This window comes from Henckelia pumila, chromosome 2 (genome assembly GCF_033568475.1).
Source record: "Henckelia pumila isolate YLH828 chromosome 2, ASM3356847v2, whole genome shotgun sequence".
NCBI classification, from domain to species: Eukaryota; Viridiplantae; Streptophyta; class Magnoliopsida; order Lamiales; family Gesneriaceae; genus Henckelia; species Henckelia pumila.
Genome location: NC_133121.1, coordinates 153,628,889 through 153,700,977, shown reverse-complemented (window position 1 = coordinate 153,700,977; position 72,089 = coordinate 153,628,889). Strand labels below are relative to the sequence as shown.

Sequence of the window (72,089 nt, the reverse complement as noted above, 5' to 3'; positions counted from 1 at the left end):
TAGTACTTCTGTTGATCTGTTTGGTGATGCCAATCCGATGGAGAAGCTTTTGAAGCGATTTCAGTCCTTCAAACCACCGACACTGCAAGGGACTGAGAACTCTGTTGACTGTGAGAACTGGCTGGAGGATATAGAGCAGTTATTTGAGTCACTTGATTATGCGGATGAACGACGAGTGAGATTGGTAATCCATCAACTACATGGCCTTGCGAAGAATTGGAGGGTAGCGACAAAGAAAGCATTTGAAAACCGAGGTACTGTTATTACTTGGGTTGTATTTAAAACTGCTTTCTATCAGCGTTTCTTTCCTGTGTCTTATCGGAAGGACAAGGGAGCGGAATTCGCAAGTTTGCAACAGGGAAAAATGAATATCGAAGATTATGTTGCAAAATTTACGAGTTTGATGAAGTTTGCTCCACATGTTGCTGCCAGTGACGAAGCTCAAGCCGATCAATTTATAAATGGCTTGAATCCTGACGTGTTTACTCTTGTAAATTCGGGAAGACCAAGTACCTTTGCTGATGCTCTGAATCGTGCAAAGGGTGCAGAAGCAGGAATACTGAAACAAAGAGGAGCTCAGTTTGTTCCCCAACCTATGAAGCAACCACAAGAACAGCCACCGATTCAACAGCCACCTCGATTTGAAGCTGGAGGTAGCAGCAGTGGAAAGAAAAGTTTCTTCAAGGGTAAGAGCAAACAGTTCAAGAGATCAGGTGGTAGTAGCTCTTCTAGTTCAGGTGGTAGGACAGAGGTCAGATGTTTATTGCACCAAGAGTGGTGGTCGACATACCAATGAACAATGCCGAGGTGTATTTGGAAGTTTTCATATTTTCAACAAGATGGGACACTTTGCGAGAGTCTGTCCACAACGAGGTTCTGAAGGTGCTCAGGGTACTGGATCGTCTAGACCAGTAGCTCAGACTGATAGACAAGTTACTTCAGTACACTCTTTCCAACCACAGTCTGCAACACAAAGTAGAGGAGGAGGTCAGACGGTGAATCAACCTCCGAGGCAACAAGCACGAGTGTTTGCATTGACAGAGGAGCAAGCACAAGCGGCATCGGACGATGTGATTGTAGGTAACTGTTCTCTTTATGGTTATCCTGCCTATGTCTTATTTGATACTGGTGTGTCGCATACCTTCTTTTTTGAACAATTTGTTACATTGTATTCATTGCCTGTTGAGTCATTAACTACTGTAGTGTCTATATCTTCACCGTTGGGAAAAGGTATAGTATCAGTGAAGTCTGTTAGAAACTGTGTACTACAGTACGAAGGTAATGAAGTTGAGCTTGACTGTATCGTTCTTGGTTTGTCTGATTTTGACTGTACAATCGGTATTGATATGTTAACCAAGTACAGAGCAACAGTTGACTGTTTTCAGAAGATAGTGAGGTTCAGACCAGTGATGGCTGACGAATGGAAATTTTATGGTAAGGGTGCTAGATCTAAAATTCCTTTGATATGTGTTATTGCTATGACTGATTTGTTACAGAAGGGAGCAAAGGAATTTTTGATCTATTCCGTTGATGTACTGAAGACTAGTCCAAAATTGACTGATCTGCCAGTGGTAAATGAGTTTTCCGATGTATTCCCTGACGAGATTCCGGGATTGCCACCATTCAGAGAGGTAGACTTCGGTATTGAATTGATGCCAGGTACACAGCCGATATCGAAAGCAGCGTACCGAATGGCACCGATTGAACTGAAAGAACTGAAAGATCAACTTGAAGATTTGTTGGCCAAAGGATATATTAGACCGAGTGTATCTCCATGGGGTGCTCTAGTATTATTTGTAAGAAAGAAGGACGGATCGATGAGATTATGTATTGACTACCGGCAATTGAACAAAGCAACGGTAAAGAATCGTTATCCTTTACCTCGTATCGATGATTTATTTGATCAATTGCGGGGATCGTCGATATATTCGAAGATTGATCTACGATCCGGTTATCATCAGTTGAGGGTTAGAGATGAGGACATTCCTAAGACTGCATTTAGAACCAGGTATGGCCATTATGAATTCATAGTCATGTCTTTTGGTCTAACGAATGCACCAGCAGTTTTTATGGATTGATGAATAGAGTATTTCAAAGATATTTAGACGACTTTGTGATTATCTTTATCGATGATATTTTGATATACTCTAAGAATCTGTGTGAACATGCTGATCATATCCGAATTGTACTGGGAACATTAAGAGAAGAGAAATTGTATGCCAAGTTATCCAAATGTGAATTTTGGTTGCAGAGAGTTGTTTTTCTTGGTCATATAATTTCAGGAGATGGCATTTCAGTTGATCCAAGTAAGGTTGAAGCTGTGATTAGTTGGCAGAGACCGACATCTGTGCCAGAAATTCAAAGTTTTATGGGCTTAGCTGGTTATTACCGTCGATTCATTCGAGATTTTTCATCGATAGCGAAGCCTATTACACAGCTTACACAGAAAAATGCACCATTTATTTGGTCTGAGGCGTGTGAAAGGAGTTTTATCGAACTAAAGAAGAGATTGACTACAGCGCCGGTTTTGAAAATCCCTATAGGTACTGGTGATTTTTTTGTATATTGTGATGCTTCTCACCAGGGTTTGGGATGTATTTTAATGCAGAAAGGACATGTTGTAGCTTATGCTTCTCGACAACTGAAACCACATGAAGTCAGGTATCCGATTCATGATCTTGAATTGGATGCAATCGTCTTTGCATTGAAGATCTGGAGACATTACTTATACGACGAGAAGTTTGAAAATATTTTTTGATCACAAAAGTCTGAAGTATCTGTTCTCACAATCCGAATTGAATATGAGACAACGACGATGGCTTGATTTATTGAAGGATTTTGATTGTGAAATCAAATACTATCCAGGGAAATCTAATGCAGCAGCGGATGCCCTGAGTAGAAAGGTGTGTGCTCTATCCTTGTCTACGGTAGGTGTATCTAATTTGATTGAGGATTGTTGTATTTCTGGGTATGTATTTGGGACAGATAGAAGGCCGATAAGAGTATATGCAATCAGTGCTGAGCCAGAATTGCTGATTCGTATCAAAGAAGCGCAGAAAGCCGATCAGAATGTACAAAAATCAATTGAAATAATCCGATCAGGACATCAGTCTGAGTACAAGGTTAGTAACGATGACATCTTGTATGTGAATAACCGAATAGTTGTTCCCAATATTGCAGACTTGAGACAGAATATTTTGAAAGAAGCCCATTGTAGTCGCTTCAGTGTTCACCCTGGAGGAAGAAAGATGTACAACGACTTGAAGAATCAGTACTGGTGGAAACAAATGATGTCTGATGTGACTGAATTTGTATGCAAATGTTTGAATTGCCAACAGGTAAAGGCTGAAAGAAAGAAACCAGGTGGCCTATTACGGAGTTTATCGATTCCTGAATGGAAATGGGACCACATTTCCATGGGATTTGTGACGAAATTTCCACGATCATCTCGAGGATGCGATGCTGTTTGGGTGATCATCGAAAGATTGACAAAATCTGCGTTCTTTATTCCTTACCGAATGACTTATCGTCATGATCAAATGGCAGATCTCTATATTCGAGAAGTGGTAAGACTACACGGTGTGCCAAAGTCAATAGTTTCTGACCGAGATCCGAGATTCACTTTGCACTTTTGGCATAGCCTACAGGAAGCTCTAGGTACGCGCTTACATTTAAGTACTGCTTACCATCCTCAAACTAACGGATAATCTGAACGAACTATTCAGACGCTTGAGGATATGTTGAGAGCTGTAGTACTTGATTTTGGTACTATATGGCAAGATTTTATACCACTCGTGGAATTTTCTTATAACAATAGTTATCAGACGAGTATCGAGATGGCTCCATTTGAAGCGTTATATGGGAAGAAGTGCCGATCGCCACTGTATTGGGATGATGTTTCTGAGGTACCTGAATTAGGGCCAGATTTGATTAGACAGATGACTGAGAAAGTGAAGCTGATACAACAGAGAATGAGAACAGCGCAGCATAGACAAACCAGATATGCGAATGTATGACGATGGCCATTATCTTTTGATCAGGGAGATAGAGTGTTTCTGAAGATTTCACCATTCAGGGGCACAGTCAGATTTGGCAAACGAGGAAAGTTATCTCCACGATATATTGGGCCATATGAGATTCTCGAAAAGATAGGCAATCTAGCTTATCGACTCGCTCCTCCTATGTCTTTATCTGGAATACATGATGTCTTTCATGTATCGATGTTAAGGAAGTATATACTGATGCATCTCATGTGATTCGTTCTGATGAAGCTGAGTTGGATGACACTCTTAGCTACTTCGAGCAACCTATTCAGATTCTCGATAGGAAGACAAAGAAACTCAGAACGAAGACCATTCCATTGGTGAAGATTCAATGGAGTATGCACGGAGTTGAAGAAGCGACGTGGGAAGTTGAAGATGACATGAGACAGAGATTTTCTTATCTATTCTACTGATGTGAGTTCTTATTCAGTTCTCTGTTATTCTTTATTCTTATGAGTATACAGACTGCATATCTATACTGCTTATGAATTCGAGGACGAACTTATGTCTTAGTGGGGGAGAAATGTAAGACCCGGGATTATTTTATTTAATCCAGGATTATTTAATATAATCTGAGATAATTTAATTTTAATCCGAGTATATTTAATTTGGGAATATTTAGAGTTTTGATTTAAATTCTAATATTCTTAAATTATTTAGGATTGAAATTGAATTAAAATAAGGGCCGGAGACCGAATTGCAAATATTGAAGAATTAAGGGACTAAACTGCAATTTTGTTTGAAGTTATCAGATGTTAATTGATTATTCAGCATGTGCATGTGTATAACATATATCAAATTCAGAATTTTAGAGGAGAAGCCGAGATCTTTTCTTTTCCTTTGGATTTTTGATTTTAAAATTGCCGTAACTTTTGATCCGATCGTCCGAATTCGATTCCGAAAAGTGTTCTGGAATCCTTGTGATGTGGGCTTTGATTTCGTGTAAGTTTCTAATTATTTCGGAATGTTTTGAGGGTTGAAATTTGGCAGAGATCAGCTGTTTACATCTTGAGCATGTTCTTGAGCTTTTATGCGATTGGATATTGACATTGAATCGAAGATTGATTGTTGAATGAACTGATTATGAGTTTCAGCATGTAGTTCGATATATATATAGCCTCTGAACTGTTGGTTATTGTTGTTATACAGCTGATGAGTTGTGTATGAAATTAGAAATGGTTTCGGTATTTTGTCGGTTATCGATTTTCAATCGCTACGCCGTTGAATCGAGTTTTTAGACTGTTTTGATAGCCTCTACCTGAGCTGAAGTCTTTATCTAGATGTTATGAATGTTATAGAATTTTTATTCTTCAGTTTTAGGTGAGTTGGAAGGCTAACGATACAAGACACCGAGTTGAATCGAATAAGAAGAAGTTGAGGTTTGAAATGAGATTGATTGATGATATATTGATGGTTTTGATTCGTTTCTGATATAATAAGCTTGAATAAAGTTTGATATGAGTATTTTGATTGTTATATTTCAGATTGAAGAATTCAGAACCGAGATATTCGAAGGTATAATGACGTCATCGCGAGTTAGGAACTTTGAAACTCAAGAACGACTATTCTTGAGTTGGCCCGCAAAAACCACATACTTGATATGTTTTGATTTATGTTTGATGTTGTCGATCCATCTCAGGTAGTGGATCTTTGAGTTTGAGTTGATATGATAGTATATTGAATTGATTCTATGCCAAGGTTGCGGTTAACCTTATTTTCTAGCCGGGATGGCTACGATAGATGGATATCCATGTCAAGATCGATTACGAATCTTGATGGCAGTGACGTTTTATGAATCAATTCTTAATCGATATATGCGTTATTTACTCTATTTTTGAGTCGAGTATGAATAGAGTTGATATGATTTCGTTAACGCTTTATATATATGTCGATTATACTGAGAATGATTTCTCACCGGAGTTTATCCGGCTGTTGTCTTGTTTTGTATGTGTGCATGACAACAGATGGGGCAGAAGCTAGTCATCGACGTCATTGACAGCTGGGAGAGAGTCTAGCACGTGAGGACTCGGGTTGTAGATGTACTTAGAAATTTGGCAAGCATGATAGAATACTTTAGCATGATATGTTGGAAGAACTTTTAAACAAATTGTGTAATCTCATGCTTTTAATTAGTTTGTGATCTAGAAGTGGTTGTAAAAGCTAGTATATTATGCTTGAACTTGGTTATATGTATATGTTCATGTTCTTAGCTTTTATAACAGGTTGGAATTGACTTTTAATGAAGTTCTTGCCATAGCATCAAGTTTTGACAGCAAGAAGAAGCTGCTGTGTTTTTTTGGAAATAAAGCCCGCTCGATCGGCAAGATTTCACCAATCGAGCGAGGCCTGTTTTTCTTAAATAGAAACTTGATTTTCTTGCTCGCTCGATCGGAAGGATTTGACCGATCGAGCGAGACCAAAATATGCTCAGACCCGAGAAGAGAGATTTTTTTCTCGCTCGATCGGTAGGATTTAACCGATCGAGCGAGGTGCAGGATTTTAAAAAAAAAAGTTTATTTGGTTTGAGTATTCTTTTAAATACATGATTAATTATTTATTAATCGTTAATTGCCCTAAGATGAGATTAGCAACCCGAGGTCCTCAAAGTACATCTAGGTCTGAGGACATATTCACATCTGAAGGTTTTTTTCCTCTTGAAGCTTATAAAAGAGCTTCAGACACTGGAGAAAATCTCCTCCTCTCTAGATTTTCAGTATACATTTTTAGGTGTACTAACCACCTGGATGTTCTTCTGGAAGATGGATGTTGAGTGGGAGATTGAACTTGTAAAATATGATTTTTGAATAAAATTTATTTTATCTTCTTATTTTGCTGTTCATTTTATTTTATGCAAGATATCATTATCTGACTAAACTTAATGAATCATCAAACTTTAAGAATATAGCCATCGATATTTAAATTAAAATAAAAAGAAAAAGAAAGCTTAGTGGTGTGTCGATTGGTTGCAATTTTCAATATGCTCCGAAAACATTTGGTTCATCCAGCAGACTTCTATGTAGAACTAATGTTCCCTCTTTCTGTAATTCCCCCTGAGACTGATATCATTTCCTTTGTTTCTATCTTCTACAAGTACTAATACAAAATGGACTATGATACCCAAATCTACGTGGGTCCTGGATGGATTAGTCCTTTAGGAATCTAAATTTTGATTAACTGAACTGGTTGATCATTGAATGTATCCCATAAGGTTGATGTTTTGTGCAGTTTGTGTGTGTAATAATATTCATTGACCTATGTTCTTGATTGACCTTGTGTTGCATTGTACAGTTTCACCCTTTTTGCATTATGATTTTGCCTATATCTATTTTGAACTGACCTTTCGTAGAATCTATGGTTGTGTTTTCCAGTCATTGAGATGTGTTTGGTTTGACTGGAATTCCTTTTTTGCCTTACACAAGAGCTCTGTGGAACATAACCAATTCCAAATTTTCTGTCATTTCTCTTAATTCAATAGGCTTGTCACTTTGCGTGATAGGGTTACTTTGTTCATGTTTTAGACTTGATTTGACAAAGTGAATATATTTCCCTTTGCACATATTCAGCTTTGGTCTAGTATCGATCTCAGAACTGATTTTATCTTCTTTAAAGCCTAGACCAGTATTATAATTACCTGGTGTCTGCAGTTCATGTATTCTACTTAATGTGAATGAGGATTTATACCAGGTTTGAATCAGTTCAGTTAGTTTCAGATTTTCTGATCTTAACTGTTGTTTCTCAACCTATAGCTCATTATTTTGAGTCTTAAGCTTAACAATCTCTGCATCTAGATTAGCTTTCTTTGACAATTCATTTTTATTTGTCTTGACTTCCTCAAATGCTAAGAAAATTTTTGATATTCATTAGCCATGTCGTGCAATGCATTGGATAACTCTTCTTGTGTAAAATAAGTGGAGTTGAAACTTAGTACCTGTTCACTTGTAGATGAATGAATGAGCACCTGTTTACTATGGAAGACTGATATTCATGAGTCATGAAGCATCTATTTTCTTCTTCTATTCAACTTGATGAGCAACATGATTCTTCAATTTCTTTTATCAGAAGATTCTTGACCTGTTCACAGGGGTGGACATAATTTGGTTAAAATCGAAAAAACCGGCCGATAAGAAAAATTCGGTTTTTTTGGTTCGATTTTTTCGGTTTTTCGGCCGGTTTTGGTTTTAAAATGTATGAAAACCGGTTTTTTGGTTCGATTTTCGGTTTTATGCCCCGAAAAAACCGAAAAAACCAAACCGGCCGAATTTTGATTAAAATAATAATTTTATGGATATTGACCATTGGGCCTTACAAATGGGTTTTTTTTTTTTTATCACTTCTATGCTTTTTTTTTTACAAGATGTAAGCCTATTTTAATTAAATATGGTTTTTATGAAACTTAATAGTCGCTTTATTGTTTTAATTGAAGTCCATATTGTAAATTCTAATGGAATAATTTATGTTTTATTGCTATTAGTTCTCTATTATGTATTACATGCATCAAGTGAAATATCATTTTAGTTCATAAAATTTTTTTAGTATTAACCTTTTTATATTTTGGTTTTCATTTTAGTTTAAAATCCATAATTATTTTAAAAAAATTCATAATTTTCTTTGTCCCTAAACTAATATTTGCAGTCGTGCAAATTAAATTTAATTCATTAGATAAACCGTATAAAACCGACCAAAAAAACCAGACCGTATCACAAAAAAACCGGACCAAACCGTAATGGTTCGGTTTCGAACAAACTATTTGAAAACCGAAACCGAAAAAACCGAACCGTAATAGAGTAAAACCGAACCAAACCGACCGATGGCCACCCCTACGGCTGTTCGGTCTTCTCATTGTTGATTTTTTTAGTCAACTGCTGCCAAATATTCTTTACAGTAGAGCATGTCTCCATGGTTTTTATTGTGCAGTTGTCCATGGTAGTGTAACAGAAACTTTTGGCAATCTCACTAAAATCAGCCATATAAAGATGTTCAGAGAGGAGAAAGAACCCGCTCTGATACCACTTGTTGGGGATCGATTGGCCTGCTCCCAAAATATATCTAGTTGAGCAGTTGAAAGTATGCTTCTTCAAATGTTAGCTCACTTGTTATCAGCAACTGTACTCTAATCTTTCTCGTGTGTTGATATTAATTGGCCAACAAATATATGTGCGAAAACAGGCCAACTAACAGATTGAACAGATATATAAAATGGCTCGACCGAAATGTAAATTGCACATATATGTTTATGGATGTTTGAAGACTTAACTGCTCTTATGTCACCCCTTCTTCCACGAAGGAAGGATTCACTAGAAGATGTTGGAACCTTAGTTTTGGTGATCACAAATTGAACTGCCGAAACTTGTAAAATAGGTAAAACTGTTTGATTTGCTCAAGAAGATCTTCGAACTACTCAGTTAACTGCTTGAACTGATCAAAGCCTGAACTGATCAAAGTTTGAAATGCCTGAACTGCTCAACGGACTACTTGAAATGCTTAAAGTATTAAAGGATTTTCATCAGCTCAAGAAGACTCTTCGTTATATTAGAAGATTTCCAAGAGATAATTTATTAAACATATTAATAAGGAAGTGCAGATTTTTGGGACAGCTTGTATGTGATCAAGAAGTTCCAGAGTTCAAAGGTTTGAGTTCAGAATAAAGGTATGATTCGACATTAACCTCGACAGGTAGAATAACTCGAGAACGTGGTGGTTTTCGAGTTTATTAAATCACATACATGCATGTTTAGTTGTTCTTGCTTGATTTTATATGACTTACTTGATCTACTTGATTTAGTTGAATTTGTTGCTTATTAAATGAGTTTGTATGATTAAACATTCTATCTTATTTAAGATCGAGAAGTGTAGATTATTATAAACGATTTGATTGTGGTGAAATTGCTCATAGAGTCGAGGTGTAATCCTTTTGAGCCACAATTCTTTCGACATCCCGAAAGCAGAATCAAAAAGAAAATATTGGACGTGGTGAATTTATGTATGGGAGGCAAAGGAATTGATTTAAGTCCTATTGTCACGATTCTCAATATAGTGTTCACAGTCCAGGGAATAAGAGCTTGTTACCACCCCGAGCAGGAGCGTAGGAGGGAGGCCTGACTTTTTGCCTTATTCTATTCCCGGGATCCCAACGAGATGATTTATAATGAAATATCAATTCTGCGAGATTGAAATCCTTACCCTTTAACCTATACCTGTGTCGTTATGATATTGATTTTAATTGCATTGAATAAAATCCGACAGGTAAGGGTATATGGACTTTATGAATTGTGATAGTTGAATATTGATTTGATATGTTATATGTTTATACATATGTCTTTCATACTGAGATTTATTCTCACCGGAGTTATCCAGCTGGTGTTTTGTTTGTATGTGTGCAATGCATCAGGTTGAAGCTTAAGCGAGTCAGGCTTGGCTTGGGTAGCACGAGAAGAAGTCTTAGAAGTGGAGATCTCAGGTTTTAGAAGATGTTTTGCTCCTTAGATGTTGGTCAAGCATGCTTAAATGTTAAGTGTATTTGATATGTTCAAGAATACATGTTGCGTAGCTTGTTTAACTCTAGCCTTTTTATGTTTTAAGTTACTAGACGATGTGAGAAATGCATGTGATTATACTGGTTACTTGGTATATGTATTTATGCTAGATTAAAAGCTTGGAGTTTTGGGCAAGATTTGTTAGTTTTTGTAAATTTCTGCACCGACCCATCTTGGTAGAATGAGCATAACCTGTTACTGAAAATTCCGATTAGGGTGAGGTTGGTGGCATTGAAAATCCAAGACAAAGATCTATAACTTTAATGTTGATCATTTTTCCAAATTTTGTGCCGAAATGATTGGAACAGGGAGCGCACGAGCTGCAATATTTTGCAGTTCGAGCACAACCCTGTCCCAAAGTTTCTACCCGGAATATTGAGGGAGCGCCCGAGCGGCAATAATTTGCAGCTCTAGCGCACCCCTGATTGAAAAAAAAAATTATTATGCTTTTCGTGACGTGATTTGGGATCGCCAAATGTATGGTTTTGCGTCGTCAAATGTCTTAGCTTATTTTTGGTTTTTATTACTCAGATAAATATTCAGATTGAATATTTATTATTAATTAGACTTATATTGTTAGATTGAATTATTGTGAGAATTGAGATTAGCACCCAAAGCCCCCACAACAGGTGGTATCAGAGCGTAAGTTCTTGGACTAAGATAGAAGTGGAGCGGGGTGGATTGAGTCGCATGCATTTTTAGTATTGCATGATTGATGCTTTACTTACTTGGATATATTGTATGCAAGCATGACTTACTGATTGAAGAAACTATATGCTTATATTCTTACATGTTTGCCTGATTATGTGAATTCATATGAGTATTTGAATTTTTGGTAAGCATGTTTCTTTTGAAAAGCATGAGATTATAGATATGTTTTATTGATTTGAGTAGTATAATCTCTGCGTTTCTTATAGATTTTGTTTAAAGTAAGTCAGGTTATTCGGGTGAAGTAAGCACCCCAGACTGAATAGAACAGTACTCCTCAGGTGAAGTAAGTACTCAGGCTGAACAAGACAGTATTGTACGCTTTTAGAATCGATAGATGCTACCCTCACACCGATGGAAGTACTATTCGAGCGATTTAAGACGTATGATCCGCCAACTTTGAAAGGTACAAAAGATGTCATTGCTTGTGAAGGTTGGTTAGAAGAGCTTGATCACTTGTTTGAGTCTTTAGACTACTCTGATGAACGTAGAATTAGGCTGATCATACACCAACTGCAAGATTTAGCAAGAAGCTGGTGGGTTGTGACAAAAAAAATTCTGGAGAACCGAGGTTCATTAATTACTTGGCAGGTATTCAAGACTGAATTTTGTCAGCATTTTCTTCCGATATCCTTTAGAGAAGATAGAGCAGCAGAATTTGTTAATCTACATCAGGGAAATTTGACTGTTGAGAACTATGTTGCTAAATTCTTCAACTTGCTTCGATTTGTTCCTTACGTGGTTGATAATGAGGAAATGCAAACTAATCTGTTTATAAATTGCTTAAATTCAAAATTCACGCTTGGATAAATGTGGAGCGACCGAATAATCTGGCAGAAGCAATTGACAGGGCTAAAAGAGCTGAAGCTGGTTTTATGAGACAGGAGGAAATTTTAATCATGCCTCAATATTTGGGACAACCACAACCTCAGCCACAATTGTCATCACAGAGCAGATATGAGGCAAGAGGTAGTGGTAGTAGTAGTAAAGAGTAGTTAAAGCTTTGGAGACAACATCTTAAGAGGTATGGTAGCAGTTCCTCTAGCTCTAGCGGACCGAGACAATTTGGTTTGGGTCAGAAGGCACAGTATGTCGGTGAATACTGCACTCATTGTGGAGGAAAACATACTAGAGATGAATGCCGAGGAACTGTAGGAAAGTGTCATCGTTTCTATCAAGTGAGACATTTTTCTAGAGTATGTCCTAATCCATGGGGATCGAGAGGAAATCAAAATGAAGATCCATCTCCTAAGCAAGAAGCATCTACAGATGACTGTGCTCAAACTGCACCAGATGACGAGACTGCAGATAACTATAAGATTTGATTAATCTGCCTACATAATTATGAATCTGGGTGCATTGCATACATATATAGTTGAGTAATTTATTATGTTACATTATTTGTATGTTGAGCCTTTAATTGTTGTAATTGCTATGTTCTAACCTTGGTAAAAGGCTATGAAAAGAAGATATCAGCAAATTTAATCAGAAAAGCTGAATTACAGTTTGGAAGAAATAAGATTGAGTTGGAATTGAATTCGGGTATTTAAGTTATAGTATGAGTTCCAAAAAAATTTAGATTTCGTTTTATTTTGGGTATTGAATTAGATTATGGATCAATCAATATTATTCGGGAAGAGATTAGAGATCTGATAAGATAAATAATAAAATCAGTTACAGTTGAGCCTTTTCTTTGATTTTGCTGGAGTTAGTATATCATAGAATCATGACTCTTGAATTTTTTTGGTATCAACTATGAGGTTTTGTTATTCGAGCTCAATCGATATTGATTGACTCTTATTCTTTGTTAGATTCTGATTTGATTCACTCGCTTTAAGTTGAGATGCAAGTGAGTTGTTTTCACTTAGCAGATTTTTTCATTCAAAATAGTTGATCTTTGGATGACCTTGACTTGAGTGAGTTTCTTTGATTATGAATTTAAAGAGTCGTTGATCTTTTGGTGTATACATTCAGTATATTTTGATGTTTTGGCTCGTAACTGATAGAAATTTTGATTCAGAGTACCAGCAAGAGTTATGAATTTGGTTGAGAATGCTAGATTGAGATATGAGACAAATTAAAAGATCAGAGTTAATGGATTTTGAGATGAGTAATCATTTGATTGTGTCAGATAATCTAGACATTAGATATCACATTCTGGAAAAGGCACACTACAACTGGTTATATATCCATTCAGTTGTTTGGAAATTTTATATGAATTACTTGGAAATCAGTATTTATGAAAGAAAATGAAATCAGATATGACAGAATCAAATTTCAATACTTAAATTCCAGTATAAGAAACATAGAAGAAGAGACCAGATGGTCTATGAAGCAGTTTAGCGATTTTAGAGTCGAAATAAGATCAACTTTTTGAAAGATTCTGAAGTGAAACTATTTGGATTGGCAGGATTTTGTAATTTGAATTGAAGTAAATTTTGATAGATTCAATTATAAACTGTATTAGATGTGATACAGATATGAATAGATAGTTGTTAAGAAGAAAATGATATTACGAGATTACAAGAACTACTGAAATCTATTGTTGAGATGGAGACTTTAGATTTAATTGGTAGATTGTGGAATCGATTTTCAAAAGTTCTAATGTTTGGTTGTATGTGATTGCATTATACCACCCTTTGATCGATGGGTTGTCTGATGTGACTATCCAGATTTGAAGAAATGCTCAGAACTATAGTATCTGATTTGGTACTAGCTGACAGATTTTGCCACTTACTTATTGAAATTCCTGTAACAGTTATTCGATTGATATAGAAATTGTGTTTTGATTAAGAGATGAGAAGAAAAATCAGAATTTCTTTGTGTTGAGACGGTATTGCAGAAGTATCTGCGATCAGATCAGATGTGGTTTGAAAACAAACAGAGCATATGAAGATTGATCCGTACCAAATAAGTATAGAGCAGATTAGACCGAGTTAGCAATTGAATGAAAGATACAAAGTTTGAAGCCTGAACAGAGTGTTCAGTGAGAAATGTTCTTTCCAGAGCAATATCTGATTCAGAAAGAAATTTCGTAATGATTTGATGAATAATCCTTGTAAGTATTCTAGATGGAGTTAGTAACCTAACTTATCGACGCGTACTCTTTAGGGATTTATCGGATAGATGAGATTTGATTCTTTTTTATAAGCTGAAGAACATTAGCTAGATTTTTGTCTCTGAATTTCAAGCAGATGAAACAGAAGCCGACAAGATTTAGAGCTAAGTAAAATAATCGATATAGATTTTGATTAGAAAGAAGAAGAAAAAAATATATCAAAAGAGATATCTAAAGTTCTTAGAATTGAAGTAAGAATTACTTCAGTGAGCTTTACAGTCTCCGAGATTCAGTAGTACGATTGAATGCAATTTCGAGGACGAAATAATTCCTTAGAGGGGAGGAATTGTAAGGCCTTGAAAATATTAAGTTATTAATTACGGAATTTGAGATTTAAATTCCAAATTTTAGAAAAATATTATTTGGGAATTTATGGAAATTAGAGATTTAATTTCCAAGTCGAAAATAATTAATTCGAGAATTTGCGGATATTTGATAATTAAAATCTAGGATTCTTAAATTAAAAGAATAAAATATTTGGGTTGAATATTTATGGGATTTAAGATTTAAATTATGAGTTGGAATAAAAAGGATTTAATTAGAGGCAAAAGATTGATTAAGGACCGATTTGCAATTTGTCAAGAACTCAAGGACCAAAGTGCAATTTTCCCTTGCTAGTGGGAAATCACACGTGTGATATATATATGAATTTCATGTACCAATTCATTCCACTCAGCAAAAGAAATGAAGGGAAGCAGAAACATTTAAGAAGAAGCCCATGGCCGATTATTTCATTTCCAAGATTTATAGAATTTAATCCTCCCGGTAGAATTCAAAACTGATATATTTGCGATCACGGCTTTGAGTGCTACACTTTTACGTAATTTTGACTAAATTCTTTCATGTTCTAATTTTGAGATGTTGTTAGAATTAAGATTTGATTGTATAAACATGTTCTAGTATATACGAAGATAGCATATCTAAGTCGGATCGCGAAAAGATCGTCGTTCGGGCATGTTTAACAATTTTTGAATATTTTCATAAATTTATGAAAATAAGGGGCTGCCATTTTCAATATTTAGCTGCTGTGTGGAGGTTGATATTTGGTTTAAATCTTAGTATTTGATGATGATTATGTTTTTAGAAATTCCGGTTTCGAACAGTTATACCGCCGGTTTGAGTTCCAGTTGATTGATCAAGTATTGAAGTTGTTTAGGTGTTTTTGAGTTTGAAATGAGTTTGAGAGTTATAAACACTTCCTTCAAATTACAGTTGAAGTTACCGAATTCGAATTGATGAGTTCGAGTTTGAAGTGTTTGGATAAGATTGAGAATTGTTTACGTAACTGAATTATATGTTGGATATAAGCTGGAAGTTGATATTCATTTGGCTTGAAATATTCATTTCAGAATAAGGTTGAAGAATATCGAGCTCGAATCGAAGAGTTTGTGTCATTGGAAATTGGAACGAAGTTGAAAGCGATGAAGGTTTGGGCAAGAGTAATATGAGCAGATTTTGAAGGAAGTGCAGATTTTTGGGACAGCTTGTATGTGATCAAGAAGTGCCAGAGTTCAGAGGTTTGAGTTCATAATAAAGGTATGATTCGACATTAACCTCGACAGGTATAATAACTCGAGAACGTGGTGGTTTTTGATTTTATTAAATCACATACATGCATGTTTAGTTGTTCTTGCTTGATTTTATATGACTTACTTGATCTACTTAATTTAGTTGAACTTGTTGCTTATTAAATGAGTTTGTTTGATTAAACATTCTGTCTTATTTAAGATCTAGAAGTGTAGATTATTACAAATGATTTTATTGTGGTGAAATTGCTCGTAGATTCGAGATGTAATCTTTTGAGGCACAATTCTTTCGAAACCCCGAAAGCAGAATCGAAAAGAAAATATTGGACGTGGTGAATTTATATATGGGAGGCAAAGGAATTGATTTGAGTCCTATTGCCACGATTCTCAATATAGTGTTCACAGTCCAGGGAATAAGAGCTTGTTACCACCCCGAGCGGGAGCGTAGGTGGGAGGCCTGGATTTTTGCCTTATTCTATTCCCGGGATCCCAACGAGATGATTTTTAATGAAATATCGATTCTGTGAAATTGAAATCCTTACCCTTTAACCCATACCTGTGTCGTTATGATATTGATTTTAATTTCTTTGATTGAAATCTGTCAGGTAAGGGTATATGGACTTTATGAATTGTGATAGTTGAATATTGATTTGATATGTTATATTTTTATACATATGTCTTTCATACTGAGATTTATTCTCATCGGAGTTATCCAGCTGGTGTTTTGTTTGTATGTGTGCAATGCATCAGGTTGAAGCTTAAGCGAGTCAAGCTTAGCTTGGGGAGCACGAGAAGAAATCTTAGAAGTGGAAATCTTGGGTTTTAGAAGATGTTTTGCTCCTTAGATATTGGTCAAGCATGCTTAGATGTTAAGTGTATTTGATATGTTCAAGAATACATGTTTCGTAGCTTGTTTAAATCTAGCCTTTTATGTATTAAGTTACTAGACGATGTGATAAATGCATGTGATTATACTGGTTACTTGGTATATGTATTTATGCTAGATTAAAATCTTGGAGTTTTGGGCAAGATTTGTTAGTTTTTGTAAATTTTTGCACCGTCTTGGTAGAAAGAGCATAACTTGTTACTGAAAATTTCAATTAGGGTGAGGTTGGAGGCATTGGAAATCCAAGACAAAGATCTATAACTATTATGTTGATCATTTTTTCAAATTCTGTGCCGAAATGACTGGAACAGGGAGCACACGAGCTGCAATATTTTGCAGTTCGAGCGCAACCCTGTCCCAAAGTTTCTTCCCGGAATATTGTGGGAGCGCCCGAGCGGCAATAATTTGCTGAATGAGCGCACCACTGATTGAAAAAAAAATTATTATGCTTTTCGTGACGTGATTTGGCGTTGCCAAATTTATGGTTTTGCGTCGCCAAATGTCTTAGCTTATTTTTGGTTTTTATTACTCAGATAAATATTCAAATTGAATATTTATTATTAATTAGACTTATATTGTTGGATTGAATTATTGTCAGAATTGAGATTTGCACCCGAGGTTCCCTACTTTATCAAGAAGACCATTGCACAATATGACTATAAATAATGGAGAAAAAGCTTCATTCAAAAGTTAGTGAACAAATACAAAGAATACAAGAAATCTATCTCTTTGAACACTTTGAATCTACACATCTTATTTACTCATCAATCCCATACATACAAGATATTTATCAGATCTTCTCAATATATCATCAAGGGCATCAGAACAACTCCCGACTGCTCATTCACGAAGTGTTGAAGAAGAGTTGTTTGAAAGATTGAATCTACGGATTCATTCAAACCTCAATTTATTTCACTTGCTGTTGTTAAGAATTGGTATCTTATTTTGTGGTGTTCTAGGAGTTTCGATCTAAGCGAATGATAAGTCCTACGATTGAAATGGGTTGTATACAAAAGAGTGTATAAACCAAAGTCTTGTAGTAAATTTTTCCTTAAGTGGAATAAGGGGAGACGTAGAAGCAGTTTTCTTCGAACTTTCATAGTATCTTGTCTCATTTATTTTATCTGCACAAGTTACTTTCATTATCATATACATAGATATCACAAAGTCACTTGAACTATTTATCCGCACTTTTCTAGTAGTTCAAACTACTTTTGAGAATAACGGAAATTGTCTTGATAATTAACAATATTAAGACTGCTCGTGAAAAAGTTTTTGACAAATATTTTGAAATGTCAGTGTGTATTCACCCTCCCTCTACACACATATTCAATCATAACAGAAGACTTTGGTTATTACAACGTCTTGTAATACACCCACTCAAATCATAGGACATATACTTACCTAGATCAAAACTCCTAGTATACAATACAAGTAAAGTAGAATTGGTTGAATGAATCCTTAGATTCAGACACTGGAGCAACAACTTTTGAATAGTGAACAACTCAGCCCTTGATGATTCTTAGAGATATGATATATCACGATGAGTGGGCAAGATGAGCAAGTGAGATGATTCTTTCAAAGTGCTCGAAGAATGCTTTTTAATAGCTTGATAGCTTGTATCTTTCTGTGTATGTTGTTTTCTCTTATTGCATCTTTTTATTTCAAGTTTTCATTTTTCAACTATATATGCATATCTCTTGAAACGTTTGACTTGATATGCTTTAATGCTTGTCTCCATTGCCTCTTGATCTTCAGCATGTCTTTATCAGGAATTTAAATTAAGTTGCACATATTTTGATAGAAATTTATGGGTTACACAACGACTCTCTTATTTGAAATGATTTTTCCATTTTCCGTGGATGTTCGAGCAGTCGGGTAATTTATTTATATCAAGAAATTGGCCTTTATGCACCAGTTTGTCCGATTGACTAATTCCTTGAGCAGTCTTGATTCTGGACTGGTCATGTGAACTGGTTCTTTCAACTCGTTCTTCAATAGGTTGCAAATTGGTGATGAGACTTGGACTGCATAATAACAATACTCGACTGGACTACATAATATTCAACTGGACTTCTTTAATATATCTTCGTATTTTTTCAAATACCAAAACTTATCCTAACAGTCTGTAAGTTTAAGTCTATAAACATTCCCAACACCTTAAGAATACTTCAGATTTGGCAGTTAGCTATTTTTGGATAAAACAATCCGTACAGTGTAGACGTCGCAACAATATCAGTGCACATAGTTTTACTATTCATCAGAAATTTTCTGAACTACCGGACAAGGAAACATATATTTTTGTGAGGAATGGATACTTTTGAATTCATTTTTTACCGTTACAACCAATGACTATAAATAGGATTGAAGATCAGTTGAAGAAATCTCTTTGAATTCTTGCAATTATAACACAAGCTTTCAGTTTTACATTCAAGTTCACAAGTTTTCTTATGACGACTGAATATATTTGTTGTGAAAAATGCTCGCAAGCGTACGAGTGTCAATTTTTAATATAGTGATAAATTAAGTATCGTTCCCACAGAGAGTAAAATGAAAATATTTAGTTCTTGTAATTAAAATAGTCTAAAATTTATCTAGAAAATCAAAATCTCAGAATTTTTGTTGAATAAAATAATTAATGAGTTTTTGATAGCACGCACACAATTTTCAGAAATAATCAATCAGAGAAAAATGGTCTAGAGGTTTAGATTTCACCTGGTTTTAACAACAATCAATCCTAATTAATTTAGTTTTATGCATTCCAGTCAATTAATATCCAAGAACACTTAATTGTATTATTTCCCTCTCCCGAGCAAAAAATAATATTTATCAACTAAAATTCAATTTCAATATCCAAGAATCTACTTGCAGTGATCTATTCAAAACAATGTTCTTTTTAAAAGATCTGTTAAAATTATACACTCTCCCGAGCTATATAAAAAATTAACAGTGTAATTTTTATTGGTCCTATTCAAAATATCCTCTCCTGAGTGCCAGATTTCAAATAAATATTACAACTCAATTATTGATCAGGTAATTGAAAAGACAATCAATTCTAGAAAAAACAATTAATCTAAAAAAAACTCAATTCAATCAAATAAAAAATTCGTGAAAGTGTCTACACGAGGTTCCATCCTACCTCTAGACTCTAAAAGTTTAGTTCATAATAAAATTTTGAATAAAACAAATCATATTCAAAAATCCAAACATATTTAGAATTAAATAAAAGGTAGAAAACAAATCCGTCGTCGACGCCGTGTCCGACTCTTGATCTTCGTCTTCGTTCTTCAAGTAAAAGCTCAGAATTCCAGAAAATCTTCACACGATCACTTTCAATCTTCAATCTTTGATATACGTATGATGTGTGTGTGGCGGCTCTTCCTTCTTGTTCTGACTTAAATTCCTTTTTATATCATTCAAAAATTAGCCCATTAAAAATCCCAATATTTCCTTGCCTGATAACAAAATCTCCCAATCCAGCGACGGGGCGGGCGCGCATGAGTCCAGAGCGGGCGCCCCTTCTGTTCGCTGCTCAATATTCAATCTCACATGATATAGCGCGGTTGCACATGTTCTCTTTCTCATTAGCGCTAAACTAAGTGCTAACTATTCCAAGCCCAATTTAAAAGCCCAATAACGTTTTCTTCTATTTCTTTTCTCTTCTACAGCTTAAACGCTTTCTTTTCTTTTCTTCCTTGTCTTCTTTATCTCTTTTTTTTTTCTTTTATAATTCTTTTCTTCTTCAATTTCTTCTCTTTTTCAAATAAATTCAATAATCTCCTACGAACACAAAAACAACAAAGCTCCGCATAAATCTGCTCGAAACAAACATTTAACAATAAAACTCATAACTAAATTAAGTGTATAAAATACACTTATCAAATACCCCCAAACTTAGACTTTTGCTAGTTTCGAGCAAAACTATCGAAACAAGTTACAAATTCTAAAAACTCAAATCCAAAAATAGTCAAGAAATATTATGGAGCAATAGACTCAACAATAATTTTTTTAAAAAAATCAAATCCAATCTCATCCAACCTACTAACACTTGAAAATTTCAATCATAACTAAATAACCGCATAAACTTACAATCTCCGCAACTCACGTTCAAAACACCCTTATCCATGTTTAATTCAAACATTCATAGATCATGAGGACTTTTCAAGGTGTCATATGATCAAAATTAAGGATATAAAAAACACTCACATTCAGGTAAATGCAAAGAATAATAGTGTGTGCGTGTTTTGATCAAAAATTCATAATCATTAAAAGTATCAATCAACAGTCTATAGGCTAAATTCTCGCAACTCTTCTCCACTAGTATATTGGGCAACTGAGACTCGGTCAATAAGACTTAATCAGCTTATAATGTAAGGATGGCTCATGGCTACAAATGAAAGAATAAGAATTCAAATAAGGAGTAAATGATGTTTAATCTCTAATATCGACTCCTTTTTATTCAAATTTCACACATCTTCTCTTCACTTCATTGATTTTTCAACTTTTCTTTTTCCTTCACAACTTTTTTTTTCAATCCTCTTTTCATCTCTTTTTTCTCTACTACCCCTTTCTTTTTAAATTCTTCCACCACACCATCCCATATTCACAAATATAAACTAAGAGCATATAAAATTTCAGCATTCAACTTACTCCCTTAAAGGTAGGAATTAGTGTTTAGGCTATTCAGGTAGTCAATGTAGGACCTTGAAATAATGACGAATGGGGGTTTATCACACGTTTACACGCATGCCATTCGATTTTAAATAAGTCTCAAACAAGGTACTAAGGGTAAAATTAATCAATGAGGTAGCTTGAAAGGCTCAAACGATTTCAGAAAAATTGCCTAAATCATCCCTAATCACAGTTTTGCCCGTATTTCGCCTAGAAGAGTGTCCGAAAACTAGTTCTAGACAAGTCTCAATCCACAATTAAATCATACAAATCTCAATCAGTGCATAAAAGAATAATCATCAACAGTAAACGATGATTTTCAGAACAAATTCAGATTTTTTATACCTCATTGTACTCATATACGTGTAGGCTCAACTTGACAACTAAGGATAAATTTATTCAATAAAATTCAGGCCCAAAAATTTCAAAGAATGCCTGAATCATCTCTATGTCTGTATGTTTCAAAATTAAGATTCAAGTATGAATCACATAGTATATAAGAAATTGTTCATCTAATTGGTTCTATTTTCTCAAAAATATTTGTCAGATAGGTAGACAGTCATGGACACAATTTGTTTTTTCATCAGCCATGCATTCCATTATTTCTTGACTTCTTTTAAACTCTACTCACTTAAGCAACAAATAAACTCAACAAAAATTTTATCTATAAAACACACAATAAAACTCAACTAATCAACTTTCAACAATTCAAATCATCAACCAAGCAACTAACTAAATCATTGACAAAATGATTCATCCCCCCAAACTTAGTACGGTCATTGTCCCTAATGATTGAAAACAAGAAAAAGAACAAGGACATGTACCTTAGCACCGAGCATCAGGACCCGGTATCATCATCCTCTTCATAACAAAAATTCGCAGCCGCGATACCATTGTGAAGGCGGTAGATATACACAACATAACATCCAATTTAACCTGCAAAGAATACATGCACACGATTAAGACAGAAAAAATTAAAGCCCAAAGCAATAGACACAATATAAAACACTTAATATATATGGGAAAAGAAAGAGTGCTAGGCATGGCGAGCTTCAGATGTTTGATTGCCCATGCTGTGTTGCAACTGGGGAGTTTGATGGCACAGGGTTTCAGCGGGAGTGGTGCGTTGTAAGTGGATTGCTGGCGCATGAAATATACTCCCATCAGAAACTCGATTGTGCATGAATGTTGCACCATTCGTAAGCTTGATATCACACTTGCATGAGCTCGATGGTGCAAGATGGAATGCTGATTGGGACCTTGTAGCGCGTTCGCACGTTGTTCGCACGTTAGTGAGTGATTCAAGTGTTGTTTGGACTGCATGATTTGCTAGGATGTGGCGCTGCTGATAATTGAAATTGCATGGAGTGCAGAAGCTGAGAGATGCGCGTTTGTGCTGAGGGATACGCTGATGTTGTTTGTTTGTGCATGGATGAGAGCAGGTGAGGTGATGCGCGATTGCTCTGATTTCTGCGCTAATGATTGATTGTTAGCGCAAGGTTGAGCAGCTGGTGGTTTGCGCGTTTGCGCATGGTTGGGCGTAGAAGGGATGATAGTTAGCGCTTAGGGAGGTGCAGATGTTTTGCGCGTTTGCTGATGGTCTTGCGCTGTTGAGGATGCTGTTGGCGCAAGATGAGACACACTTTAGATGCGCGATTGCGCTTAAGGAGGCACGGATGGGTTTCTCGTTTGCTCAGGGAAAAACAGCTGAGGATTGCGCGTTTGCGCAAGAGTCTGCGCACTTGGGAGATGGTTTGTGCATGGATTTGCGCTCATAAGATGCTCGTTTGCGCACGGGACGCTTGCTTGGAATTTTAATGGACCGCAGAGGGTGCGCGGACGCTCAAGAGGAGTGGAGCGGGCGTGCGTCTAGTTCGCATTTCAAAAGGAATTTCTCCCCAGACGTAGTGCGGGCGCGCAATTGAGCGGAGCGGGCGCGCCTTAGTCTCGAATTTGAGATTTTTAAGCCTGAGAAATTTGAAAAATGACAAGAATTAGGCTTTAAAAATTGATAATAAAATACTTAACAATAAATAAATAGAAAAAATTAAATAAACTCGAAATAAAAGCAAATAAAATAAAAGAAAATGCTTGGGTTGCCTCCCAAGTAGCGCTTGGTTTAAAGTTGTCAGCCCGACTTTCACCGGTATTAAGTCTTTCTTTTCTCTTTCACATGCCAAATAAATTCCACGAACCGCCTTTTAAATTGTGCTTTCTTGTTCTTCGTGGTTTTCTTCTTTGATGAACTGGGCGCTTTTTTCTTTGATTCAGCCTCAATATTGGCTCTATGACAGCACTCCAACTTCACAACGGGCTCAATTAAGCATAATTCCTCGAAGGGTTTAAGAAGTGTCTTCATGAAAATGTTGAAAATTACTCGTTTGCCTTCTACACCCATTGACAATTCACCTTTCTTTACCTCGATCTTGGTATCCGTAGTGTCCAGGAATGGTCTTCCCAATATCAGTGGCATATTTGTATCCTCCATATCTAGCACAACAAAATCCGCAGGAAAAATAAATTTATCTATTTTTACCAAAACATCTTCAATGATTCCAAGCAGATATGTAATAGATCTATCAGCCAGCTGCAATACGATCATTGTGGCTTCACCTCACCAAGTCCTAAGCTCCTGAAAATAGTCAAGGGCATTAGATTAATGCTAGCTCCTAAATCGCCAAGTGCATTATTAAAATAAGAAGAACCAATCGTGCAAGGAATAGTAAAATTCCCTGGATCCTTAAGCTTTTGTGGAATCTTCTTTTGTAGCACCGCACTGCACTCTTCAGTTAGATTTACCACCTCGTTCTCTAGCAGTCTCATTTTCTTGGACATCACCTCTTTGCTGAATATTGCATAGTTTGGCATTTGCTCCAAAGCATCAGCAAAGGGGATGTTGATATGAATTTTCTTGAAAATCTCCAAGAATTTGGAGAATTGCTCATCCAAGGCCTTCTTCTTGAACCTTTAAGGGTATGGAAGTTGAGGCTTGTACATCGGTTTCTGCTCAATTTTAGGCTCCTTCTCTTCGACCGCTTCCTCAATTGCAGCTTTTTCAGGCGTCTTGCTCTCAGGTTGGCGCACTTCATTATCCACTTGCTTCCCACTCCTCAACGTGATTGCATTACACTGCTCCTTGGGATTCACCTCAGTATTGCTAGGGAACTGGCCTATGTTGTTATCCTTCAAGGAATTCACCAGCTGCCCAATGCTAGTCTCCATGGATTGCAATACAGCACCCATGTTGGCCACATGTGTCTCTAAACTGTCAAGGCGAGTCTCAGTCCTTGCCATACTCTTACCAGATTCCTGCACAAATGTACTAACAATAACCTCCAAAGACTGCTTACCCTCACCCTTATTTGTAGTGAAACTCGGAGGATTCAACACATTTCTATTGTTAGCATACGAAAAATTTTCATGATTACGCAAACTAGGGTGATAAGTATTAGGTTCAGGATTACCTTTGTAAGCTCCATAACCTCTCTAATTTATGTACTGCACTTGTTCAGGATAGTGAGATTTGTCCATAGCACCCGGAACACCTGCTGGTTCTGCAACACTCACTTTATTCAACGCAGATACCTGTGTAGTCAGTGCAGATAACTGAGCAGTGATAGATGTGAGAGGATCCACTGCATACATTCCAACTGACTTCTTGACTCCCATACGCTCATATGGCCATTAAAAACTATTGATTGTCATCTGTTCCAGCATATCATAGGCCTGTACAGGGTCCTTTGCAAAAATAGTACCTCCAGCTGCAGAATTCACATTCATCCTTGTAGGCGCATTCAGCCCATTGTAGAACAATTGATTTGCTCCCAATCTGCAAATTTATGGTTAGGACAACGTCTAAGCAAATCTTTGTACCTTTCCCACGCCTCTTATAGCTGTTCAGTGTCCATCTGCCTAAAGGTGCTGATTTCAATCTTCAGTTGGGTGGATTTGGCAGGAGGAAAATATTTTGCAAGAAATTGTTCTGTCATCTCCTCCCACGTAGTAATGCTTCCTAGTGGCAGTGATTGGAGCCAACTTCTGGCCTGATCCCTGAGAGAAAACGGAAACAAGCGTAAGCGTAAATATCCTCAGACACAACATTAATTTTTACCGTGTCAGATATTTCCAAGAAAGTGCGCAAGTGTAGATAAGGATCAGCATTGGCGCTCCCATTAAATTGGTTCTGCTGAACCATGTTGATCAACGACGGCTTCAATTCAAAATTGTTGGCATTAATGGTCCCTCGAGCGATTTCAGAATAGTGAGTCTGGATCTTCGGCCAAAAGTGATCTCTAATTGGCACCAGGGGAGCTTGATTTTCTTCAGCCATTTTATTAACTTCTTCTCTTCTCGCTCTTCTCAAAGAACGTGCAGTGCGCTCGATCTCCAGATCAAACAGTAAAGAATTCGCACTTTGAGATCGTCGCATAAACTGCAATTAAAAATAAGAAGAAATCAATTAGTAACTTAAAATAAAATTAAAAAAAACTCTAAATTAAAATATAGACTAATTGGTAACAAGACTAAAAAAATAATCAAAATTTACACCCCGGCAACGGCGCCAAAAAATTGTTGTGACAAATGCTCGCAAGCGTACGAGTGTCAAGTTTTAATATAGTGATAAATTAAGTATCGTTCCCACAGAGAGTAAAATGAAAATATTCAGTTCTTATAATTAAAATAGTCTAAACTTTATCTAAAAAATCAAAATCTCAGAATTTTTTTAGAATAAAATAATTAATGAGTTTTTGATAGCACGCACACAACTTTCAGAAATAATCAATCAGAGAAAAATGGTCTAGAGGTTTAGATTTCACCTGGTTTCAACAACAATCAATGCGAATTAATTTAGTTTCATGAATTCCAGTCAATTAATAGCCAAGAACACTTAATTGTATTATTTCCCTCTTCCGAGCAAAAAAATAATATTTATCAACTACAATTCAATTTCAATATCCCTATTAAGAATCTACTTGCAGTGATCTATTCAAAACAATGTTCTTTTTAAAATCTCTGTTAAAATTATACACTCTCCCGAGCTATATAAATAATTAACAGTGTATTTTCTATTGGTCCTATTCAAAATATCCTCTCCCGAGTGCCAGATTTCAAATAAATATTAAAACTCAATTATTGATCAGGTAATTGAAAAGACAATAAATTCTAGAAAAAACAATTAATCTAAAAGAAACTCAATTCAATCAAATAAAAAATTCATGAAAGTGTCTACACCAGGTTCCATCCGACCTCTAGACTCTAAAAGTTTAGTTCATAATAAAATTCTGAATAAAACAAATCATATTCAAAAATCCAAACATATTCAGAATTAAATAAAAGGTAGAAAATAAATTCGTCGTCAACGCCGTGTCGGACTCTCGATCTCCATCTTCGTTCTTCAAGTAAAAGCTCAGAATTCCAGAAAATCTTCACACGATCACTTTCAATCTTCAATCTCTGATATGCGTATGATGTGTGTGTGGCGGCTCTTCCTTCTTGTTCTGACTTAATTAAATTCCTTTTTATATCGTTAAAAAATTAGCCCATTAAAAAGCCCAATATTTACTTGCCCGATAATAAAATCTCCCAATCCAGCGACGGGGCGGGCGCGCATGAGTCCAGAACGGGCGCCCCTTCTGTTCGCTGCTCAATCTTCAATCTCACATGATATAGCGCGTTTGCACAGGTTCTCTTTCTCATTAGCGCTAAACTAAGCACTAACTATTCCAAGCCCAATTTAAAAGCCCAATGCCGTTTTCTTCTTTTTCTTTTCTCTTCTACAGCTTAAACGCTTTCTTTTCTTTTCTTCATTGTCTTCTTTATCTCTCTTTTTTTTTCTTTTATAATTATTTTCTTCTTCAATTTCTTATCTTTTCCAAATAAATTTATTAATCTCCTACGAACACAAAAACAACAGAACTCCGCATAAATCTGCTCGAAACAAATATTTAACAATAAAACTCATAACTAAATTAAGTGTATAAAATACACTTATCAATATTCCAGAAGCACAATCTCAAAGTTATATATGTGATCAAGTGAGATCAATTTGTGCTAAGTTTACAAGTGTAAATCATTGTACTTTTCATGCAGTTGAGTACTGTATTTGTATCTATTTGAGTGCAAGGAGTTTCAGTCGAGGTAATTTTATAAGCCCTAACTGAACCGGTGTCTTGCAAATTGTTTTTAATTCTCAAATGTTCTAGTGTATACCTTCCCAAAAGGAAGAAGAGGTGACGTATGAGTTGTCTAATCTCTGAACATCCATAAAAATTTCTCGTGTTCTTCATTTTTCAATCAAACCATCTTTTTAGTGTTCTTATCCATCAGTTAGCTTTTTTTCGCATAAATTGGTTGATTAACATTCACAGTCAAGAAGGAACAAGTGGTTCAGTTGTCAACTCAACTGAACTGATTTTTGAAGTAGAAAATTTGAAGTATGTATTCACCCCCTATATATTTATTTATGGGGAATACTGAGAATCGAACGGACGACTGATAAGACAGTAGTCCGTTGATCTCGAGCCCAATTGACCAAGTCGATTGGACTCTTATCTTAGCTGATCGTATCACATAGTTGACCAATGTTTGACTTAGTCGAGTTCCAAATTAAATTTAACTGTGAGTAATGTTTTATCAGCTCTTAAAAACTATTGTTATTAATCATCATTTTCGTTCAGTTCTACTTTTAGAAACCAGTTGACACCCTTTATTTCAAAATTTTAAAATGACCACTAACTTACTTTAACGTGTCATTTAAGAGGTCATTAAAATCTTCACAGTACATATTTACCCTATTCCATCCACTTTGTCTTCTTCACCGCATACTTAAGAATTTTCAGAGAGATTCTTGCATTTCTTGCACTCGAAACCCTAGCAAATCACTTTCTTTTCTTCTTTCCGCAAAAAACTTCTCCAGTTTCATCTTCATCTCAACCTACTTACTTGATGAATGCTATTTCAGTGTACTTCGAGTCATTTACTCCATGGATGATCCATCCATCATAGTGATTTTATCCTTTTAAAGACTGCTGGACTTTGCACCTTCCTCTCAATTGACACACTTGAATAATATGAGAAGGATTTCCTTAAAGTGTATCGACAGTGTTCTAAGAAATAATATGGTCAAATGGTGTTAACGGTAGGAGGTCACCAGCTGGTTAATGGAGATAATATATTCATTGATATGTTTTCTCTACCGTCTGAAGGCATCACAAATCTTTCGGAAGTCCCTGCTGCTGATTTGGAGGAGATGAGGACACTAACCAACTAAATCGGTGTGAATAAATTCTACTAGCAAGCGTACCAGGTCAAGTTATAATAAAGTGGACAAAGGTCCAGATGTCGAACCCATAAGGACTGTATAAATATGACTACCAGAATATGATTATTTCTACTTAATCTAGACTAATTAATATGAGTGATTTCAGGATTTTAAACTAAAAAATTAAATTGTAAATAAGATTCAACTGATTCAACTCAAAACACAGCAGAAATTTTTTTATTAAAATTCAATTTGGGAAAAAGCTCGATCAAGGACTCACGTTGGTACCAGACAATTCATGTAACAAGTAGTCGATTTAAGACATCAGACTTAATTTTAATTCTCGGGAATTTTCCTAAAGTATTCAAAGGACTATTTCTAGCACAATCAAATCTATTCAAATATTGACGGATTAATCTTTCGTAATTTTAATCAAATTTGAATGCATGACGAACTGTGAAAATTCAGTTTACATCAAAACCGCATAATGTAACCAAATTCTATTTCTAGTTGGTTTTACAATATGTTGAATATCAAAGTGATCAAAATAGAAACCTCATCTGTCGACTTGAAATCGATTAATATGCAAGCAAATAACTGACCAGGAAATTTACAAGACAAATATAAATTCGATAAACAATAAAATAAAATAAAAAATAAAGAAAGAAAGAAAACTACTCAAAGTTTAACATAATTCAAGAATAAAAGTTTTTAACCCCAAAACATGAACTAGAAATAAAAAATAAAAAGAAAAGAAGAAGAGTAGAATCAGAGATGATGTTGGTCGCCTCTTGCCTTCGACGAAGTTGTCTAACCCTTATTTTGATGAATAGATTGATATTTATATGCTCAAGGGTCTTCAAAAGATAGTATCCTTCCCGAGCAAGAATTTCCTTTTTTAAGAACTCTGCACGCGTCGCTCGCTCGAGCGAGCACTTCTCTGCTCCAAAGGATTTTTTTCTCGCCTCGCTCGCTCGAGCGAGCATCACTCTCGCTCGAGCGAGCAGTCTTCTATCTCGCGAACTTTTGTGGCACGTCTAGCTTGCTCGAGCGAGCTCAAGTCTCGCTCGAGCAAGCGATCTTCTGGAAAATATAATTGCCCTCTCCGGCTCGCTCGAGTTAGCATAGATCTTCGCTCAAGCGAGACCTGTTCTGTTCAACTTTCTGTGTTTTCCCGAGCTTTCCTAAAAATGGACCAGGAAGAGTATTATGCAGCTATATGAATTAAACATGCTAAAGCTAAATAAAAAAATAAGAAATATATATGAATGCACAAAAAACCAACACGAAAATATGCATATAAACATAGTTATCAGACACTCTTCTCCGTGACTGGGAAGGAAATTAAACTGCCCTTAGCTAAGAAGGAACTAAAAATGGAGTACCAAGTGTTAGTTGATTTGGTAGCAAAGGGGCTTTTGGCAAAAGCTGGATAATTTAATTCTATGACGACCGAGAAGTTCCAGGACATGACTAAAACTATAAAGGAATCAAGGTGAATTGGGGTTTTATTGTTCATTTTCTTGGTGTTTTGCATTAGTTCCATGTTTTCTTGTTCGTTTTTTTCCAATTTTGTTTGCATTTAGTGTATTTTTGTGTGTTTTGTTTACTCCTATTGATTTATGGTTAAATTGGCGTGAAAATGAGAAAAATCTGAATTTTGGGCTTCATAAGGGGGTGCGCTCGGTCTGCAGTATTTAGCAGACCGAGCGCGTTGTGAAAAATAGGGCAGAAATGTGGTTGAATTCCCAGCGCTCGGTCGGTAGTATTTAACGGACCGAGCGCATGCTAAAATGATACGGGCAAAAACTTGATGAATTCTCAGCGATTGGTCGGTAAAAAATGACAGACCGAGCGCCCGCGCGTAAAATTGGAAATTTTTATTTCGGGAGTTTTATTTGGAAAGGACTCTGAGGGGCACTATATATAGAATATTTTCAAATGTTTCAAGGTAAGATACACAGAGAATTAAGGCGGAGGTGGCTGCTGAAGATTGAAGAATTCTCCTTCTCGTTGGGAGTCTTTCTTATTCGAAATTTTGGGATTTTTTTGTTGAAAACTTTGTTAGATTGAATTTTATTATGAGTTGTAGTAGCTAAACTTTCTTTTTTTGGAATTTAAGGGATCTTAACTCCGAAACATGTTTTTGTGATTGAATCATTGGATGAATTGATTTAGTTTTATGCAAGTATTTGATTTTATCATGGTTTATTATTCTATATTGAGGAATAGCTAACTTTAACATAGATTCGTAAGTTGTGAATTGCTGTCGAGAGATAGATTCATGATTAGGACGAGTGATAAAATCCATGGATTTAAAATATGCATAGAGATATGATATTTAGTACATATTGATAACCATAGAACACCAGGTTGAAAGTTGTAAGAATTCAATGAACGCAAAGCAATTAGTAATGATAAATAATTAAAGAGATTTGATTGTTTCATTAACTTGAATTAGATTGGAATAAACTCGAGAGATAGTGTCGATATTTCAGGAATTCTTGTCAAATTTATGAGTGCAAAAGTAAGTTTAAATTGTCCAGATTCAATTAGGGGGAAGGTGAACCGAGATTCCAACAATATTTCCTCATATTATATTTTTCTGTGCTAAACATTGTTGTGGTTAATTTTATTTTTCATTCAAATATTTTAAGTTGAATTCTTCACTTTATAATTTTAGAATAATCAAATTTCAAATCTTCGTTACTTTGGGTAGAGAAGTAAAATAAGTGAGTTATTGTGACCCTAAGGACGATACTCGTACTCCGTACACTTTTTTATAACTTGAGTCGTGCACTTGCGATATTATTGAGCATAAAAAAAAGATAATTATATTGAATTTTAAGTGTTAATATTTGCTCAATCAAGTTTTTGGCGCCGTTGCCGGGGATTATTGATTACTTTGATTTTTCTTATTTATTTTTTTCTGCTTCAATTTTAATCACTCGTTTCATCTGTGAACTGCAGGATTCTCTTACAGTGCATGCAACATTCACCCGAAGCAGAACTCTTGCCTTTTGATCCATAAATTGAAAGAACTTTTCGCAGGAGAAGAAGACAACAAAAAGAAGCAATGGCAAAACAAGAACGACTACGTGAAAATGGAGAAGCTGAGAATAATGCACCACCTATCTACAGATCAATGCTGGATAGTGCTATGCCATCTATCGAAAACGCCAGACCAAGCATCAATAGGCCAACCATAGTAGCAAATCAGTTTGAAATAAAGCCTGCTATTATTCAAATGGTGCAAAACACATTCCAGTTTGGTGGGATGACATTCGATGACCCATATGCTCACCTGACAAATTTTCTAAAAATATGTGACACTTTCAAGATGCAGGGAGTTTCTGATGATGCTATTTGCTTGCGTTTATTCCCTTTTTCTTTAGGAGATAAAGCTAAAGCATGGCTAACAAATCTACCTGCAGGTTCAATCACCACTTGGGATGATCTCGCAAAGGCTTTCCTCATCAAATACTTCCCACCATCCAAATCGATGAAGTTAAGAGCTAACATCACAACCTTTGCTCAAGGAGAGCAGGTAACACTATATGAAGCTTGGGAGCGCTACAAAGATCTATTGAGGAGATGCCCACATCACCAACTACCAAACGGTTTTGTGGTACAAACTTTTTATTACGGTCTTCCTCACTCAAATCGCACCATGTTAGATGAAGCTGCAGGTGGTAATTTGTTACGAAAATCACCGGAAGATGGATATGAGTTAATTGAGGAGATGGCATCCAGTAGCTATCAACCTTAATCCGACAGGAATGCAGCCAGGAGACCCGCAGGAATGCATCAAGTTGATGCATTCACCTCAGTAGCAGCTCAGCTTGAAGTCATGAATAAGAGGATTGAAGAGCTAACTCTAGGGCAGTCTGCGATGCGTATTCAAGAAGTGTGGTGTGAGAAATGTGGTGCTGAACACTTCACAAAAGATTGTCAGACAGGAAATCCATCATATCAGCCAGAGGGAGGAATGGTGAACCATGTAGGGAATCAAAACCGCCCTAGGAATGATCCATTCTCAAATAAATACAATCCAGGGTGAAAACAACATCCGAACTTTTCGTGGGGAGGACAGAACAATAGGCCATATGGGAATCAGAACTATGGAAAACATCATCAAGAGGAGAATTCAAGCATGGAACAGATGATGCAGAAGTTCATATCATCCACTAAGACCAGAATTCAGAATCAGGATGCATCGATTAAGAATCTGGAAAATCAAATAGGGCAGTTAGCTAAAGCGATGTCCAGCAGAGAGATGGGTACTTCGCCAAGTGACACAAAAAAGAATCCAAAGGAGCATGTCAAGGCTGTTGAATTAAGAAGTGGAAAGAGAATCGAAGGTGAGAGACGAGGCGAGAAAGAGTCAGAACCAGCTGTATTAGAAAAAACTGCAGGTAAGTCTTCTACTTCCACACCACCACCCACATCACAGTCAAATATTGTTATTCCACCACCTTTTCCTGCAGCTCTCAAGAACGCCAAGCTAGATTCTCAGTTTGCTAAATTCCTAGAAGTATTCAATAAATTTAATATAAACATTCCCTTAATCGATGCATTGATGCAAATGCCTAGCTATGGTAAGTTCTTGAAGGAGATTCTCTCCAACAAGAAAAATTGGAGGAGCATGCAATGATCAGTTTAACAAAAAATTGCTCTGCATTAGTTCAGAACAAGATCCCACCGCAGCAAAAAGATTCAGGGAGTTTCTCTATCCCTTGTGTTATTAATGATGTGCAATTTCATAAGGCTTTGTGTGATTTGGGTGCGAGTATAAACTTAATGCCATATTTTGTATTCAGGAAAGTAAGCTTGGGAGAGCCGAAATCCACCAGGATGTCGTTGCAATTGGCGGACAGGTCTATCAAATATCCCAGAGGGATAATAGAGAATGTGCTAGTAAAAGTCGACAAGTTCATCTTTCCGGTGGATTTCGTGGTACTTGATATGGAGGAGGACTTGGACATGCCACTTATTTTAGGAAGACCTTTCCTGGCAACAGGAAAAGAACTAATCGATGTCCAAAAAGGAGAGCTACATCTAAGATTGGGCGAGGAGCAAATTTCCTTTGATGTGTTTAATGCACTTAAATTTTCACAAAGTAATGAAGAGTGTTTTCAAATTGACGCTGTGGACTCATTTTTATATGATTTTGTGCAGGATACATTGCAGGAACCATTACAAGCTGCACTCATATCTCCTCCTCATGATGATTTAATCAATGTAGAGATAGAAGAGATGACGGCTTACTTGAATGATAACCAGTCATGGCAAAAAGGTGGCAAGCTCAGACTCGAAGATCTTGGTGACCGGAAGGATTTAGTACTACAGAAACCAAGTCTTGAAGAACCACCAACTGTGGAATTGAAACCGTGAGACCTCGGTTCTAAACAATTAATCTCGAATTAAATACCAATTAAGCATATAAGATTCAAGACTAAAAGTAAAAGATTTTTTTTAAAAAAAGGGGGTGCGCTCGGTCTGCTAAAAACTGCAGACCGGGCGCCTCCAAAATCTCTGCCCTATTGTTAAGCTCAACAGGGGTTGCGCTCGGTCTGCTAAAAATAGCAGATCGAGCGCGGCCAAGACAGCAAACTTGCTGTCTTGCTCTAAAGGGGGGGGCGCTCGGTCTGCTATAAAATTCAGACCGTTCGCACCCTGCACTAGAACAACAAAACAGAAAACATCTCGTCAACTCAGACCAAAATACATTCAATACATCCAAAACATGATCATGCATTACAATCCCTGATTCTCCAAATAATACATGAAGTTCTAGAGTTGATCAACTACGCAGAAGGATAGAACATGCAACCATAAAGCTCGCATAATCGATACAACATAAACAACGAAGTTCTGAATCTAAACATGTTCTAACAAAAACTAGATAGACATGCTGACACAACTTCTAAACCAAGTCCCACTACTAGCTCTCCCTCTTGATGCTAACTAGGTCTTCGCTGACTTGATCCTGCCCCTCCTGTTGCCAAGTACACATACAAAACAAAGCAACAGTCGGAAACTCCGCTGAGAAAGATATTCCCAGTAAAAGCAACATAACAAGCAATACATGTAATATATTAACAACATTCTTTCAAGAGAACAACATAATCAATATCAACGTAATGAAATGCATGTCTTTAAATTGGGATTTCAATTCTGATAAACAAGGGGTTGCTGCTATGCTTTTGGGATCCCGAGGATGAGATCACATAACGACTCACCGACTCTTCCAATCGAGGTGGTGCCACGTATCCCACTCCCCTAGACTTTGGTGTGACTATAAGGAGTATGCTGACACTAGGTGAACCTCTACACCCAGGCCACTCACAGTATAGCCCCCAAAACGTCTAAACAAAAAGGGTTGTTCTGCCCGCTGAAATCAAAGGTTTGGCTCAATATGATTGCCTAATAAAACATAACTATAAAGCCATATACAAAAGCTAAGCAACACAAAATACAAGTTCCACATGCTAGAACAAGTATTGATGCAAGTATGTGATTTTAAGGGAAACTCGAAAACCAACTGTCCCGAGTATGCTATCCCGCTAACGATGACTGCTTTTACCTTTCAATGCAAGCAGTTTCAACTCTGGATAAGCTACAATAAAAGATTGTATCAAAAACTATACAACCTAAAAAAACAACAACGGTTCAAGGAAATCTCTTTACAGTTCTTCGTCCAACTCTTGACGATCAAAAGCTGCCAACACAGGGCTCTACAAACTCCAAACGAATCTGTATGGAGGCAAGGAAGATTAACAACGACGATCAAACTCAATGCCAAAGTTTTACAACTCAAAAATGGTTCAAAATCTCTAAAACTCAAACCGGCGGCCTAACGGCTATAAACTGATCAAACCGGAATGCAGACAGTAGTTCAATATCGATATCAACTTATATCAATGCTAAGACAACAATAACAAAGAAATTCCAACACATCTCAAAATCTCATTTTCGAAAATAGGCTTCCAAAAATCATAACAATTCCGAACGTCGCTCTATTTCAAAACCGACAGATAATAAACGATCAGAACTCTGCCAAGAACAACATAATCGAATCTCAAACTATTCTAAGAACATCCAAAAAATAGAATGTATTTGATCGTAGAAAAACTTACGATATAACGGAGCTCTTGCTGCAGTGATTACTAATCTGCCTTCAGAGATAAATTCCAACGGACGGATCGAGCTTGGACTGAAATCCCAAAGCTTGAAAAGGTGTTGGGGTGTTTCAATGGAGAGGAAACGAGATGGAGAAGAAGATAGGGTAGTGGGAATAGTCAACCCAAGCTAGATAATATATTAAATCCAATATTTGCATTTTAGTCCCTGAAATTTCCAAAATTGCAAAATAGACCCTGATCAAAATCAAGTCGGCTCTTGAACTCTGCAATATCCAATTAACTCAAATAAACTCATTTAAGATATATAAAAAAAACGGGCATTACAATTCTCCCCCTCTAAGAAGAGATTTTGTCCTTGAAATCAATAAGAATCACAACTCATAAGATAGAATAAAGAACTAAAGACAGTAAGAAGAACTCACGTCATCTAAATAACTCAGGAAAACGCTGCCTCATGTCGGATTCTGTCTCAAAAGTTGCTTCCTCGACCCCGTGACGGCTCCACTGCACTTTTACCAACGGAATCAACTTGGTTCTGAGCTGCTTTTTTTTTCGATCAAGGATCTGAATTGGTCGTTCAAAATAGCTTAGAGTCTCGTCTAACTCGGCCTCGTCAGGCTGAAGAATATGAGAAGGATCTGGATGATACTTCCGCAGCATAGAGACGTGATAAACGTCGTGAATACCAGATAAAGACGGAGGAAGTGCAAGTCTGTAGGCAAGATCGCATATCTTCTCGAGAATCTCGTACGGCCCGATGAATCTCGGAGATAACTTCCCTCTCTTACCAAATCTGACAGTACCTCTAAAAGAAGAAATCTTAAGGAAAACTTGAAAAAAAAACAAAAATATAAGAGTAAGACACCCACATTGATTACATTAAGTGCACATTATAATGCCCACTTAAGGTTCAAACCAATGTGAGTGGGCATTATAATGCCCACTTAGCATCCATATGTGTCAGGCACGCGTCAGTTAACGCGTGTTGGGTGGATGTCAAAAACATTTTCTTTTTTTATTTTTAATTTTTTTTAAAATTTAATGGTAATATTACACCTTTTTCTTTTATTTTTTTAATTTTTTTTAATTATTCTTTTATTTAACGGGAAGATTTATATATTAAAATAATTTTTTATTTAATTTATTTTAATAAATCCGAATTAATTAAAAAAAATCCATAAAATGTTCAACGCCTAGTTTAATAAAAAAAAAAATCCATCTATAAATACTCACAAATTTGTACAAATATTTTCATTCCAACACATTATCTTATATCATATTACACTCTCAAATTTTACTCTCTACTATTCTCACCATCTAATTTTTTTTATTTCTATGTTTATATTTTCTATCTGAAATGGATTAAAATAATAGAGCATTATTTAGAAATTTCGTGAATTCTACAAACACCCCGAAAGAATATTCATCTTCCCAAAATTCACAAATTCCACCAAATTATCAATATTCACAATATCCACATCAATATCCAAATATTCAATTTGCTCCACAAAATCTTCAAAATTTACAAGGTTTTGAAAATTCTATTAATCATCCGAATCATGGCCCCCAAGGTCTGTATCAACCGCCTACAGCCAAATATTGGCGAAACACAAGCCATCCATATTTTATGCAGTCAGTTGTTCATGGCCGATATGGTACCCCGACTGGTATGCCTTTTACATCTCCGATGTCAAATAAACCTGCAACTCCGACTTCTGTCCCAGAGACTCAACTTTCCGACTGTGAATTCCCAATTGAGGTGGTAAATTTAGAAAAAGTGGATTCAAATGTTGAGGGTACGATAAAGCGATCAGGTTGGAGAAAGGTTGAAGACGAGGTCTTAGCAAAAACTTTTGTCACTATTAGCGATGACCCAATCATCGTCAATGATCGACAGGTGGATGCTTTTTGGGGATGTGTTGCAAACTACTACAATGAAAATCGTCCCACAGGTTTAAACAACAGAAGTGCAAATGTGATATGGTCGTATTGGCACAATAAAATCCAAAAGAAGGTATATCGATTCAACGCAAATTACGATAGTGTTTACAGTTCATATCGAAGCGGTCACATTGAAGAAGATATATTGAGGTTTGCGTACGAAAAATATCACGACAAAAATAATGGCACTGCATTTTAATCTCGAGCATGTGTGGAGAATTGTCAAAGACCGTCTAATGTTTACTCCACGGTCCGCTGATCACTTTGTTGCCACAATAAAATGAGGACCTCAGAGTCGGGAGCAAGCAACACCTCCTCTAACCAAGATATGAGTGTATAACTAAATGACGAAGATACTTGTCCAATGGGTTAGAAAGCAGCAAAAAGAAAGGGAGAAGATAAAGTTAAATCGACCATGGAGGATATGCCAGTAAACAACAACAATATTTTTCAAAGTTCACTGAGTATACAAGCGTAAAAAAGTTTGAAGTTGATCTGAAACAAAAACAACTCGAAGTATAGGAGATTAAGGCAAAGCTGCCTTATCCAAATCTGAAGCTAAGAATAGTTGCTTGAAGTTGAAGGAGTACGAAATCTTGAACAAAGACACCTCGCCAATGACAAAGGCGCAGCTTATCATAATGAATATCTATGCCAGGATATTAGGTCGAGATGGAATATCTAAAATGTGTACTCCAACGTTCAATTTCTAGTATTATTTTATTTTCTGTTATGTAATTTTTAATTAATGTATTTCTCGTTTCGATTAATGTTATTTTCAATTATTGTAATCCTTGTAAAATAGTCGTTGCAAAGTAGCCATTTAACTAGTCGTTGCAAAGTAGCCGTCGGAAACTAACTGTTGCATGAGAAGAACAATATATATAGACATCTTGTGCTTTGATTAAGTTCATCTACTAACATGCCATTTTGCAAACATATATACTTAAACGTGTTTCCTCGAAAATGTCTCATTATTCCAGTAGCTCTAGCTCAAGTTCTAGCTCGACAAGTGAAAACGAAGTCCAAGTTGAAATCGATGAGCAAGGTTATGATCCGGGTGAAGATCTAATGTTATTGATACTTCAACAACACCGACAACTTATGGAAGCATATCAAAGGAGTAACAATACTCGGCGAAGAAGAAGGTTCATTCAAAAAAATCGTGAATCCAGGCATGAGAGGCTCCTCAATGATTATTTCTCTACAAACCCGGTGTATCCAGATCAAATATTTTGAAGACGATTTCGAATACGAAGAGAATTATTTCTTCGCATAGTGAATGCACTAGAGAATCATTGGGGATTCGGTAATATATCAAATATTACTATCAATGACACGATAGAAATAAGAAAAAAAATAATTAATAAATATATTAATAGATATTAATAGTATTTTTAAAAAAATAATAAGATTATTTTTTTAAAAATTAAGAATCATTTAAAGATTGTAAATAAAATTTAAAATGTATTTATTTAATATGAAAAAAATAAAGATGATTGAGTGGACAGTGAGATCCATAAATAATGATGTTAAAATGAATGTGAGTTAAAGAGATATGATGTATCTGTATAGGTAGGATGTAACTTTTTTTGAGAGTGTGGGTAGGATCTAACTAACCCCATGCGAGTGCTCTAACACGGTAAGTTAGATCCTACCTATACATAAACTGCCTTGAGGTAGATCTAACGGTGGACATTTATCAATAAATGTGGGATCCATTATTTTTTAGTGGACCTCGCGTGTATTGATAAATTAGAACCCTTAGATCTATCATGGGAGTAATGCATGTATAGGTAGGTTGAAATGAACCCTATGACACCATGCTCTAATGAGGAAATTTACTTTTTCCTCCAATAAGCATGATTAGAAAATTTATATGAATATGATTAGAAATTAATATGTAACAAATGTTATGCTTACGTCTAGTATTATTTGACAATAATCAGCAAGACAACAATTTGACGTAGAAAACATACATATACAAGAATGAAAGATAGATACCGCCAGCCGGCACTCAGCCACACGACAAATTTGGGAACCCAACAATTTTTACGATTGCGCCACGTCCACCCACAAGACCATGTCCACAAAACCCACCAAATTCAACTACTTATATACTCCACAAAAGCTAGAGAAAAATCCGGTATCTGAATCATGGCCATGGGTGAGGAGGTGGAGAGGGATGAGGGCGGATTGCTGGTGGTGAAGCCGAAGCCCAAGAAGGGGTTTACTTCCAAGGCCATCGACTGGTTGGAATGGGCTTTTGTCAAGCTCATGTATGACTCTAAACAGCCTCTTCACTACCTTTCCGGTAACTTTGCGCCAGTTGATGAGACCCCTCCTTTCACCGACCTTCCTGTCAAAGGCACCCTCCCAGTGAGTTGCTTTTCATTCTGCGATCAAAAAGATTTGTGCTTTTGTTTGAGTTTTTGTTTGTGGTCTTAAAACTCTGTACTAGATTGTAAGTGATGCTAATTTTTGCTTGTTTCTTTTGATTTTCCATTAGTTTTCTGGAGTCATTTTTTACTTTGGGCATGACCAAATCATCTTAAAGTCTAATCTTGATCCTATCGCTGCCTCCACACTGGCTTTTTTTTGATCACTCAGTTGCAGGATTCAATTTTTAGGTGAAATTTAGGCAATTAGCCTCTATTGCCCACCATTTTTGATACATAGCCTATCCTCGCTTTTTACAGTAATATATATACATTATTATCTTTAATTTTACCTAAACTCTCATCTACTTCCACCTAAATTTTTTCATTAAATTTTTTGAGACCTCGTTTTTAACCATCAGATACCATCCATGTAGCCCGGTCTTCTGCTCAGACGGCTGTGGCATTCCAAATTTAGAAAATCCTTTCAGCTTTTATGCAGCCCATTTGTTCCCAGTCAAAGCACCGCCGTCTCTGTCCGTACATGAATGGTTCTGTTACTAAGGTTTTTACTTTGATTGAACCTAACTGGAGAAGGTCATGTTTATGTTTCAATTACTTGTTTTGAAAAGCTCATTGTAGGTAGTTTTTGCTCGTGTGCGCAACATCGTCTCCAATATTTCATCCTCTATTAAAATACATAATCAAGTAGCTTACTTTGTGGAACTTGATCCTGTGTGCAACTTGATGATCACTTCCCCCGTTACTGTCTAAGTCTTAGTTGGCTCACAACTCTCCTCCAACGCGGGTTATGTCCACAGTTATGACTTTTTGTTGGTTAGTTTCCTTATCTTGTCGATAGGATGATGTCATATTTGCACAATAAGCATTATAAATTATTATGCCCCTGCAATTTGCTCTTTAATTTCTGCAGAATTTAATAAAAATATTTCTCGAAGTAGGTATGTGCACCTTCCACCTAAAATTTTTGAAAAGGAAGTCCTACTTACATTATTTTTACTCTTTTAAACATTAAGTTAATGGGATAGTTTGAGTGAGAGAGGATCCATAGACAAGAAACACGATTTGCAATTTTTTGGGCTTAAAAACTTCTCTAGCTTGATTTATATCTTTAGAACTGGGTGTGGGCATCGGGACTGATGCCCAATATGTCCGATAATAATTTGTACTCCTGAACCCGGAAAAAAATTGTAACGTCCGTAATTTTATTAAAAATTAATGCAAGATTTTTTTTAAAAGAAAAAAAATGATGGCCGAAACATAAAAGGCCATCACCTGCATCGATGAAATCTAGTGAGCCTAGATGCTCAACGAGCTGTTCCGTATTATAACAAATAAGTACATAATAAAAAAAATATGCATTTATTTTATGAAAATTTCGGACGTTACAAAAATTTTGGGCACCCAATCTTCGGGTACTCGAAAATTTTCAGGTCAGGTACCCGAAATTTTGATTTCTTTGATTTTGAGGCAAGAAGGACACAACAATAGAAGAAAAAGATCTGGGTAGCTCATAGGATCAACGCAGACCAAACATCAAACACTTGGTGTGAAAAGAAACCAAGTAGTTGCCGATATAGCAATGGGCATGGAAAGCCAACCAAAACCCCATCAGCAGTGCACAATATAGCACTGATGTACAGAAATAAATACAGCATCAATGAAAGTATGCAACCCAATTATCATATTAACTTGTTTGTGCTGCTAATATCGAGAGCTTTCCTAGATGACAGCCAATATAAGACATCAGAGTGCCAAATTGTTCAATTTCAATTAATGAAATTCAAGATATGGTAGGCTAACAGAGAATTTAAATAATTAGGTTGCAAACGTAAATGGAAACAGATATAAAAGTTTGTTAAGAACTTAGGTACGCTACAGATTAATATCCCATTCAATTTTAATATGTTTTTGTGTTGGAGAGATTGGGGTAGTGACCGCAGTGTTAGCAGTGTCAAATCATCCACAGCTCCTACCTTAGGCTATAACGACAAGCAGAGAGAATGCTTAACAGTTACCTGAATTTCAGGGTAAATGAAGGCGACAAATGAAAGTGAACACAATGAAGGTGGGAACTAGAAATATAAGGTTAGCATTTGATATGGGCGGGTACCCGAATTTAATTCTGGTAGTAATAAAAATACCCGAATACCAACCTGTGTTACCCGAACCCAATTCTTTTAAAATTAACTGACCAATTGGGTTGGGTTGGGTTCCGATACCTGATTAAACATGTCCACCCCTATACTGGACTGCATTCTCGATTGGAAAATATAATTGTTTTGCTGAAGCTTGCACTGAACCTAGGAACATAAACATGTCATTGTGCCAAAAGCTATAAATGATAGTATGTTGCGACTCAGAATATCCATTAATCCTCTTTTCAACTATTGCACCAATTTGCAGCCCACAGAAGTTGGATACATGATCTTGGGTTTTATAGACCAAGTACTTTCCACTCCATCAAAAGTTAGAGCTGATGGCATTTGTGGAGCTTAAATTAGTTCAGTTGTATAGCAGTCGAAGTACTAGTTTTCAATCGTTGTGCTGAAAGGAGTAGCTAATGATGATTTTTGCTGCTTGCCTTGAATTTATACTGAATTTTGTTCTCAATGCTTGTGTTCATTCGAGCTTTTCTGGAACATCGGGCTTGGTGTAGCCACAAACTTGAAGCTAAGACCATGTATAATGAAATTTAGTAGGGTCCCATGCTTATTCTAACCTAGTCGTGTTCATCCATTATTATGAGCTAGGCTTGTTTTGGTTGGTTTTAAAGCACATTAAAATTTGTTAGAAATAAAAAAAATATAGAATTAGATATCATATTATTGAGATGATATGATTTAATTGTGATTTTAACTTTAGAAAAAGGTTTTCAAATATCTTTATCCAATGGATTCTCGCTCGTATAAAGAGATAATGGTTGTGATTTGAATTAAGAGAGAATTAGAAGTTTTAGTTCTCAGGTCGTTGGGCCTTTAACACATATCTTTATGGCAGAACCAGGTAAATCATGTGTTGTAATACATTTGGTCTTCACCATATCTCACCACATTAAAATTCAACTGTTCAATATGATTATAAATATGTTATTTTGCTGCAGGAATGCCTGAATGGTGAGTTTGTGAGGGTTGGTCCTAACCCAAAGTTTTCTCCAGTCGCTGGATACCATTGGTAATCCCCCTAATGAATTATTTATTGAGACCCCCATATGGTCTAATGTTGTGTTGTAAAAGGAAATTGAAACACCAGAGCTCCAGTTGTTTCTTGGTTCTCTCTGCTTAATTGATGAAAAATAATTTCAACCTCGATACATTAGTTCCCAGCTTTTCTTGTCAACTGTAACTTTAGTTTTGAGTTGTAGTGTAGTATACCTGCTGATCTGATTTCATTCATTGATGTCTTGACAACCGTTTTGTTCTTTATGCAGGTTTGATGGAGATGGGTGAGTAATTTAAATTCCTCATGTGTCTCTTAGTTTGTGTGGCTAATTTTAACCAGGATGGGATGTCTCCCCCTCCGTTCCCATTCCATCAAATTAATTGATTCTCGATATTTCTGCTGAAACTTGAAATTGCAGGTATTGAAGTTCACAACATTCAAAATAAAAGAAGCCCTTTTTTCAGTGATTTTGCATCTCAACATGAACTATTCTTGGGTAGCATGACTCATCAACCACAAAATTATAAATTTTTAGAGCAGTGAAAATCTTTTACTAATAAACTAGATTTGTTTTCTGATTCAACTATTATAAGATCACTGCTTATGATTGATGGCAAGCAATAAGCTTTCGTAGAAAATAATTATATAGCAACTTATGGATTGTACTACCTTTATAGATTTGTCTTTTCCTAATATGTGTTAAGCTTCTCCTTTGGGCTTTGGTGGAACATCTAAGTCATTGAATGCTGAGTGCGATAGAAAGAGCTGATTTGTAGGCCTTGATCTGTTTATTTTTTCAAAGCTAAACCATGTTGTCTCATAGTCGGTATCCATATATTTTTGTGTGAGTCATACATCAACACAAGGAAATACGTTCATCAAAATGATCGAATGGTGTTTGTGGTTTAATTATAGTCAAATAATGGGACTAAATGATGTGGATTTTACTGTACCGGGTTATTCTGTACAACATCAATTATAATTTTCAGTCCGATTAGATTGTCGATCGCATGATTGCTTAGTCGAATGTTAGAATTTGTTTTCAAGCATAAAAGCTGGAGCTTTCTTTAGTTGTTAACCGATACTTTATCTTTGCTTCTCGCTTGATGCCTTTTAAAACATCCAACAGCTATAGGTAAGTAGAACTATCAAGCTTTTCCTTATAACAAATGTTCGCAGAACTGAAGGAATATTTATGAATTCTTTCTAATGTTTTTTTTCTCCTAATTTTACAGTATGGAATCTTCTTTGGCTGTTTGTAATGTTTCCTTGCCTTGATTTAGAAATTTTCATGGTTATGGTTTTCTAAATTTTTCCCACATTTAAATATCTACATGGGTATTCTAAGGCTCACAGTTTTGGATATTTTTACTGCAGTAGTATCAGACACACTTTGTACTTCTCAACAGATGGATTATTATGCCAACACTGTTCCTTTTATGGTGCTCTATTTTGCAGAATGATTCATGGAATGCATATTAAAGATGGAAAAGCTACATATGTCTCTCGCTTTGTGAAGACGTCACGCCTTAAACAAGAAGAGCTTTATGCGGGAGCAAAGTTCATGAAGGTTTGCATAGGGATTTAGATTCTCGCGATTTATTATTATTATTATTATTATTATTATTACTATTAATTAATTAATTACTGAACCTTTAATATTAGCATTCCCGATTTGTTCCTCTACCATGTTTCTAAGCTCTATTTGTGTTTCTTTGATGAAATGGAAAGAGAAAACCTTTTCACTTGGGTGAATGCAAAAGGCTGGACTTATCTATCCTTTTGAGTATATATTCCGGGATTACGATGCTGAAAATAATGATGTGTTGTTATATCATTGGCATCTACCAGGTTGGAAAACTTGGTTAAAGAAATAATTTAGAGGGTTGTGAGGAGTAATTTTCTCTTCTTGTTCCATGTATAATCAACCAGGAGTTGTGGAATAGGAAAATAAAATAGTGATTAATAAAGAAAAGAAGCCGAGATCCTAGGATACCTGATTAACATACGGGGCCTGCTCACCTAATTCCCGGAAAGTCTTTCGTACACAATAACTCATGCCCTGGTTTAATCTCTCTCTAGATATGTGTGTGTATGTGTGTGCGTGCGTGCTTCAAATATGGGGTGTTTGTCACATTTGTTTTTTAAGGTGCTTCTTATGTCTCTATGATGCGCAGATTGGTGACCTGAAAGGGATGTTCGGACTTCTCATGGTTAACATGCAAATACTAAGAGCAAAGTTCAAAGTATTGGATGTTTCCTATGGCTATGGTACAGGTAATAAACCATGATTGTTTCTCACATTTCAAAGTATTGGATGTTTCCTATGGTTATGGTACAGGTTATAAACCGTGATTGTTTCTCACATTCAACTGGTAGTCTAAACCCCCCACACCCACCCACATCCACACCCACACCTACACACCACCCCACCCATCCACCCACATACACACAGACACACACACCCGTCGTGCTTATATTATCGAAATTCAGAGTGTGTTGCATGGTCAGTCTGAAGATGGCTTAATGCAACACTGTTCTTCCCCTTTTATATGATATGTGAGGTTGTTTTGGGAATTACGATAAATTTCTGTTACAAATCTGGTTGATGATTTCTAAGATGAAGAGTGTTTCAATCCTTTCAGCTAATACAGCTCTAATATATCACCATGGAAAGCTATTGGCACTCAGTGAAGCAGATAAACCATGTAAGCTTGCATTCTATTTTGTTCTCTTCTTTCTTCCTTTTGCTCATTGTATGTTTATTTAATGCCCTTTTGTCATAGGACAAAATTTGATTCATACCAATAATTTATGTGGTTTAAACCTACACTTCACTCATCAATTTTCCTCCTTACTAATGTTTAGATTTGCACATGGATGTAATGTCCACAAATAATTGTCAAAACTTATGTGATGTGTTTGTTTACTGTTGTACTATTCCAATCTATTGCACAGATGTCATTAAAGTTCTGGAAGACGGGGATTTGCAAACAATTGGCATGCTGGATTATGACAAAAGACTGTCACATTCTTTTACTGCTCATCCTAAAGTTGACCCAATTACTGGTAACGGAGATGTCAATCTAAACTCAACAGTAAAATTTATTTTTTAAAAGCATTGACTTAACAATTTGACATATGCTAACTTGTTTTCTGAGTTCGACATATTGAAGAAGGTTATTTTTAACCCTTTTCTGCTGTTAACTACAGTACACTAAAAGATCGGAGGAAGGATGCCTAAATAACAGACTTAGATATAATAGTAAAAAGAATTCTGCTGCCATCATGCTTTCCTACTTCCAGTAGTTCGAAGATTTGTTTGCTCACAAACTATGCTTAAATGTTCCACTTTAGCCCATTAAGAATATGTTTTAATCACTGCCCTTAGAATTTCGAATAGAGAATCAAACCTTGAAATTGCTGAGCAAATCTAAGTCATAGAGGAAGAAGAAATGAACATGTGTTCAACTATTTGCTGAAGCTGAATTGCTAAGTAGAAATAGCATGTATTCTCTCTGTATGTGAGATAATGTTTAAAACTTTTCTCCTACCCACCACAAAATCATGCACAAAATGCTCTGAACTAGAAACGAATGCAAAACTGCATGGAGGACTAAGAAACAATCGAAAACTGTGGCCGTGTATTCACGATATACTGACCTTTATAGTTATGGCGGTACCTGATAATCAATATATGATTATCTTTGTTTATAGATGTTCTTATGCATTCATGGAATTTTGTGCATTACATCAATGACTCACATCTACGGAACAACTAAAAGCCTTTTGGAAGTCTAAATTTATGTTCAAAGTTTTGATCTTTTGATGGGCTTCAGTCTTAACTCCCATGGCCCACCGCTGGGCAAGTATTTTATTCTTCTGTCATTTACCAGGCTCCTGAGTGATATAAACTTAACTTACTGGGAATCAAAATTATCTCTGAAATAGTCTTCTGCCTTTGTCATGAGAATAAGGTGTAAGTTATTTTTGGATTTGCTGGTCATGTATGGTCATGCTGCCAGTGTGTAGGCAAAATATATGGAATGCTCGACGGCAAGTGGAGTATGTGATGTTAAACAGGTTTCTTGGTGAGTGTTGATTTTAATTAATTCTGTAGGAATGATGCATGATGTGAGGCAGATTTAGATGCGACCCTGACTTGGATGACAATTGGTGGGTAGTGGGTTGAACCTAGCTTGTAATCTTCAAGTACTTAGTTGATAAAAATCAATGACAGTCTTACTCAAAACAATTGGTTGTAGTTATGGACAAGCTTGCGAAATGCAGTGTGTGAAACGATATGTAATGTTAAGTTTTAACAATGGTATGTTAAAGATTGAATTTGTAATATTTATTTTTCATAGTTTACTAGCAATGTGACTTGCTTATCTGAACTTGTCATGCAGGTGAAATGTTTACCTTCGGTTATGCTCATACACCACCATATATCACATACAGAGTAATATCAAGTGATGGTGTCATGCATGATCCAGTGCCTATTACTGTGTCAGAACCAATCATGATGCATGATTTTGCCATTACTGAAAATTATGCTATTTTTATGGATCTTCCATTGAACTTCAGGCCAAAGGTGTGGAGATTATTTAAAAACTATTCTCCTTTCATAAAAATTTGTTATGATTATAAATATATGTGCCTTTTAACGGGAAAAGAGCATACCGATATCATCTGATCCCTTGTCCTTTTGTTGTCTTTTTTTTAAAAAAAATAAAAAATATTCCCACCTGTATGTGGAGTAATCCTTTAGATTGTAACTATACGATATAGGCATCCTTACCAGCTTCTAGCACATACTGATTTTAGGCAATTGATAACATCAATAAGATAGCGTCAGTTCCCATTTTGTGTCATTGGCTGCATGAGAACTGATTCGAGCTTTCTTTCACTTGCATAAACTTATGGGTAATACTTTATCTATATGACCAACTTCTAGCACATACCTGTTTTAGGCACTGGTACTGTACTTATATATCTTTTTATTTTAATTTTTAGTCTAATCATATTCACTCATTCGTAAGTATTATATTTTCAGGAAATGGTGAAAGAGAAAAAGTTTATATTCACTTTTGATCCTACTAAGAAAGCCCGTTTTGGTATCCTTCCACGTTATGCAAAGAATGAACTCTTAATCAAGTGGTTCGAACTTCCAAACTGCTTCATTTTCCACAATGGTGAGCAACCTAGCTTGAATATGTCATAAGTATGGTTTCTTGTCTGATGGGGGATCAAGCAAACTCAAAGCTTGGAATATATGTGAGTGTATCTTTTAGGGAAAAAGGATATTGCTGGTGTGTGGGCAAAACATAACCAAGTCAAGAGTTGCACCCTTTATAAAGTTGTGTATGCCTTTGTAAATAACCACAACTATTTACTGATGGGGTACACTAATTGGCCTCAGAGGAAGGATGTGTCCCTTACTGCTTGGCATTCGCATGGTCGATGCGTAGTGGACTCATGGTACCCGCATGAACAATGTGTGGAGCCCATTTCGCATCCATGTGGAGTCCATGCGGTCTACCTAAAGAATGTGGAGCCTGCATCCCACCTGCATGGCCAACTCATTGAGCCCATGTCACGCTCTCTTCAAGGACACTTGCAAAATTAATTTTGGGGTCCTAATATAAGACCTATGTTGCTTTAATCTTATGCGACAAAATGGCTCAAAGCTCTACCAAACCAGCCTAAAGTTCAAGGCTCAAGCCAAACTAAACTAAGATTCAACGGCTAGGGCAAACCATAGGCACAAGTAGTCGATGAACCGAGCCAACCAAAGCCTCTATGTATCCCTTGCATAGGTCGCTCATCAAGCCAACCAATGGGTCATATACAATAAATTCCTATCAAAGCAAATCAAAACCGGTTCAAGGTCATATTGGATATCATAGTATCATGTGTGACCTTCAGCATTGTCTTTTGCTCGACATTTTCTAAACTGACTCCTGGCAAATCATGTGATTCAATTTTTTATCAGCAAATGCTTGGGAGGAAGGAGATGAGGTTGTCCTGATCACTTGTCGGCTTCAGAATCCTGATCTTGACATGGTCAATGGCACTGTAAAGCAAAAGCTGGAGAATTTCACAAACGAACTGTAAGAACCTTCGCAATGCTGAAAAAAGTTATTTCTTTAGCTCCCCCTTTTAAATGATTCTGAATTGATGTGGTCTGTTCAGGTATGAGATGAGGTTCAACCTGAAAAATTGTTTGGCTTCCCAGAAAAGGTTGTCTGTTTCTGCAGTAGATTTTCCTCGGATAAATGAAAGCTATACCGGAAGGTAAAATTTTATCAAACTTCAACGATTTATGTTTTGATGCTGCATTTAAGTACAATCAGTACTGAATAACTGTATTTTTTATAGCACGGGGATCTATATTTGGTTTTTTACATTTTCCGGTGGATGTGAAAGATTGATGGTGTTGGTATTAACAAATTGCTCCTTCTACCATGTGTAGCTAGCTATGCAGTCGAAAACTTGAAGCAATGGCATTTTGACGTATCTATTTTAAAGATTTTTTGAGTTACGCTATTGCGGTCAACTTTATATTTTGATGTAATCATAAGCTCCAAGTTTTGCAATTGTTAACACAACCAAGGTCAATGAGACTCAAAGTTACGTGAGCAGCTTAATGATGACCAAAATTACCTGACCGAGAGATTCACATTTGATTCTCATAAATCGCAAGTTAGATCGACTTTTCTGTCCTGTGCAGCTGCTCTTGGCATAGTAATTGAAACATGATTGCTTGGATTGTTATGCGGTTTTAAAAATATGAATTGCACTATTATCACCGCATATAATTTTTGGTAGCACAACAAGCACTTAGTCCTACAGATTGTATTTCAATCGTGGGGATCATGAAACTGTTGTGTATTCAGGAAACAACGCTATGTATATGGGACGATACTGGACAGTATTGCTAAGGTGACTGGTATTATTAAATTTGATTTACATGAGGAGCCAGAGACTGGAAAGTCGCAGCTCGAAGTTGGAGGAAATGTTAAAGGTATCTTCGATCTTGGACCTGGAAGATTTGGATCAGAGGCCATCTTTGTTCCTCAGAAGCCTGGCACTACCTCTGAAGAAGATGATGGCTACTTGATTTTCTTCGTACATGATGAGAACACCGGGTACTTTTTTTGGCTCAGATGAATCATTTTTGTAGTTTTAATTTGTTTTTGGCCTCTCTTAATCTCGTCAACCAAATATATGGGTTGGATATGATCTACAGAAAGTCACAAGTGAATGTAATTGATGCAAAGACAATGTCACCAGATCCTGTTGCCATAGTTGAACTACCTACGAGAGTTCCGTATGGTTTCCATGCCTTCTTTGTGAGTGAGGTCAGTACGTTTAGAAACAGCCATGTCTATAGTTCTTTGGCGTATTTACGTTTATGTTTATCACGCAGCTCTTCTTTCCATTCTGACACTCTTTTTGGTGCAACTTTAAACAGGAACAACTTCGAGAACAGGAAAAGCTGTGAGTTTATGGTGATCTCATAGTTGACTTAGATGATGTAAATCTGGAAAGAGTACCGCTTTGTTGCATACTTGAGAAGTTGCAAATATGAAATACTACAGTTTGATAGTATGATATGTGCAACTCAATGCACACATATATACATACATACATCTTCGTATTGTAAAATTATTGCAATGTTTGGGAAACTGGTACGAGCCACGTAAGGCCGTCACATCAACGATGTTACGCTGGTCAACCTGTTGGGGATTACGTGAAGTATAAGTAGGTCCCTAGGAATCTTTTATGTTTTAGGATCAGAGTTTACAAAATGAAGAATAACTAGTGTGGAAAACACTCGGCAAGGCACGAAAAATAAGACGAATTGAGTAAGAAAAGTTGGAAGTAATGTCAACATGTCTACCAAAATGTTCTAGATTTATGGAAGAGTTTAAATAATAAATAATAAATACTAACTAACTTTAAGTTTTACCAACTATGAGAATTTTATTTTTTACAATGATTGAATACATTAATGAGAATTTAAATAATCGTTCAATACAACATTGTACAACCAAGGTAGAAAGACACAATTAACCCATTCAATATTCGATTGTGAGATCAAAGCTCGTTTCGCTAGGCAGTGTGCTGCCGAATTCGTCAGACGCCCAATATATATGTTGAATCGAAAAGAACCTAGGAGAATTCAGTAGATCTCGAATATCCATAGCAATCAATAACTTCATCCGCCTCAGATCCTCAATAGTCTTGGAGACTCAAAATTCCATACCAAATCTAATAGCCTCAAGCTCCGTCCCTTTTACTGATCCCCGATGCCGAATCACTCCAGCTTTCGCTCCCACCACCATGCCAATGTTGTTACGAACAACAACAACCACATTACATCTATTGAAATTTGAGTCAAACCCAGTATCGACATCGAGCCTTACATGGTTCTGTTCTGGTGGAAATTAACCAGCAGCCTGTCGATGAGCTTTGTCCCAAAGCAACTGTGTTTCTGCATGCCATCTTTGATCGAAGAGGTTCCTGTAATTTTTCACCTTTCAAAATCAAAGAACTATTTTTCTGTGTCAAACGACTTCATTATTTAAGATTCATGTCGGGGAGTAAATGAATTGTCGAGTGATTTTACTTTATTTTATGGCTGTGTTGATATTCAGAGCGTATTAACTCTCATGGCTATGTCCCAGTTTAGATTTTCTCTTTGCTGGCTCAAAAAACTGTTTATATTTTGTGCCATGCACCAATTCAAACAGAAGCGCGGATTCCATTCATCTGACCGAACTTTGTCGATGTTAGAGAGGAAATACTGGTTGTATTGTACTTGAGGACAAGACATACAAGGACACCCTACAGGACTTGAGATGTTAACATTTCAGTTTCTTTCCTCCACTATGCACGGATACTTATCAAAGTTGTAGCAGAGGTAGTGCCATAAGAGTATAATGCTTAGAAAATAAAGGCTTGTATTGTATTGATGACTTTGTGCACTATATATACAAGATACAGAAGATAACTACTTATCAATCTAAATATATGAAAAATAATATCCTGATATACTAGGCATAAAATACGAAGACAAATCTTCAAGAATATATGCAAGATATATGCTAACATGCCCCTTCAAGATGGAGGTTCCAAAGAAACACCAATCTTGTGAATAAGCTGCCGAAGACGAGCGCTAGAGAGTGGTTTAGTGAGGGCATCAGCTAGCTGGTCTGCAGAAGAAACATGAGATACTCGAAGACACGCTCGCTGGACCAAGTCACGCACAAAGTGATAATCGAGAGCAATGTGCTTCATCCGAGAGTGAAAGATCCGGTTAGCACACAAATACGTAGCACCAATGTTGTCACTGTAGATGACAGGTGTACTAGGAAGAGTAATACCAAGTTCAGAGAGAAGAGAGCACAACCAAGAGATTTCCGCGGCACCTATAGCAATTGCCCGATATTCAACTTCAGTAGAAGAGCGTGCTACAGTACGTTGTTTCTTAGAAATCCAAGAGACAGGATTAGGGCCGAGAAACATAATATAAGCAGCAGTGGAGCATTTGTCATCAGGATTGCCCGCCCAATCAGAATCAGTGAAGCCATGCAATGATATAGAATCAGAAGGGCGAAGATGAAGACCATATTGTATGGTGCCATTGAGATAGCGAAGCAGTCTTTTGACAGCACCCCAATGATGTTCAGATGGAGCACACATGAATTGAGATAGGCGATTCACAGCAAATGCAATGTTAGGACGAGTGAGAAGAAGATACTGAAGGCTGCCAATGACTTGACGGTAGGCAGTAGCATCGGCCAAGGGAGTCCCATCATAGACAAAGAGAGTGGAGGAGGTGGTTAGCGGCGTGTGCACAGGTTTTGCATTCTGCATGTTGAAGCGAGCCAGAAGATCAAGGACATACGGCATTGAGAGAGAACAAGACCATATGATGCAGAAATTACTTCAACCTCTAGAAAATATGAGAGACGACCCAGGTCCTTGATGAAAAAACGAGATGCTAGCTTCTGTATGATATCATTAACGAGCTTTGAATTATTGCTTGTAATAATCAAATCATCAACATATACAAGAAAATAAATAGTAGACTCTTGGCAACGGAGAATAAAGAGAGAAGCATCCGAAAGAGAGTTAGAGAAGCCCAATGTAAGGAGATAGCGGCTCAATTCTTGATACCAGGCACGGGGCGCCTGCTTGAGGCCATAGATAGCTTTATTGAGCTTACACACATAGTCTGGAAAATTCTTGTCAATAAACCCGGGATTGAACCATAAAAACCTCATCTTCAAGAGAGCCTTGGATAAAGGCATTATTAACATCAAGTTGCCGGAGGGGCCAACCACGTTGCACAGCAAGACTAAGAATGACACGAATAGTAGTGGGCTTGACTACAGGGCTGAATGTGTCACTAAAATCAATGCCAGGACGCTGATGAAAACCTTTGGCAACAAGCCGAGCTTTGAACCGATTAACCTGTCCATCAGAGGCACGTTTAATGCGGAACACCCACTTACAGCCAACAAGTTTATGCGAATGGTGAGGAGGAACCAGATCCCAGGTTCCATTGCACAGGAGAGCATCAAATTCTTCGGACATGGCAGTTCGCCAACAATAATCCCGGAGAGCAGTGGTAACACAAGTAGGTTCTTGATCCACGAGAGAGGTGGTGGTGTTAAGGGAGTATTTGGGATTTGGTTTTATAATATGGTTGCGAGATCGAGTAGTCATAGGGTGAGGTGGAGGTGGAGCAGTGGGAACAGGTGGAGTTAGAGGTCGGGTAATGGGTGGCGTTTCGGGCGAAGGCACAACTGGCGGGATGATCGGCACTTCCAGAGTAGGTGGAACCAAGGAGGATGATGCGACCACGTCTGCATGGGAGTCAGTGGCAGGAAGATTGGATAGGGTTGTAGTTGTAGAGTAAGGGAAGACAGACTCGACAAGCTGAACATGACGGGAGACTTGGATTTCGGAAGACGAGATATCGAGACAGAGGTAGGCACTTTGAGTGAGTGAATAGCCAAGGAAGATACAAGGAGCGGATTTTGGATCTAACTTGTGAGTTGCATAGGGGCGAAGCCAGGGATAGCAGAGGCAACCAAAAGTACGAAGTTTGAGGAGGTTAGGTGGTCGATGAAAGAATTTCTCGAAGGAGGAGAGCATGGAGAGATTGGGTTTGGGCATGCGGTTTATTAAATAGGCGGCAGCGCCGAAAGCATATGGGCAGAAGGTGGAGGGCATGGATGCTTGGTGTAGGAGCGTGAGACCCGTTTCTACAATGTGACGGTGTCAGCGCTCTGAGTAACCATTGTGTTCAGGTGTATGGGGCGGCGTGGTAAGATGAGATATACCATGGTCAACAAGAAGGGACTTGAGGGCAAGGAATTCACCCCCATTATCAGTGTATAGGGTGATAATTTTATGGTGAAAATAGGATTCTACAAGTGTTTTGAATGCCGAAAAGACCGAGACAACCTCGGACTTTCGACGAAGTGGGTATAGCCATATGTATTTAGTGAAGTGATCGAAAAATATAACATAATATTTGTATCCATCCATGGAGAGTACCGGGGAAGTCCATACATCTGAGTAAATTAATTCCAAAGGAGCAGAGGAAGTAAGGGAAGAGTTAGAAAATAGAATTTTGTGACTTTTATTAATTTTGCAGGAATTACAATGAGAACTAAAAGAAGGACGAACTGATACTGGTAGTACTTTAGAAGACACTAAGTGACGCAAAATATCAGAAGAAGGATGACCAAGGCGAGCATGACATAACAGTGTGGATTCAGACATGGCTTGATAGGCCGAAGGCGAGGGAGGGCAGAGAGTAGAGTGTGGCCACACATAGACTCCTTGGTTACACGGACACGTGAGAAGGAGATTCCCGGTGCTGAGATCCTTCACCTGAAAACATGAGGACAGAAAGGAGACAGAAACATTATTAGAACGACAAAGTTGGGCCACAGAGATTAAGTTTTTGGACATGGAGGGGACACATAAAACATTATTAAGTGATAAAGAAGTGGAGGTAGGGGGTAAAATAAAAGAGCCAATATATGAAATAGACAAACCAGTGCCATTGCCAACTACAATGGAGTCAGGGCCATCATAGGGATAATGGAGGGAAAGGTTCGAGAGGTCGGTGGTGACGTGGTGAGAGGCGCCAGAGTCAAGAAGCCATTCAGTTGGAGTAGGGTTAGCCATCGAATGAGATGCTGTGAGTGCTTGAGGTGTGGCATAAGATGGACGAGACGGGCCAGAGGAGGAGGATGAGTTGGAGGGCATGTACTTGAAGTCAGGGCAGCGTTTAGCAGTGTGACCAGTCGTACCACACAACTGGCAGCGACCCAGATAGGGTTTGGGCGCCGAGAGGGAAGCCGGAGCGGGCGAACGAGGATTCCAAGAGGTAGGAGGGTGATAGTCCCTCGAACGAGATGCAGTGGCTGACCGTGAGGGGCCAGGGGGTGCAGATCATTGGTAGCGATGTGCAGGAAAGGCAATGGCTGGACTGGAGGAGACTTGCTTGGAGACCAAGAGTTGGGCTTCAAAGTTGAGACCAAGAGTTGGGCTTCAAGAGAGAGTTCTTTGTAGGTGTCATCAAGGACATTGAGGATCTTTAGGGTGAGATCCTCAGCATCAACCGAAACGCCCATGAGAGCAAGGGCATCAACGTGAGCTTTGATGCCCTGAAGAAACTCAGTGATGGACTTCGTGCCCTTGACCGGATGAGAAAGTTGAGCCTTGAGTTGCATAATGCGACCCCAACTTGGAGAGGCATAAGTTTTAGCAAGCATTGACCATGCCTCAAGAGATGTGCTGGATGAGGCGATGAACGGAATAAGGGTGGGTGATAGAGCGCTGATAATAGCATTGAGTAAGAGTTGGTCCTGCCAGATCCAAAGAGAATATGCAGGGTTCGGGACTTGAACGTTGTCGGTGGTGAGGGTAGGGGGTGGACAGGTTTTGAATCCATCAACGAAGCCAAGAAGATCGTATCCAATAAGAAGGGAGCAAAACTGTATGAGCCAGTCGGAGTAGTTGTTGGAGGTGAGTTTAAGAGGGGCTTGGGCAGCAATGTTGAAGGAGATGAGGGTGGTGGAGGACGGAGGGTTGATGGCGGGTGTTGTGACTGTTTACAGTGAAAGCCATGGACGAAGAGAGAAGGAGGCGTGAGCCTATTGGCTTTCTAATACCATATAATGCTTAAAAAATAAAGGCTTGTATTGTATTGATGACTTTGTGCTCTATGGCTCCGTTTACTTGGCTTGATAAACATAGAATTAGTTTATTAATCCTATCTTATCTCTTGTTTTCTTAAAAAAAAGTCAATTTTCTTCAAATCTTGAAGCCCGTCATTCAAACCTCATATCACGTTATTTCTTATCCTTCATTTTACATAGTATTACGTATCCTAATCTATATTTGAGTAAAAAAATCTTCATAAAACCTAATCTACCCTCCAATAATTTTTTCGTTTCTCTCCTACTTTTTTTCGTTTCCCTTCCAATTCTTTCTTTTCCCACTCAATTTCTCCTATTTTATGGCTCTATTTACCGTCACTGAAGTTCACTATTCCAGTCCATCGGCTTCTGTGAGATAGACAAGCAAGGTCTCTTTCTTCTTTTCCTTTTATCTTTTTTGATTTGGCCTTAATTTCACGATTGTTTAATAATTTATTCTTCAATAATTTTTACATGGATTTAGGTATTTTCTGTGTTCATCCAAGTAAATTATAAATTTTTTTGTTTGAATTAGTAAGTTTTTTGATATTTTTAGTTGTTGATGGTAACAAGTTGATAATTTGGGAGAGGAGACTGTTGACTGCTTCTTGTGGGATTTTTTTTTTGAAGCGCTTCTTGTGGGGTTTTTTATTTGTTTAAATTTGTGGAGTTATCATATACAGGTGGGGCTAATTGCATCCACATCCACTGTGAAAAGTTTAAAAAGCATAAAACACCATGTGTAAAATTAATAGCATGCTAGACCCTATGTTTTAAAAAAATTAGCATAAAAACCCCTATGAGAGGGTATAAATATGCCCGAGTTTGTATAACATAGGGGTGAAATGTGCTATATTTTAAAAAACTGAGGGATGCATTAGCCTATTAATATATTTTAGGGGGTTTTATGATTTTTAGACTTTTCACAGGGGAGATTAATGCAATTAGCCCTATACAGGTGGTGGGTAAAAACGTAAATCGTACTTCAATCATTATTTCAATCCCAAAATTAATAATTCAAAGTAAACATATTATTGTTTATCCATTATTATTCAACATTCTTTAAAGTCATTTTACTAGTCCTGGTATTATTTGTCCATATATAATCCTATCCAACTGAGTAAACGCACCCTATATATACAAGATACAGAAGATAACTACTTATGAATCTAAAGATATGAAAAATAATATCCTGATATATACAGAGAGATACTAGGCATAAAATACGAAGACAAATCTTCAAGAATATATGCAAGATATATGCTAACAAAGTGCACCAAAAATTAAAACTAGCAGAAGTATTAACCAGGTAGGGAATTAAGGACGGTTGCCTGTGGTTGTGGCTATTCAACTTTTGGGGAGATTTTAAATCTCCGACCTCTTCCTTATCCGTGCCTTCTAATCAAGCGCCTCTTCCTTAACACGTCCTCAACTGCTTTTAGCACATCCTCGGCTCCTCCCTCATGCCGAGCTCCTTCGCATATCTTCTAACTTCATTCATCACCCGCCACACTTGATAACTTGCCTCTTTATCTGCCATACCTCCTATCCCACTTTCACACGTGCGGTGCCACACTTTATAACCCATATATATCAACCTTTGGCTACGATTGTCACAACTTCAACTTCAACTAATTTACGTACCCACCCTCCATATCCTAACTTTTTAGCACACCTCTTTGCATCCTAGCCTATGGCTCATCTACCACGGCTTGCCTTATGTGTCATGTCAACCTGAGTTTTTAATTTTATTTCAGAACACAAAACCTCAGCCACATTAAGCTGAGCGGTCAATGCAAGCATGTAGTATCTCACGGGTGTTCCAGGTTTCATGCGCATGTTCATAATGATCCTAGTGGCTTCTTGACGTCAAGGGCGGAGGCACGTGTTAGCCCGGGTGGCCCAATTGTTTTTAAACATTTTCCGTGTATTATTTTTGGGTCAAATTTACTTCAGCCCATTGATCCAACTAAAAAAAAGAGAACATAAAGAGCCCATGTAGTTATTAGTGCATAAAAGTGGGTTGCATGCGCTGGTCTTTTGAGTTCTTCGTTCTCCGCCCTCGTCCGGCCATATACTTCCCGTCCCACTTCGAGCATTTATTGTTTATTCTGTTAAGTTAGTTCTTTTTTGATGTTACGGATTGTTTTTTCATTGGTTCTTGTGTTGATTAGAATAACTTTTCTTGTTTTCTGTTCGTACTTTTTAAACCAATGTAATCCTTGCACTTGTTTTTCAAGAAATTTATTTTTATGGATCGAGAAAATTTGGTTCTCTGCGTAGATTTGTGGCTCCATTGAGTTACTTTAGTTATTAAGTAAAATTTCTACTACACATTCCGAGGTTTGTTCTGCTTTGATATTTTGTCGACTTTCTTGGACTTGTTTTTCTTCTTCTTCTTTTGTTCCTTTTTTTTTAAGAGTTTCTTTGGTTCTTGTCATGGTTCAAGAAATCTCGAGAAAATCCATAGTTTTTCTCGTGACCTTGTTTTCTTTATATGCTGTGATTAAGAGTTAAAATGTGTAGAATTTTATGGGCATTAATGTAGTGCTTGGAATTGATTTTGAGAACCATTTTTGAGTTTTTTTCTACACAAAATTTTCAAAAGTGTTTCCTAGAAGCAATCTCAAACACCACCTAAAAACAAATTCTTGTGGTTTGATTTTGGTGTCTAGAGGAGAGGAGGGTTTGGATGCAAGTGAGTGAATGGAGAGAGTGAGTTGCATTTTAAAGAATTTATGAAGTGAGTTATCTGAATATTAATTATGAGGAGTTATGAGGATTTACGAATTCGTCTCTAGAGATTCGAACATGGCAAAAGAAAAAATTTGAGGTATGCCTAGAAATTATTTTATTTTTTGTTTTCAGGTGGGTAAAAAAGAGTTAAATATACACCCTTATTTGATTTTCAAAATATGCCTAGCATCTCTTGCAAGTTAACTTAGTATTACTTTATTTTGTTAATTGAAAGACGCTACTAGAATATTCTATATGAAGTTCTCAAAATGTTATTGATTTAAATATACAACCTTATATTGATTATTTTCAAGTACCCAATTAATTATGTCACCTATAGTGTAAATATAATTAATTTTGCTATAAAATATTAAATGTATTTCAAACAACGGGAACAATAAATTCATCACAAAATGGCTATCAATAGATAGTTTACGCCACTACTAAACCGAATTTCATAGAATCATATATAGTCAAGTTTAGGTTTGCGATGGCAAGGTGGAGGCAATCGCTCGTTTTTCCGATGGGGTTAGGGAAGTTCGACGATATATATTATAATATCGTCTATAAATTTAATATTTGTCAATACATATTATTAACCACACATTCTAAATATTTGATTTAATAATTATTTTAATTCATCATCTCTATAATTATTCTCACGGTTGTCAAGTAAGGATTGATAGATCGGGTCTATACCTTATCATTTTCGTTGATTTTTTATCCCATTTTTTATAATTAGAAATTAAATAAATTTAAGCTTAACTAATTTCACCGACGCTTAATTTGATGTATTGCCAATTGGAGCATTACAATTCTCCCTTCTTTCATCGATCCTAGTCATGGTATCTATGAAAACAATGCATTCTAATTCATACCCTTTACGTCTAAAATATCAGTTATGACTAGGGCTAGGGAAAAATACCAAATGTCGAAAATACCGTCATATCATACCGAAAAATTTATCGAATATATCGAAAAATCGGTATATCAAAAATTTTGGTACCGAAATTTTCGGTATCGGTATCGGTATATAAAATTTTTTATTTTGGTATACCGAATATACCTATTTTTTTTTAAAAAAAATTTCACGGTATACCGAGTTTTTTTTCGGTATACCGAATTTTTTTTTAATTCTGGTACGGTATCCGATATAAAAATTCTTCATACCGAAAATTCCGTATACCAAATATTTCGGTATGGTACCGGTATGAATTTTTTCATACCGATATGATACGGTATACGATATCGTAGTTCGGTATGGTATACCGTATCGTACCCAGCCCTAGTTATGACTTGTACATCACACAAATCGTCACTATTACTCCAAATCTACCTTAGCGTTAAGATAGTATTTGAGATATCGTTTAGGAAGCATTTCTCAGCTCTTCTTTGACAAAATTTTCAAAAAAAAAATGAAAAATGTTTCCTAAAGGCTATCCCAAACACTATCTAAATTTAATCAAACATATGCGATAGTCCTTTGTTCACAAGTCAATTCCGACCGTTATCCAAAATCAAGGTAGTGGTCGATCGAGACATCTTAACTATGACCTAATTAAGCCTCTCAACATTAGTGATATATATAGTATGGATTGTAAAAAAATATTTTAAAATTTTCTACTATGAAACTTTCACACATATTTAGCAATTAGTTTTACCACATATACTATCTAAAAAAAAAAAGGTTTTACCACATATACACGTATCGTGTGTCAGAGATATAATCTCTAGTTATGTTATAATCTAGACGTCACACACAAATATTATCAAATAATGTTTTTAAATATGTTTACATGTATCGCATACTAAGAGACAAAATATAATAATATCCTTCACTCGATAATGTAGTATAGTACAGATTTACAAGTAACTATCACCAATTATCCATCACACAATACAAGCACCGTCTCAAATTATGTTATTCTAATATATTTTTTTAAGAATAAATCTCTAGTAATACGATCGGATATAATGAGACAACCAAAATGATCCATATCTGACATGTAAAAATAATATATTTTTAATGACAAAAAATATATCTCATAAAATTAACCAATCGCATAATTTTACGAAAGGTCTTGTGATTTTTAAAAACCAATATTACCCGAAGCTCATCCAAATAAATTGAATCTAGAATAAGAAACACGTCATCGATCGATCAAAGCATCTAAAAAAAACAAAACAAAAAGAAGAGGCGCATGCATATATCTCTTTGAATCATATAAAATAAAAATATTCTCTGCAAAATGATACTAGAATATCAACATCTGGAGCTGCCAAGCAAATTATATATAATCAATATCACGTGGCGAGTAACGTGATCACAAACTCTCAAACTGTAGCAACCAATCTGGAACTTATATAATATTACAGTCAAACAAGGAATCACATGATCATGCCACTTGCGATCCGGGTTGATTACAAGTAAATTGAATATATATAAATTAAGAATCCCATTACTCACATGATATTCAAACCTTTATCAGGAAAAAGCCTCAAATTCATGAGTTCTTTTTACCAAATAATTATGAATCCCCGCCTAAGAATGTTGGTCATGACTTTTGTTCTGGCATTGGTGCTGCTTCTTCCATTCTGGGGACACCAAGCACAAGCAACTAGGTTCCTATTGGCAAAAGCACAGACACAGAGTCTCAAAGATTTGTTTGTCAAAGAAAAGAATCCATATAAGGTGCTAAATTCAAGCTACCGAATCATACCTCCAACGGGATCGAATCCAACGCAGAACAAGTAATTTTCGAATTCCCAAAAGTTTCGAGATAGCTAGCATTTGTTCCTACAAACAAGTTTCGCTCAATTTTACCATGTTCCTTGTGCCAGGTGCAATCCTCCATAGGATTACTGAAGGAGCAATGGATATACTAGCTGCTGGACTAGTACTTTCATTCCATGTTCGCCACTTCGTCTTAATTTAATTTTAGATCGTAGTTACACCTTTTGGCAGGATAGGATCACTTTTTGCAACTTATAATGCATCAGATTTTGCTGTGATCACATTTGTAGTTCCTAGCTTAGACATGTGAATACAACATATTTGATCGTATCTGAAAACCTTGGGTTGTTGTTATCTTCTCCCTGATTCTTTGTTGGACCAGTACTTAAACGTTTTTGAATTACAAAAGTAACAGCAGAACAAAATGGAAATGAATAAGAAAAACGAACTTGGGGATAATTATATATACTACCCTGTTAAATCACTAGATTGTTGAAAGCCCCATGTAATCGTTAATTCTTTGTGTTTTCAAATTTTAAGCACAAACACTCCTCAAAACACGTACAAACAAGAGAGTGAATGCTTAAAATTTGAAAACATGAGATGTATGCGCTCAAGATTAATTGGAAATACATGCAGTTAATAGATCATTTTTTTTCATAGAAAGGTTTTAGCGATCTCGAGATTTCACAAACGTAGTGTATGCAATTAACGCCCAAAAACTTATTGTCCAACAATTCAAAATCCATCCTATGTATGGTTTCTTCTCATTCTTACCAGCAGATGATTTCTCGGTGCCAAGAAAATCTCCAGCACTGCCTTAAGTAAAGCTACTAACCAATTCCATTTTCAATCTTTTTGGTTTTTCTTCTGAAAGAACCATCATCAACGCCAACTTAAGAAAACCCATTCCTTTCAGTCACCCGCTTATTGAATGACCTTTTACTTTTAGTGGAAACTTGGTGTGCCAAAATGGGAACCCACCGTTTCTGATGCCCTTTAATGTTTCTGGTTGTAACCAATGACTTTTATCTGCTAGAAAGTTAAGAGCTTCGCGATGACTGTCTCTTTTGGTCCAATGCTGCCTGAAAATTGTAGAATAAAATAAAATATAAAGTAGATTGTGTGAATATTTTTATGGTTGGTAGGATTTGTCAAATATTTGTAACTTGGTAAGAGTATATTATCTTTCTGTTTTTAGGAGATTAGATTCTCTCTTTGTATTCTATTTAAATGTGTACCTTGTAGTCTATTGAATACACAGAATTATTATTCCAATCCTCTTTCTTTGCATGGTATCAAAGCCAGAAAGTTCGAAATCAGCCTCCTCTCTCGCAGTCTTCATCTCCAAAAAATGTCATCGGACTCATCAAAAACAGATGAGAATTCTGAGAAATCGCCAGCGCCTCTTGCTCCTCTTTCCGGGAGTGATAATTCATCTCTTCAAATCACTGCCCACAAACTCAACGGCCACAATTACTTACAGTGGGCACAATCCGTTAAAATTGTAATATGTGGCCGTTGAAAAATGGGATATCTCACCGGCGAACTCGAGTCACCTAAGAAGTCGGATCCCTCATACAAAACTTGGGTGGCTGAAAATTCCATTGTTCTCGCATGGCTCATCAATTCCATGGAGAACAACATCAGCCGCCGTTATTTGTGGTTCCAAACTGCCAAAGAGGTATGGGACGCTGCTCGTCGGATGTATTCCGACCTTGGGAATGCCTCGCAAATCTTCGAACTTCGTTCAGAACTCAAGGAACTACAGCAGGGTTTTAATTCCGTGACCCAATACTTCACTGATCTTCAAGACTTGTGGCAAGAGTTGGATCTTTTTCTGGACAACACTCCAACTTGTGCTGATTGCAGCGTCAAAGTTTGTCAGAATCTGGAAAACGAACGTGTCTTTGATTTCCTGGCAGGACTCAATCGGGAACTCGATGATGTTTGTTGCCGTGTTGTTGCACGAGAGCCATTCCCATCTCCTGAAAATGCATTCGCTGACGTTCGGCATGAAGAGATGCGCCGCAAAGTCATGCTGCCCACCTCCTTGCCAGCTGTATCTTCTGCCCCGGAAGTCTCTGCCTTGATCTCAAATTTCAACAGCCTGGGCCAGCGTCAAGGCAAACGCCCTTGGTTCAAACATTGCAAACGTCCTGGACATACCAAGGACAAGTGCTGGGAAATATACGGCAAACCAGTGGAATGGCATCCATGGAAACAACCCCAAGGTCGTGGCTTCCAAACCCAAATAGCCCAAGAGCAGTCTGCATCTTCTGACATCACTACACCATTCACAAAGGAACAGATAGAGCAAATTGAACAATACTGTCGTCTCCTGCGTCAGTCCTCTCTCAATTCATCTCCAAATCCAACTGTTGGCTCTTGCTCCATCACCCAATCTGGTAACATTCAGTCTGCCATAAATTTTTGTGTTGCTGAGTCTTGGATTGTTGATTCTGGAGCCTCCGATCATATGACGGGCAACTCTACTCTTTTTTCCAGTTATATTCCTTGCACTAGCCGTACTATAGTTAGAATAGTTGATGGTTCCTTGACTCGTGTTATGGGCCTTGGAAATATCCAATTGTCGAGATATATTATCCTTAAATCCGTTTTTTATGTCCCTTCCTTGAAGTGTAATCTGATCTCTGTCAGTAAACTAACTAAGGATAATAATTGCGAAGTCAATTAATTCTTACCTTCCTCTTGTTTATTTCAGGAACTACCATCGGGGAAGACGATTGGCAGTGCTAGGATTCACCATGGTCTTTACTACTTCGAGAATGCTCCGTCCGTCCCTCGACAGTCTCTTTTGTCCAGTGTCCGTTCTGCACCTGTTTTGAATCTTTCCAAAATAATGTTATGGCACCATAGACTTGGTCATCCTAGTTTTTCATATTTAAAACTTTTGTTTCCCTCCTTGTTTGTGAGTAATAAAAATCTTGATTTGGTTTCCTGTGATATTTGTCAAATTGCGAAGCATACAAGAGTGTCTTTATCTCCAAAGCCGTATACACCCTCGTCACCCTTTTCATTAATTCACAGTGATATTTGGGGTCCCTCACCGGTTACGACACTTCAGGGTAAACGATGGTTTCTAACATTTATCGATGATCACACACGAGCCACTTCGGTGGGTTTACCTTCTCAAGAACAAATCTGACACATATGCCACGTTCACCAACTTTCACCACATGATTCAAACTAAATTTAATACCCGCATCCGCACCCTAAGGACCGACAATGGTACAGAATATTTCAATACCACCCTCGGTGAATATCTCCAATCCCATGGTATTACCCATCAGAGTTCCTGTGTTGATACTCACCAACAAAACGGGGTATCCGAACGAAAAAATCGCCATCTTCTTGAGGTTGCTCGTGCCCTTTTGTTTACCATGAATGTTCCTAAATACCTATGGGGTGATGCAGTACTCACCGCTGCCTTTCTCATTAATCGTCTACCTAGCCGACCACTTAACTTCCAAACTCCAATGTCTCTCCTCACAAAAGAATTTCCTCATAGTCATATCTCCACTCACCTTCCGCTTAAGACATTTGGGTGTACGGCATTTGTGCATGTCCATAATCACCATCGCAGCAAACTTGATACTCAAGCCATTAAAACTGTCTTCATAGGTTATTCTGCTTCTCAAAAAGGTTACCGATGTTATTGTCCTAAAACGAGAAAAATGTATGTCTCCTGTGATGTCACCTTTCTCGAGACCACACCTTTTTTCTCCTCATCTCCGCTTCAGGGGGAGACTTCTCATGAAGCTTGTTGGGATACTACTCCTCTTCTCGGTGTACCAGTTGATCCTCTATTTTTCTCGTGTCCTGACTCGTCTACAACCAACACTCGAGTACATGATACCACTACACCTCATGTTCATGTGCCAGAAACAGAAACAGAATCAGCACCACACAAAGAGTTGTATGTCTATTCACGAAGGAACAAATCTCAGGTAACTAAAGATGTAGTGAATCCTAGCCACAGTCAAGAGAATGAACCGATGGTAGACTCTTCTTTGTCAGGTACCACTCATGATCTTGATGTACGTATAGCGTTTAGAAAGGGTGTGAGATCTTGTACTAAACATCCCATTTCTAACTTTGTTTCTTATTCGAATCTATCCTCTTCATTTCGTGTCTTTACTTCTACATTGTCTAGTGTAATCATTCCCAGGTCAATTCAAGAAGCTCTAAATGTTCCCGAATGGAAGGCTGCAGTGCTGGAAGAAATACGCGCCCTACAAAAGAATAATACATGGAGCTTGGTACAATTGCCACAAGGAAAAAATACAGTCGGATGTAGATGGGTGTTTACAGTAAAGTACAAGGCTGATGGTTCAATCGAAAGACATAAAGCACGCTTGGTTGCCAAGGGATTCACACAAACTTATGGTATAGATTACACTGAAACTTTTGCACCTGTTGCAAAATTAAACACTGTGATTGGCCACTTCATCAGCTGGATATTAAAAATGTTTTCCTTAATGGTGACCTTGAAGAGGAAGTTTACATGAGTCAAACTCCTGGTTTTGAGGAAAGTGTTGAAAGTCAGATTGTGTGCAAGCTCCACAAATCTCTTTATGGGCTTAAAACAATCCCCCCGTGCTTGGTTTGACAGATTCTCCAAAGTTATTAAAAAGTTCGGCTACAGTCAGGGACAAGCAGACCATACACTATTCGTTAAACACTCCAAGAACGGGAAAATGACCATTCTTATAGTGTATGTTGATGATATAATTGTCACAGGAGACGAAAATCAAGAAATGCAGAACATTAAGCTGATGATGGCTAAGGAGTTCGAAGTTAAAGACCTTGGGACACTGAGATACTTCTTGGGAATGGAAATTGCTAGAATTAAGAAAGGGATTTCTATTTCTCAACGAAAGTATACATTGGATCTATTGGAGGAAACTGGAATGTTAGGGTGCAGGCCAAGCCAAACACCGATTGAATTGGGGAATAAAAAACAAATGTTGGAGGGAAATTCAGTAGATAAAGAAAGTTATCAGCGACTAGTGGGAAAACTCATCTACCTCTCACATACCCGCCCAGATATTGCATTTGCAGTTAGTCTCATAAGTCAATACATGCACTCACCTTGTCAAGGACATCTTGATGCAGTTTACAGAATATTGAGATATTTGAAGCAAACACCTGGTCGAGGTCTATTCTTTGCAAAATGTGATGATCGAAGAGTGAGTGCAGTCACAGATGCATACTGGGCATGCTCTGTTACTGATCGAAAGTCAACATCAGGATATTTTACCCGAGTGTGGGGTAATTTAGTAACTTGGCGAAGCAAGAAACAGTCGGTGGTTGCAAGAAGTAGTGCAGAAGCTGAGTATAGGTCAATGGCACATGGAGTATGCGAGCTCATCTGGATCCAAAGAGTGATGAAAGAATTTAAAATGGAGTGCACAGAACCTATGCAGCTCTATTGTGACAAAAAATATGCCATCAATATAGCTCACAACCCCGTTCATCATGACATAACTAAGCATGTTGAAGTAGATCGGCACTTTATTAAAGAAAAAATTGACGGAGGGATTGTCAGGCTTGAATATGTTCCCATAACTCATCAACTTGCTGATCTACTTACAAAAGGATTGTCCGAACAAACTCATGAGTTTCTTGTTGGCAAGCTTGGTCTCATCAACATCTACAGTCAAGCTTGAGGGGCAGTGTAGAATAAAATAAAATATAAAGTAGGTTGTGTGAATATTTCTATGGTTGGTAGGATTTGTCAAATATTTGTAACTTGGTAAGAGTATATTATCTTTCTGTTTTTAGGAGATTAGATTCTCTCTTTGTATTCTATTTAAATGTGTACCTTGTAGTCTATTGAATACACAGAATTATTATTCCAATCCTCGTTCTTTGAAAAAATCCTTGTAAGTACTGGATACTTTAGAAGCTTGACTTATCTCCATATAGGCAACTTGAAATAATTTCCCACCATCTCAGCCACCTTATCCACGCATGCGCAAGAGCTCCTAAATATCCTAAAATCCTGATGCACAAGGTGAGAATGAACAAGAAGGTGAAAAAAACTATTCAGATTTTGGAAAGTCCAGAAGCAGATGTGCAAGTAAAGACATGTTTATGCTGAATTTTAAATGATGGGTTATCATTCAAAACATACACTCTTAGTTGCGGTGTCATGAAGGTCTTTGACTCTGATTAAATACACAAGTTTTAGGCCTCACTCAATCTCATTCCAAGGGATGAAAATAAACAAGTCTACTTTTAATAATTTTTTTTGCACAACCTAATTATTAATATCCGTTAACATTCGTTAGACATGATAAAAACATGGGAAATATATTGAAGTTGAGCAACACTACCAATGAGAAATGGAAAGTATACTTACCTCTCAACATCAGGTTTCTTCAAGAGGTAAGGGTCGTATTTAGTCTTGGATTATGTTGGATCGGTTGAACGTGACTGGTTGAGAATGATTTCTAGTTGAGATTCAATCAAGATTCTTGGTCCAGTCGTAGTCTTCAGTCGTTAAATACTCGGTTGTATCCAGTTATGGTCTCTTCGATTATTTCAGTTAAGCTTGCGAACTAGTTTACTGACTACAGTTGACTTGTTCACTTGACCAGTTAAGATTCACTTGCATCAGTTGACTACATTGTTCAGTTGAGTTGCTAGATGTAGTCTATTATTGTTGCCGTAGATTATTTTTTGTAACACCAGAACTTAATAATTGATTTTCCAAAAATTTCTCCCTTTTTGGTGTGTTTGACAAAATTAAGCTTTAGTTGATAAGACAAAAATATTGTATGTATACTTAATTGGTTAACTGATTTATCTTTTCCCCCTTTTTGGCAAACATAACAATCTCAGTAACTGATTCTGATAAGCAATAAGAGGAAGACTGAATTTCGAAAAACTATAGATAAATAGATAGATAAGATCCAAATACACATTGTAGATAAAATAAGAATACAAATATTCTATCGTCTGTTGTAACTGCTAAGATGAGAGTTGTGGCCCCGATGGCTTGAACAAGAGTTGCCTCTGGCTGGATGACCCTGATGGCCTCCTCTAAACTTTTCAGCTCCAGTTGTGGCAGTAGCAGGAGTAGAAATCAAAACTTGTTGAACCAAGTTTGAAGCTGAAATAATTTGAGCAAACATGGCTTGAAACTGTGGTGCAATGGAGATTTGCAAAGTATTCAGTTTAACAGACATGACATCCACCTTTGTAGAAATTTTGTCCACTTTATGATCAAGCTTGTTTTGAGATTGGACCAGTTGTATAATTGAAATAATAGTTGTATTGACAGCTTCCATGGTCTTGAACATTTTGGGCAATTGCCTTTGCAACCTAATCACTTCAGCAGTCAAGAAGTCACAAAAATTGTTGACTCGATCATCAGTTTTGGATTGATCTACCCTGATCTGCCCGATCATCAAAGGCTGTAGAGCTTGTCGGATCATACTTCTGTTGAAGCTCTTGATAGATAGTAGTGAGTCTGCGGATTCTAATCATGTCAAAGAAGTAGCTAGTCTCGCCTTTCCAATGCAAGACTGACTTTAATGGCCTTAACTATTGTAAGGACCAGTTTCTCAAAAGAATTGCATCTTTTATGTTTTTCAGATATCTTCAACTTTCTGGCAAATGACTCAGTTAGAAAACTATACCAATCTTCAAACTCATCCAAGTGATATTCAACAAACTCGTTCATGTCTTCAAAAAGTATGTCGACTGAGTTTGAACGACTGATTTTTTTTTGAGCTCGGGTTCTTCAATCATGTTCAGTCCTGACCAAGTTTGCTCAATTGGATCTCAAACAAAAAGACCGACCGAGCAAGGTGCTGTCATAATTTTTGGTGGTTTAACGACTTGAAAGGGTGCTACTGGGACCAGCAGTCTCATATATTGGAATAGCAATTACGACTACTTCAGTAGTTTCTAAAGCTAGAAAAGGCTCAGCTAAAACCAGTTCCCTACCTATGAAAATCAACTTGTCAAGCAAGGAATTAGTCTTGGTCTTGGTGGTCCTAGCCTTCTTGTTTAGTGGCTTCACTGTCGGATCCTCAACTTGTTCAACATCACTATCATGGGTGACCAATTTTATTCGGGTCCTGGGCTTTGGTTTGGCAGCTGTAGGGCTAACCTTCTTGGTAGCTAGTCTTTGAAGCTTTGGCAGCCTGCACTTGTGAAGCTTTAGTCGTTGTTTCCTCAGTTGAGGTGGTAGGCTATCCCTTGGACCTGAGTGAAATGATGTTGTGGGAAGTCAGCCTCTTTGACTTGGTTTTGCGTGATTTTCTTTCACAAGCGTACGATGTCAAGTTTTAATATATGATGAGTAGAGTATCGTTCCCACGAGGATTGAAAATTTATATTCATACTAAATAATTTAATTAAAATAATCTCAACATTATTTAGAAATCAAAGTTAAAAATTTAATAAACTAAAATAACATAAAAAAACAAAATTTCAAGGACAGATTTGGGTACACGATCTGAGACGAGTTTTAGATACAATATTTCACTCAATTTTCATTCATGTAAATTATATCAATTGATAATATTATGTATTCTAATTTATAGGCCAAGAACCCTTAATTTTGATTTACTGCTTCTCCCGAGTGCCGAGTAAATTTTATTATTATAATGTCAATTTCGATATCTCTATGTTGCGTAATTTTATGCTCGCAAGCGTACGATTGTCAAGTTTTAATATATGATGAATAAAGTATCGTTTTCACGAGGAGTATATATTGAAAAATTATAAAGTACTTGTAATTAAAATAGGTTAAACTTTATTTAGAAAATTAAATAGAGAATTTTTTTTCAAAATTAAAATAAATAACAGAAATTAGCATCCCAACCACGCAATTTAAAGGATTATCAATGAGAGAAAAACGTCTAGAGGATTTGATTTCACTTGGTTTCAATAAAAATTACTTCTAATTAATTAAAGCTCATGAATTCCTGTTATTTAATAACCAAGAACACTTAATTGTTTTTATTTCCCTATCCCGAGCAACAAATAAAATATATCAATTAAGATTCGATTCCAATATTCCTATTAAAAATCTAGGCTTAATGATATGTGATAAACTATGTTATTCCAAAGGCTCTGTTAAAGTTATACACTCTCCCGAGCTATATAATAATTAAATGTGTATTTTCTAATGATCCTATTCAAAATCCTCTCTCCCGAGCAACTATTTCAAATAAATACAACAATTCAATTTATGGCCAGTAAATTGAAAAGACAATACATTCTAGAAAACACAATTAAATTAAGGGAATTCAATCACATAAAATCAAAAAGTCATAGAAGTTGTATCTACCAAGCTACATCATCCTCTAGACTAGAAACGTCTAGTTCATGATCAAAATATTGCAAAACAAATCATGTTTTTAAAACTAAATATCAAATCAAAAGTTTAGAAGATAAGAAATAGAATAACAAAGCCAAAGATGCGGTGCCGTGTCCGGATGACGCGATCTTCTTCCTTGTTCCAGCTTTTTCTTCCAATTGAGCGCAGATTTCTCTCCAAATTTTCCAAAGTAGGCGTGTGAATTCTCCTTCCAAGAGTAGGCGGCTGCCCTCTCAATTATGTTCATCCAAGTCCCTTTTATATGTGCTCCCAATCCAATAAATAAAAGCCCACGAAAGTCTGAAAATTTCCTTCCCGAAAAAATCAGAACTCTTCTATTACGTGACAGCGCATGCGCACATGCTGGATGGCACGGGTGCGCTCTTTCTTCGACTTTTTATTTTTCAATTTTCTTCACCTAGCGCGGGAATGCTGCTTCCTCAGCACGAGCGCGCTACATGTTCGACTTTCATCTTTTTTTCCTTGCCTTTTTTTGATTCTTTCTTGCTTTCTACCTCTTTTCCATGTCCTTTTAGCTCCATATCAACACAAAATCATAATTTTCTTCTTTTCCTATACTTAACAGAAACAACAGACAATTTCACGCAATATCTCTCGATACATCACAAAAAT

General features: G+C 36.8%; 2 protein-coding genes across 3 annotated transcripts; one reads left to right on the top strand and one right to left on the bottom strand.

The window, feature by feature from the left end:
* Window positions 1-39,918: 39,918 nt before the first annotated feature.
* LOC140877606 (carotenoid 9,10(9',10')-cleavage dioxygenase) lies at window positions 39,919-51,084 on the top strand. Of its 2 annotated transcripts, XM_073281139.1 has the most exons (14): window positions 39,919-40,211; window positions 43,335-43,405; window positions 43,662-43,676; window positions 44,852-44,963; window positions 45,571-45,670; window positions 46,039-46,101; window positions 46,352-46,462; window positions 47,803-47,987; window positions 48,450-48,588; window positions 49,389-49,506; window positions 49,589-49,690; window positions 50,293-50,544; window positions 50,646-50,757; window positions 50,871-51,084. In XM_073281139.1, the coding sequence occupies exons 1-14, from the start codon at window positions 39,990-39,992 to the stop codon at window positions 50,898-50,900; spliced, it is 1,632 nt and encodes a 543-aa protein (XP_073137240.1). In that variant the 5' UTR covers window positions 39,919-39,989; the 3' UTR covers window positions 50,901-51,084. The 2 variants fall into 2 exon arrangements, with proteins under 2 accessions (XP_073137240.1, XP_073137241.1); XM_073281140.1 differs by lacking the exons at window positions 39,919-40,211; window positions 43,335-43,405; window positions 43,662-43,676 and adding an exon at window positions 43,711-43,811.
* Window positions 51,085-52,519: 1,435 nt separating this feature from the next.
* Window positions 52,520-58,464, bottom strand: LOC140878734 (uncharacterized). Its single transcript, XM_073282348.1, has 5 exons — window positions 58,332-58,464; window positions 55,798-56,534; window positions 55,118-55,309; window positions 53,684-54,346; window positions 52,520-53,272 (listed from the first exon to the last, which is right to left on the bottom strand). Exons 1-5 carry the CDS (start codon window positions 58,462-58,464, stop codon window positions 52,520-52,522), a joined length of 2,478 nt encoding a protein of 825 aa, XP_073138449.1.
* Between the last annotated feature and the right edge of the window lie 13,625 nt (window positions 58,465-72,089).

Bases quoted from the DNA above. Each gene is read 5' to 3' on its own strand.
- LOC140877606 (XM_073281139.1), top strand. From the start codon at position 39,990: ATGGCCATGGGTGAGGAGGTGGAGAGGGATGAGGGCGGATTGCTGGTG. The intron at 40,212-43,334 runs GTGAGTTGCTTT...ATTTTGCTGCAG, and splicing joins CTGTCAAAGGCACCCTCCCA to GAATGCCTGAATGGTGAGTT. The intron at 49,691-50,292 runs GTAAAATTTTAT...TTGTGTATTCAG, and splicing joins AATGAAAGCTATACCGGAAG to GAAACAACGCTATGTATATG.
- LOC140878734 (XM_073282348.1), bottom strand. From the start codon at position 58,464: ATGCGCATGAAACCTGGAACACCCGTGAGATACTACATGCTTGCATTG. The intron at 56,535-58,331 runs GTAGATGAGCCA...CACTGTAAACAG, and splicing joins GACACATAAGGCAAGCCGTG to TCACAACACCCGCCATCAAC. The intron at 54,347-55,117 runs GTACTACCAGTA...CGTCATGTTCAG, and splicing joins GTCACTTAGTGTCTTCTAAA to CTTGTCGAGTCTGTCTTCCC.